General features: G+C 48.3%; 2 long non-coding RNA genes across 4 annotated transcripts; one reads left to right on the forward strand and one right to left on the reverse strand.

The window, feature by feature from the left end:
* Positions 1-5642: 5642 nt before the first annotated feature.
* On the forward strand, positions 5643-55715 carry RXRG (retinoid X receptor gamma). 3 transcript variants are annotated; one of them, XR_001794394.3, is made up of 10 exons: positions 5643-6118; positions 25411-25658; positions 34840-34984; positions 38306-38485; positions 44411-44571; positions 44689-44818; positions 46278-46410; positions 48301-48392; positions 49799-49904; positions 55259-55715. It is a non-coding gene; the product is annotated as a retinoid X receptor gamma (long non-coding RNA). The 3 variants fall into 3 exon arrangements; XR_001794396.3 differs by lacking the exons at positions 5643-6118; positions 25411-25658 and adding an exon at positions 28688-29045; XR_011390329.1 differs by lacking the exons at positions 5643-6118; positions 25411-25658 and adding an exon at positions 28765-28969.
* Positions 55716-61967: 6252 nt separating this feature from the next.
* Positions 61968-69637, reverse strand: LOC138850302 (uncharacterized). Its single transcript, XR_011390029.1, has 2 exons — positions 69220-69637; positions 61968-64491 (listed from the first exon to the last, which is right to left on the reverse strand). It is a non-coding gene; the product is annotated as an uncharacterized lncRNA (long non-coding RNA).
* Positions 69638-71214: the final 1577 nt, after the last annotated feature.

The following is a 71214-nucleotide window of genomic DNA, read 5'->3' on the forward strand; positions in this document are numbered from 1 at the left end:
ACTTATGCTAGTATCAAGCCTGTCCACACAGGAGTGTGTGATTACAGGAAAAGGAGCCCATAACAATTGAAATTGGAACCTGGAAATGGGCACATTCGCTTCCTCATACCCAGAGCCTTGTCACTGACTTCAGGAGGTCTCAACAGAACCAAACTTCTATTCATTTCTTCATATATTGTTACTGGGTTTCTACTATGTTAGATTATGCTGTAGAGGCTTTAGGGGCTACAAAATGACTCAGACCCAGTTGTCACTCTTCCAGGATTTGCCATGCAGTAAGTGGTTTTTTCAGACACATTCTTGATAATAATGTAAAGGAAGAACATGTTGAGCAACACAAGAGTAGTCTCAACCATGGAAACCACAGAGTATGGAGTTTGGGGAGGGGAGAGAGAGAGGGAAAGAGAGAGAGAGAGAGAGTCAGTCATTGGCCAGAGAGCTACCTATGAGGCCCTGTGGGAGTGACTTTGAGGAACAGGTAGTATTAGAGAGCATAAGGAAGGGATGTTTCTCCTGAATATAGGAGCAGAATGAACAAATTCAAGAAGGTAGGTTGCTGGAGGTATCTAAAAAATAGTGACTCATCTCTTTGACCAGCAGGTAAAGGGGAGAAAAATCCAGGTAGGAGATTTTCTAGAAGTTCAGAGTCCAAAATTGACATGGGATGTCCAACGTGGGTTGACAGAATCATGGGTGAGACAATAGAACAATGGAACTCTGGAAGGCCAGATCGTTTGCATGGGATACCTGGACATGCTCACTATCCAGCTTCTTGGGTGCATTGACTTCCTTTCCTTCCCAGAGTTATTAGACCTGTTGTTTTCTCCACCTGGTATCCCCTCCTCACCTGCCCCTCCTCCCCTGCCCCTCCTCTTCTTGCCTGGGTTGACTCCTACTCTGCTTTCCATCTGAGTGTAACTGTTTTCCCAGTCCTTTCCATTTAAATCAGATCCACCCTCTATACATTCTCATTTTGTTCAGTAATTTTTCTTCACAGCACTTCTTATGGTTTATAATGATATTTACTTATTGAATATCCATCATCTGCATCAGATTATATAAGCCCCATAAAATCAGGAACTGTATTTCTCTTTGCCTTTAGTACCTCCCCACTGATGGATAGATAATAAGCCTTCACAAAGTGTTGGCCAAATGATAAGTGAATGAATGATAACAGCAGAGAGAATAAACAATAATGGTAAGCACTCATTCAACAGAGATATTTCATTAAGGAGAGTAAGGTCATGGCCTCGTGAATGACATATTGGCTGGGAGTCCAAATTGGGAGCCTGGCTTTTCTACTCAGTTCTGTCACTACTTACTATAAAAACAAGGATCCATAGCATCAGTGTGGAGACACTGGCATCTCAATTCTGTAATTAATGTTTACTGGTAATTTTCAAATGGATGAGTTTGGTTTTTCATCTTGCGTTTGCTGCAAAATGATATTTTATATCACCATTGATTGAAAGAAAAAAATCAGAGATAAAGCTATATCCTTTGGCCACCAGGAAGAATATATTATTGGTTGAGTTTGTGTCCAATGTACTAGTGAAAATGCATGTTTTTTCATTTACTCACAGGTACTAATGGTTTTAATAAAAGCTGAACATGTTAATTAGAAGGATGATTATCATTGACAAGAAGGAAGTCCAGAATTGTTCTGAATGAACTAGCCAACTCCTAACCATGGACGCCGAGCACTTGACATCCTAATGTGAATTCATTAACAGCGTAGATACTGGAGTGACTGAAGTTGTCTGGGAAGGGCTTAGGCTAGAAATATCAGTTAGTTAGGACAATACTGTTACATCAATTATAGTTTTAGACAAGACACAATAGTGCCAAGCAAAAAAACGTGTATTAAAAAGAAAAGCCATGTTCATATTTCTTGAACCTTATGCCAACTTTGTGGCTTGTTATGGGATGTTAAATCATCAAGAACGTATAACAAGGAAAGCGTACTGCATATAGTAAGTGAATCAAACACTGTCTTGTGCAAAAATATTTATTTAAAAACTGTTCTATCACTTAATACAGGAAAACAGACACCCAATACACTATCACTGTCCTTGAATAGTTAACAGTCATGAGATGAAGATGAGACATTTTCAAAGGAGGACAGATGACCATTCAGCTCCACTGCACAGGGGATGCCACAGAGCCAGCCCTATCTGTTAAGCATCACCTGAACACAGTAGACAATAGGGTTTTGTGAGACTTAGGCTAAGGGGAGATCTTTGCAATATAAGTGTGATCATAGTGGGAACTGAACTTAAGTGTGGTCATATTGGGAAGTAGCCAGTCCAGAAGGGACCATTGAAGAAAGGCCAGAAAGAAAAATAAGAAAATATGAATTCTTAGCATTTGCCTTACAGAGAAATTGTATAGAATTCGGCAGTGTAGAAAGGGAACACTTGCCCAATTCTCATTATGTGATCTACAAAACCAAAACCAAAACCAAAACCATGAACCTCATGAGATAGATGGAATGGATATTTTCCCCAGAGAATAAATGAGCTCACCCAAAGTCAGACCACCAGAGAGTGGCAGAGCCCTGGGCCATTTGATGACTGACCCAGAGCACTTTCCTCTACATAGAGCTCAGAAGGTAGGTTGAGACACAATGGAAAAGCCTTTCCGTGCCAAGTTATAAAATTTGTCTTTTATTCTATGAGAACAAGAAGTAGGCAATGTCTAACTTAGTGAAAGGGAAAGAAAGTAGAATGTACCAGAAACTGTTAGCAGATCATCTTGACATTGGCCTTGGACAAGGCTCTAGGGTGGGGATTTTTAGGGGGAAAAGGAAAATTTTTTTTTAGTGCCTGAACACTTGGAAGAATCTTTGCAAGCACAGGTTCAACAAAAAGCCAGTTGGAATAGCTCATTTCCTTCTGTGACAGGCATACAATAGAAAACTGTAGTGTGTACTTCAGTAAGACACTTGCTTCAGATACTGCTGCAGAGAAGTGGACTATGAAGGAATAAGTTCTGGATTAGATTGCACTCAGTTTCAAAGTTGTAGAGGGATATTGAAACTCATCTATCCCTGCTCCATCATTTTACAAATGAGAAGATGAAAGCAAAAGGTGAAATGACTTGCTTAAAGTTACATCCTCCTCATCATCTAATTAGCTTACATATATTGAAATTTGCTATGTATCTGGCATATTCTAAGTGATTAGCCTGTGTTTACTCTTTTAGTCCTCACAGCAGGCCTGTGAGGTAACTGAGAGGCAGGTACATTCAATGACTTGCCAGTGATACAAGACTGTGAGCAACGGAGCTAGAATTTGCACCCAGCAAGTGTGACCTCTGAGTTGGTACGGAGTCCACAGCTAGAGCCTCTCCAAGGCATAAAACCAGTAAGTGGCAGAGCAAAGTGCTAAAGGCACTAACAAATGATATGTCTTTGCTAGATTCTTTTCAACATTTTTATCAATGAGTTAGATAAAACATAGAAAACAATTCATCATATTTTCAGAAGTCATGAAATGAAGGTAGGAATAAGACACTGCACAACAGAAACAGAGTCCCAAAAAATCTGGGATGATGAATGAATCAAAAATGTTTTCATTTTGGGAGAATATAGACAGATATTGTGTGTAGGAGCTTAAACCAAATGAACAAAAATATGATGAAGAATATGTACAGGGATGCTTTTAAAAAAATCCGTGGAAAATGGAATTAAGGAAAATATATTTTGGTGCAAATATTTTTGAAATGGATTTTCTATGAACTTTTTGAAGACCTTTTATCAAAAAGAGAACACAATTTGGGGAACAAAGAGGTTTTAGCAAGTTAATTGAACATAAAGTAACATGTGGAGCCACCAGATGCTAATGCAAGGGAGCAAATGATCCTCCTGAATTCTGTACTGCTCATGTCTTCCAAGCTCTTTCTAAAATAAAATTTTTAAAAATATTTATTTTATTTATTTGAAAGGCAGAGCATGAGAGAGACAGAGAGATCTTCCATCTGCTGGTTCCTCCCCCAACCCCAAATGGCCACAACAGCCAGATCTGAGCCAGGCTGAAACGAGGAGCCAGGGACTCCAACCAGGTCTCCCATGTAGGTGTCAGGGGCCTGAGCACTTGGGTCATCTTCTGCTGCCTTCCTGTGTGCATCCTTAGGAAGCCGGTTTAGAAGTAGAGCAGCCAGGATTCGGACTGGCGCTTGCATACGGGATGCTGGTGTCATAAGAGGCTGCTTATCCCACTGCACCATAACGCTAGCCCCCTGCCCAGCTCTTGATCCATGCTTTGAGACCCAGCAACCAGTCAAGGGGGCTCCATATTCCCCAAGGCTTCTCTGCATAGGCTTGAAGTGTTCTTCCTCTTTCCTGACCCATTCTTGCTCTGATCCCTAACTTGGCCCCCTCCTTTGTCATCCTGACTTTGTTCCAGCCTCTGACCTTTCATTCTTAGCTTGTGTTCTAGGTTCTAACTTTGGAAACTTGAGTTTTTTCTATGGGGCTCTGACTTGACTTACCTCTCTGGCTGTGGGTCCTGGGCTGCATCTGAAGCAAACTCATTCTTGCTACAGCCCTTTGAGCTCAGTCCGTGACACTGGCCTTTGGTGAGTGTGCTGATAGCATCTCATGACCCTGGCAACATGTAACACTGAGACGAAAAGATGCGGACCCTATCTGGACTATTGTATCCAAGTTTGGATGACCTCCTCCCCACCATGAGGGGGGTCTATGCAAACTGAAGTACATTACTGGACAAAGGATAGGTTTTGAATAGACTTGAGCACTTAATGATATATGTAGTAACTGGAAGAGCCATGAGCACCTGGAGAACTGGGCACAGACCTCTCAGATTTTGCAGAAGACCCCACTGTGAAAGACCCCCAGATTCCTCTATGTGGCTCCAGGGAATAGCCTTGAACTGGGAGCCAAAGCAGTGAGGCGAAAAAAGAGGCCAACTTCAACTCAATAGAAGACTTTCTCTTAGGAAGAGCTGGCGAGAGATAGAAGGGGACATTAGTGAGCGCCCCGTTATTGGAAGTGTTGAAGTATAGTCTTAGCAGTGCCTTGCAGGAATGCTGTACAACTCCCAAACATCAAAGGGGTGCTCAGACTCTGTCGTTCCATTCCAGCCAGGAGAGACTCTGTGCCGAGGGGACCCAGAGGTGGACTCTAAACAGGTAGCATGATGACAGTGATGCAGAAGGTGGATCCATCCCCTCCAAGTCACCACCACCACCAGACAACACCTGTTCTTCAACGGGCAGTTTTTCAGGTGAGCGGGCACTGGCTGCCAACTGCAGGTGGTGTCCAGCTTTCCTTTTAAAGTACAACAAATGCTTCCAGCTGCGAAAGCAGGAGAGGCCCATCCCGGGACTGAAGCAAGGACCACTCTATTTTCGTTTTCCTGGTCGCTGGGGCTCCAGCCTCCTGCAATTCTAATGCCGTGCCTATGAAAGGGCTCGGCTCCCTCTTGGCCCCCACTCCCAGCCCCTCTCACAGATCCAACACCAAGTGCATCGGGCAGCTAGACGCCAGAGTGGGAAAAAGCATTTTAATAAAGCCCCATTGATTTTCGTGGGGGCAAGTCAAGGAAAAAGGCACCTGGAGCGCCTCCCCCATGCCCCCTAGCTCCTGACCTACTCCAGGGCGGTCACACATCGATTGGCTTCCTAGACAATAGATGGTGCCACCCGGGAGGGACCTCAGGGGACCAGCTGGGAGCTGGAAGAGTCGCACGCAGCAGCCCAGCCCCGACTTAATCAAACTAGCAACAGGATCTCGGGCGGCAGCGACGCGGTGGCGAGAGTCGCATTGGCGGCGGCGGCAGCGGCGGCAGCATTATGCGTGATTACTGACAGGCACCAGCTGCCGCCGCCACAGCCGCTCCAACGCACTATGTGGACTCTCGGATCTCCAGGCAGATTCCTGACTAATCCCAGAGGGCTGGCCCAGCCCCTGCTCCCAGGGCTGCGAGGAAGCGATGACCACTCTTGTTAGCCCAAGTTGAAGGGAGCCCGGCTGCTCCTGGGAGCCGGGAAGAGGCCGTGAGATTGAGCAGCCGCAAGCAGCACAGGATTATGAACTGAAGAGCAAACATGTATGGGAATTATTCTCACTTCATGAAGTTTCCCACAGGCTTTGGCGGTGAGTCTTCCACTTGGGCTTCCCAGGGTGGACCTGTCCCAAGAGAGCAGAAGGAAGCCGGGGAATCAGAATGCCGGGATGAGCATTGAATGAGACGGCGATCATGAGTGTTTATGTGCATCTATAGTGGTGCAGAGCTTGTTTCTGCTAGTGTGTGTGCGTGTGGGGGCGAGACAGAGGGAGTGAGGGGGGCAGAGAGAGAGAGAAGAGAATGGACCACAGGTGAGGATATGTGTGCATACAGAATGAGGATTTGGAGGTAGTGTCAGCTGGGTTCTAAATCAACATGCTTTAGCATGTATCTCAGACAAAGATAGAGCAAGAGCATTGTTACACACAGATGTGTTTGTGTGGGTGTGAAAAGTGGAAGAGTGAATGGCAAATTGCTAGGATGTATCCAGTATCCGAACTGTGCGGGCAAGAACGCGGCTGGAGCGGTTTCACCTGTGTGAAGGGTCCCAGGGTACTTTGTAAACAAGGGCGTGATTGTTTTCCTGCAAAGCAGGTTTCCCTCTAATTGGATTTTTGAAAAGAAAACACAGTCCTTTAGTTTGCCACCCGGTTTTCCCTCCTGCGTTTGCTTCCCTTTTGATTTGCTAATAGCCTCTTTCTCCTCCCCTGCTTTTGGCAGCCCCCTTCCCAATGCTGGGGTCCCTGCTTCTCTCTGACTCTGCTGGGTCAGGATGTGGGGGCAGGGGTCTGGGCTCTTATAAGCACGCAAACTGGAGATCCCAGTTAGTCAGCCAGGCAGGGCGACCCGGTCATACCTGATGGAAGCTTCCGGAGCCTGAGTCCCAGGGCTCCTTGATTCAGTTGGCAGAAGTAGCTCGGTCCCCCAGCTTGGAGTAAATAGAACCTGCAACTGACCAACTGGCCTCTGGCTCCTCAGTTGGTGGCACGGAGCTCCTGCTCCTGGGAGCCCAAAGGGGAGCTCTTACCCTATAGATTCTGGCAGGCAGGACAAAGCAGATATTTTGTAAGGTCTGGAGCACTGAAAAGTTCCTGCTCTGTTGACATTGTCTGTGAACCGATAGCCGATCCATCTGCAGGCTTGGGAATAAAGCTTGCCTACTTTGCTGGCCAGAACCTTCTATGAGGCACGAAGGGACATTGCAAGGTGGACTTGGTCTCTGCTGGGGAGGTGTTAAGCAGTGGTGGTGGTAGGGGTTGCTTATTCATTCAGGCTCCCTTGGGTAGTTCCTCTCAGCCAGGCACTGGGCATGCAAATGTGAGTGAAACAGTCTTTAGTTCTGCACCAGGCTCATTAGACAGACACATTATAATATTGGGTGATGTGTGCAGCCTCAGAGGCATGAGGAGGCTGCTGCTTGGACCCAGAGGTAAGGGGCTGTGGCAGCGTTCCAGAGAGAATGTTCAAGTTGTTTGGGTCAGTCTGATGACAGAGTGAGAGTGGCAGCCAAGACTGTGACCTGGACATTTGATCTCCAGTTTATAGCTGGGCCCCTTTCAGCTCCCTTCTCAGTCCTACCAAGAGCTGAGAATTAATTTTTTTCTGCACATCTGAGTTTGGTTGTTGGAGGAGCAGCCCGAGTCTTGGAACCTTGAGCTCTATGAGATGCTGGCTTCCCAAATGCCAAAGAGACCCTGGGAGACAGTTGGGGTGAACAGGAGAGCTGAAGGTAGAAAGGCTAGGGGGAGTGCTAAAGTAAAGGCCAGAGAAAGAAGATGTGGTCTAAAGTTCCAGCGAGGGGACTGCTTGCTCGGATCTTGGAATTTTTGTATCCTAAGGGTCCTTTAAGAGCACCTTAGATCTACCATTCTACAGATGTGTAAACTGAGGCCTAAAGGCAGGGACTAGCCCAGGTTGCCTGGAGTTGAGGTACAGAGTTCTTCCAGAGAGGCTTCTTTCTCAAATTTTTAACACTATTATTTTAATACTGGTATAGTCAACAGAGAGGGGAAGCAGAGAGAGAGAGAAAGAGAGAGAGAGAGAGAGAGAGAGAGAGAGAGAGAGGAGATCTGAGTTTGGTTCCTAGGTTTTTACTTACTGCCTTGTGTGACTTTAGGCAAGCTCCTGAACCTCTTTGAGCCTTAGTGTGTTCATCTCTAAAATGGGCTAAATAATCTCATCCTTACGGTTGTGGGAACTAAATGAGCTAGCACAAGAGAAAGCAGCTGTCCCTATATGCAGTACCTAGTACAAGTTAATATTTTCATCGCCTTGTTTTGCTCAGATACCAAGCTGAACATTAGTTTAACAGTGAGACATGACCGTACAATGAGGAAGCAGGAATATGGGAAAGTAAATCCCATAAAGACCCTTGTATTTTGTGGGATGAGGTTTTCCACATTGTGGGGACTCTAGGGTTTTAGTGAAATTAGATTTCAAGAAGGGAACATCACAGTGCAGCAGGGAAGAAAGGAGTTTGCTGTAACGTGGGAAATGCCCGCCTCTTCTGCTGCTTTTCCTTGTCATTCCTGAGGGAGGTGAACCATGTGGTTGCTTCTTGTTGATGTTTTTCTTTTTGTTTGCATGCACCAGTGAAGGACTCAGCCCATCTGCTGGGAGGTCTAACTCCCAGTGCCCTAGGCACAAGGGACATTGGAGAGGACCTCACCTGCAGCTCGAGCCACCTCACCCCTTTGCAGCGAGTTACAAGGCACTTACTGAAGGATCAGGGCTGTAACCCAAAGGAAACCACAGAGTGAGGACCTCTGGGGAAGTGACGTCACCCTTGAGAAATAGCACCCAGGATTTGTGTTTAGGGCCATGCTTTCCAGATGTCAGAGCACCGTCGGGTCAGTGAAGGAGAGACGGGCCCTACTGGCCGGAGGTGGTGGCCACCTGGGCTGTGGTGGCCCCACCAGGGCATCCACTCTCCCTCCCAGTTCTGGGCCTCTGCAGTGAGAGAGCCTTTTTTCTTCTCCTCCTCTGCCAAGTCCTCGGTCTGCCAGCTGCTCAGTAAGAGATTTGTTTTTCTGGGATGAGACAGTTGCTGCCTCTTAGAAGATGGCAAAACAAAGCCTGTAATCCCCCCATCCAATTGTGAAGTAATCCTCGGGGTGAGAAGGAGATCAGGGGGAGAGGGGCTTCGTGCCTCTCACAGAGCAAGCACACTGGAACAGGAATGCCTGCCACCCCTCTCGGCACTCGCCTACTTTCAACTCACGTAATCCTCAGAACAACCCAGTAAGTAGGTGCTAGTGCCAGCATGGTCACGCTCCTTTTGTGAATGAGGGGACGGAGGCATCGGGAGACAAAATAACTTGGTTAAGGTCTCACAGCTGGACAATGGACTGGTTCCAGGGCCTGTGCTCTGTTGAGCTGCCTCTCACAACTTCTCTGTGTGACACTGTTGCCCCGAGAGGCCGGGAACAGCAGCTACCCACTGGGGGTCAGGAGCCCCAGTCCAGTCTCAGAAATGTAGCTTCAGCAGTGACTGGCATTTGCACACACTATGGCCTGGCCATTGAGGAATGCACTGCAGGATAGATTAGGATCCACTGAGGAACAGGGACTCCAGGATGTGCAGAAGTCCTGCCTGGCCGACCTTGCTCACGAGTAGAATGTCCGCTTTCCATCCAAGAAGAGCCACAGTGAGGGGTTAAGTCGTTGGTTCTTGTGTGGGTCTGTGCTTGCGTGTGTACATGAGTGTGTGTGTGTGTGTGTGTGTGTGCAGGACATGTTTTTCTCCATCCTCGGATGTGTGGGTGGCTAATTGGAGCCTCCGTGGGTGTAAGTGGTTGGGGTTTGTGTAGGAAGGAGGAACAGTTTATGAGATGTAGGAAGGAACATATTTAGTGTAAACTATTTTCTGAAACATTTACAATCTTACCAAGAGATAGGGAGCTGAACAGCAACTGGGAGAAGACACTGTGCAAAGAGGAACCTAAATGCTCCACACTCCCCTCCCCCTCATTGTGTGGCTTCTGGATGTGCAGGGAACTCAGCCACCAGCATCAGATGCCTGCCTGGCAGGTGCCCCTGGAGGAAGCTGGTGTTCTTGCCTCTGATTTGGAAGGAGAAGACAGAGGCCCAGCGAACAGAAGCAGCTGATTTTCTACAACGCCTGGGTTTGGGTGACTCTGGAGATGGATTCAGTCTTGGGTCAGAAATCCTCACAAAACATTCAGAATAGTAGCCAGCATTGCTAAGGCACCTGCCACGTGCCAAGCCCTGTTCCAGAGGCGTGTCACACAAAGACCCTTGGGGTGGGGAAGGGGGCGGTACCTGTCATTGCCACCATCCCCATTTTACTGGCAGGGAAAGTGGAGTCACCAGGTTGAGGATCACCCAGGATCACCAGGCTGCAAGGAGATCAGCCAGGACCCAAATCCAGGAAGTTATGTGCCTTGGTGGCAGTGCTTACGGCTACCCTGTGCTTGCAACCCCCATGATGGGGTGGGGTTGGAGGAGGTGTCTAGGGGTGGAGTCCCCAAACAGCCCCAAATGAGTGGATTATATGGAAGAACATCTAGGATATTCCATTCTTGCCCTATGTTTTTCACAACTTATGCATCATAATACAGCTTTTTTTCTTTTGAACATACAAAGTTTCAGCAAAGAAATAAAATGACTTAGGTAGGGGCAGGGGATGGGGCCCTCCAAGGCTAACATGCTTTTCTGGTAGATCTTAATCCGGGGGACCCGCTTTTCCATTCTGGGGCAAGAGTTGGCAAACTTTGTCCCTACAGGGCCAGAGAGCAGATATTTGAGTCTCTGCTGGCTCCCTGGTCTCTGACAGCTGCTCATGGGGTGGGTCCACTGTAACACAAAAGCAGCCGTAGTTACTGCATAGACTCATGTGCACAGATGTAGCTGTGTTCTGAAGAGTCTGCTGGCTCCTAGGGCATGGATCATTCCAGAGAAGTTTCCTTTCCATTTCTGGCTGCTCTTCGGTTAGCAGCCACTGCCAACACTTTGGCTGTGAGCCGCTCTGCCTTCCGCTTCTCTGTCAGGAGGCTGAAATTCCAAATCTAGACAGAGGAGCCTGCGGATCATCTGGTCTGTGCCCTCAGCCACAGGGCAGGACACTTGGGAAAGCAGGTGAGGCTTGCCCAGAGCCCTGCGGTCTTCAAACTGGGTTTTCTAAGCTCCCTCTGAGCCACCTGAGGTGGAAGGAAGAGGAGTCTTCCCCCAGCCTTTAGTGAAGTAGCTCAATGCCAACCACACAGAGTAAGGGCTGGCCTTTTACAGGATAAGGATTTCATATACAAAGCCTGACAAACTGTAAATACACAGGAAACTTCCCTTTTTCTTAACAAGAATTGGAGACTGGTATTAAATCCAGCTAGAGAAGGTGCACCTATCACTAAAGAGTCAGCAGACTGTAAGATGAGGGCAAAGTCAAAGAAGTAAGGTGTGGGTTCTGCCCAGAGGGAGTGCTCACTTCAAGAAATTAGGTTTTGGACCCAGCATTGTGGCATAGCAGGTAAAGCCTCTCCGTATGATGCCGGCATCCTGTATGAGTGCCAGTTTGAGTCCTGGCTGCACCACTTAAAATCCAGTTCCCTGCTAATGCACCTGGGAAAGCATTGGAGTATAGACCAAGTACTTGGTCCCCTGCACCTACGTGGGAGAACTGGACGAAGCTCCTGGCTTTGGCCTGGCCTAGCCCTTGCTCTTGTGGCCATCTGGGGAGTAAACCAGAGGAAGGAAGATTTCTCTCTCTGTCTCTTCCTCTCTCTTTGTAAAGCTGCCTTCCAAATAAATAAATCTTTTTTTTTAAAGAAAATTATGTTTTGACCAATAACATTGCAGGGTAGGTGCTCTTGAAGTGATGCAGGATGGTAACCAGGATCTGGGACTTCCAGACTCTATTATCTTTGGGGTGCCCTGGCCCCAGAGCAGTGATCTGGGTAAGTATCTTCCTCCCAGTTTCCTCAACTGCACAGAGCACAACCGGGAGTCCCTGCTCCCTTTCATCAGTGTCTATAATATCATGAACAGTGAGGGTCAGGGACAGCAGGAGTTTCTAGGTTAAAGATCAGTCTTGGGGCCAGTGCTATGGCGTACTAGGTGAAGCCGCATCCCATATGGCGCTAGTTCAAGTCCCAGCTGTTCCACTTCTAACCCAGCTCCCTACTATGGCCTGGGAAAGCAGTAGAGGATGGTCCAAGTCCTTGGGCCCCTGCACCCACTTGGGGGACCCAGAAGAAGCTCCAGGCTCCTGGCTTTGGATCAGCCTATCATTTGGGGAGTGAACCAGTGGATGGGGAAGACCTCTCTCTCTCTCTCTCTCTCTCTGCCTCTCTGTAACTCTGCCTTTCAAATAAATAAATCAATCTTTTTTTAAAAAAATCAATCTTAAACTCCTAAGAGGATTTTAGAATTCACAACCAAACTTTAAACATGGAAAGGTCAGTTGTCTTTAATTCAAAGTAGTTACAGGAAATCAGAGGAGCATCAAAGGAAGTGCAAAATAAATAACGAGCAAGTGCCCTGTAACAACGTGTGGATCAGTGGCAGACTGTATGTGTGACAGTGCCCCCATAAAAATATAATAGAGCTGGAAAATTCCTATTGCTTAGTATTTTTTAAAAGGATTTATTTTATTTATATGAAAGGCAGAGTGAGAAAGAGAGAGAGAGAAAGAGAAAGAGACAGCCAGCCAGCCAGCCTTCATCTGCTGGTTCATTTCCCAGATAGCTGCAACAGCTGGGACTGGGTGAGGCTGAAGCCAGGATCCTGGAACTGCATTCAGGTCTCCAGGGGTCTAGGTATTTGGGCCATCTTCTGGTGCTTTGCCAGGCACAGTAGCAGGGAGCTGGATCTGAAGAAGAGCAGCTAGGATTCCAACCAGGTATCAGATACAGGATGCTGGGGTCCCACGTGGCAGCTTCACCTGCTGAGCCACACTGCTGGGCCTGTTTCCCTTAGAATTTTAACTATATCTTTTCTGTATTTAGATATGTGTGGATATACGAATACTTAACACTGAGTTACAACTGTCTGAGGTACTCAGCATTGTATCTTGCTGTGCAGGTTTGTAGCTTAGGTAGAGCAGGCTGTACCACATAGCACAGGTATATCATCAGCTTTGCCATCTAGGTTTCTGTACATATACTCTATGATGTTCTCCCAACAACCAGATCACATTTCTCAGAATACATCCTATTGTGCAGTGACACGTGGCTATTTTGTGATGTTTCCCCTGGGCTGATTGCCTGGCTTTCATTCCTGTGACTCACCATGTCTGTTGTCCCTCCTTTTACTGGTCAGTAGCATCATGGGGAAGCAGTCTCTCGGAGGCTTTGGGGCTCATAGCACCTGTGCTTTCTTAGCCTAGATGTGCAGGGAGCAGAGCAGGGATGGGATATCCTAGTTTGATGAGGGGCTATCTGTCAGTCAGCCATTCAGCACACACTAGCTACGCACTGTGCAGGAGCTATGTAGGACACCAAGAAAGCGAGAGCCATTTCTTTCCCTGGAGGGATGTATAAACTAGTTGCAAACTCTGAAGACCTCATAGCAGTATTTCTGGAATTTTTTCCTTGGGACTGAGTTGAAGTGAATGGACCCAAGGAACACAATATAGTTAGAAGCAAAGGAGAACAAATAATGGCATACCTAATGGTGACATTGCACAAGGAATAGATTTTGCTGTATTTTTTTTTTTTTTTTTGACAGGCAGAGTGGATAGTGAGAGAGAGAGACAGAGAGAAAGGTCTTCCTTTTGCTATTGGTTCACCCTCCAATGGCCGCTGTGGCCAGCATGCTGCGGCCTGTGTACTGTGCTGATCCGGAGGCAGGAGCCAGGTGCTTATCCTGGTCTCCCATGGGGTGCAGGGCCCAAGCACCTGGGCCATCCTCCACTGCACTCCCGGGCCACAGCAGAGAGCTGGCCTGGAAGAGGGGCAACTGGGACAGAATCTGGCGCCCTGACCGGGACTAGAACCCGGTGTGCCGGCGCCGCTAGGTGGAGGATTAGCCTATTGAGCTGCGGTGCCGGCCGATTTTGCTGTATTTTTAAGATGATTGCCATTTTTAGGAGAGTCCATAGTTAGAGGCTGGGGAGAGCCATCAGGACAATGCATCCATGGGGACAGTGAAAAGGACAGAGGTCATGGATTCCATAGCTGTATGTGGACAAAATTGGTGTTCACAGACTTCAGGAACAAAACATGAGCTGGGTGCACCCTTGGCAAATGCCTGGCACATCCTTGGGCCATTTGTCTTGGGGGACTAACTGGAGCATACCTGCTGTACCAGCATATGGAACTGGCTTCCAGGGACAGAGCTGCTCTTTGTGTGTGAGATTCTCTGGTATCTCTCATTCATTAGGGACACACAGCACCCACCTGGTCTAGCAAGACTTCTAATGTGATGCTGGGTAGAAAGGGGGTGTGACATCAAAATGCCACTAATAACATGCAGAAAGATTGATAGTGATGCTGTTAAACTAGCATGGGGTTCTAGGTCTGTTGTTCTTCCTGACCTCAATTTCCTGATCTGTATAATGGGCCACAATTTGTGCTTTATACACTACTGAGTCACTTGAAACTCAAATGAAAAAGACAGTGGCCTCCAGGAGGGTTCACTCTTCCTGCGGTGCCTAGCATGGGGCTGGCACACAATTGGCATGTGACAAATACTTTCTGAATGCCTAAGCCAGTAATTCAAAAGGAAATAAATAGCATACATGGGAAAAGTTTTATGAGTGTGAGATTGCAGTGGATAGAATAAGCTTGCGCCCAAGAGCCAGATGACCTGGCGTTTTTGTCCTGTGTGACCCTGTGCAGGTCTCTCAGCCTCTCTGAAATGATTTCCCCTTTTATAAAATCAGATGTTCCTTCCAGTCCTCAAAATTTGGTTTCTAAACAAAAACAATAGCATCTTATTAATTCATGAGAATTAATTTGAAAAGGCGATTAAATTGACTATGGTAGTAACTAGTTTGTATTTGCTCATTCACAAAAAAAAATAATAAAGAGAAAAAGGTTTGTTAAGCAAATAAAATGGTAGGAGAAGTGTTAAGCCTATTTAAGATACATCTGTTTTCAAGCAATTTAAAAAGCGTAGTGGGAGCATCATTAGCATATTAACGGGGTGTTAATTACAAAAGACTTTTAAAGCAGGTTTTTATAAAATCCCCACTTAGTAACCATTAGCTTGTGGTGCTTGAAACACAAATGATTCACGTGTGTTACTTAGAAGTCATAAAATTGTAATTTAAAAGTAATCTGCCAACTTGTCACGAATTTAGACTGATTTTTCTCTCAATTGATCCAGATGAGTGAGGTTTTGCTATAATTACATATAATGTTGGCAATAATGAGGCTGAGTATCAATCTCTCCCTGCTTCTCACTACCTCCAGCATTATAGATTTGACGGGAGGGGGTGGGCTGGAGGGGGAGGGGAGCAATGGGGGTGGGGAGGAGTAGAGGAGAGGGACAGAGTTAGGGGATGCTACTCTCCCCCTCTCCCTCTTGGAAGCATTGGAAGAAGCAGCCCAGCTCCCAGCCAGAAGAGTCAGCCCTCCTCTGGGGGCTGCAGGAATCCAGGTGGCACTGCCCTGCAGGGCTCTGGGGTGCTGGCCCACTGGCCTGGCCAGGGTGTACACACAGTGGACTGATCCCAACAGTCAGTGCATCCTGTTGCTCTCACATTCCCCTTGAGAGAGCCAGGCAGAGGCTGAGCCTCTCAGGCAGGAGGGTCTGTGCTCCTGCACGCTTGATCCGTCTCTGCATTGCCCTCACTGAGAAAGCTGGAAAGGGTTATGGCAGAAGAGAAGGCTTCCCACAGAAGGATGGAGCTTCTAAGTCTGCTCCCCACCTGCCACCTGCAGGGAGCTTAATACCTGATATCCTCTTCTCCCATCTGTTGAAATGTAGAGCTTTACGCCAATCAATCCTGGGGTCTCAAACCCCTTCCTGTCCAATCTCAGGGCGGCAATGCACCCTCACGTTTTTGTGATACTGTTTGTGGGTGACAATGCTGGTAATGGCTTAAATGTAAGAAGTGCCTCTTAGCAAGGTCCTGGTGCTGGGTGGTTCTTCTGTGTATAGGGGAGACAGGAGAGGGTTGGGGTGAACTGGGGGCCTTGGTGAAGGGAACCAGAGCCAGGGTGTGAGTTGTGAGGGGCTGAAGTCAGCATGTCAGCCTCCTGACAGAAGCCAAGCATTGGATCAGGAAGGAGCAGGAAAGGCTGTCCTGGGAGTGGTACAGTGCAGCGCATGATGGGGCTAGGATTTTTTTTTTTTTAGATTTATTTATTTTATTTGAAAGGCAGAGTTACAGAGAGGCAGAGGCAGAGAGAAGAGAGAGAGGTTTTCCATCTGCTGGTTTACTCCCCAGATGGCCACAACGGCCAGAGCTGCGTTGACCCGAAGCCAGGAGCTTCTCCCAGGTCTCCCATGCAGGTGCAGGGGCCCAAGGACTTGGGGCATCCTCCACTGCTTTCCCAGACCATACCAGAGAGCTGGATTGGAAGTGGATCAGCCAGGGACTAGAACTGGCACCCATATGGGATGCCCGCACTGCAGACTGGGGCTTTAACCTGCTGCACCACAGTGCTGGCCCCGGGGCTAGGATTAGAATCCAGATCTGCTGCCTCACCCCAGGCTCGAGTGTTACTTGCACCATTGCTAGCCATGTGCCCTTGGCAAGTTACTTGATTTCTCCATCCTTGTACTTGTGCATCTGTACTGCAGGGATGATAAGCATACGGACCTCCAAGCCGAATCGCTGGTATGCAGTATGCAGTGGGTTCAACTGTGTCAAGTGCTTAGAAGCATGTTGGGCCCATGACAGTTGCCCAGTGAGTGTTTGCAGTTGCTGTTGTTTCTTAGCAGAGAAGACGGCACTGAAGAGCCTTCACAGGCTTACTCAGCGGCTCACCTGTGTATCGAGAGCCAGGCAGGGAAAGCATGTGTGAGTCAGCGTCCCTTGGACAAAGAAGAGCGAGCCAGGTGTCTGAATAGCCCATGGTTGTCAGCCTTGGCACCACATCACTCCGCAGGAGGGAGAAGGCTTGGCCTTGGTGTGTGATTGTTCCCACAGTGGGAGAGACCCACCATCGCAGGGATGGGGCCCTGCGATGCTCCTGTGACTTCAGAGGGATGGTCCTAACTCTGAGAATAGCAAGTTCTTAGCTCTGTCCTTTTCCCCATGGGTGGCCACTAGCCATTGTCAATGATTCCTTACAAGTTTCCAATCTATCCTGAAGAGGGTTGCTAATGGAAGAGCGAACTCTGCAGCCTGGCACAGCAGCAAGGGGGTGGAAACACCAAGCATTTGCTCCGTGTCTGGCCAGTTAGGAAGACTGAGTACTTGACATTCTACTTTTATTGGCCGACGATGAGGTTGCTAAGCAACTTCCTTAGCTTGGTAAGAATTCTGTGGTTCTAAGTACCCTAGCCTCGCTTCTCTTTTTCAATAATCTCTCTCTCTCTCTCACTCTTGCTCTTGCTCTCTTCCACACACACACGCACTCAATTTATTGTTCAGAGATTTCAGTTCTGGTAAACATCAAGGATAGTGAACTTTTTATGTAAATGATTTCTGTTTATTCTGTTTATTCTGATTATTATATTCATCGATTAGTCAATGAATAATTTTGGGCAGATACTTGGCACAACGGTTAAGCTACCTTTTGGGATGTCCAACTACAATATCTGAGAGCCTGGGATTGAGTCCTGGCAGTGCTTGCTGTCTATTCCAGCTTCCTGCTAATGTGCACTCTGTGAGACAGCAGGTGCTGCTTCAGATACTTGGGCCCTTGCCACCCATGTGGGAGACTGATTGAGTTTCCATTTCTTGGCTTTAGCTTGGCCCAGCACAGGCTGTTGTGGGCATTTGGAACATGAACCACTGGATGAGAAATCTCTCTCTATCTCTCTTTTTCACCGGGAACTTAAGATGAAGTCAGCATGGAGGACCTCTATGTCAGGCTCACACTTGTGGGGAGATTGGGGTGGGGGGTCCACAGGGGAAAGGCTGGGGTGGCTGGGAGGATGGAGAGGCACTTGGGGCTCTGAGAAATGACTAGAAACTAACCATTTAGGTAACTCAATATTATAAACAATTGGCATGTCCTTAATACCATATGACAAAGGTTACTCTTTTTTTAAAAAATAGATTTATTTATTTTATTTCAAAGTCAGAATTACACAGAGAGAGGAGAGGCAGAGAGGGAGAGAGAGAGAGAGAGAGAGGTCTTCCATCCTATGGTTCACTCCCCTATTGGCTGCAATGGCTGGAGCTGCGCTGATCCAAAGCCAGGAGCCAGGAGCCCTCTCTGGGTCTCCCACATGTGTGCAGGGGCCCAAGGACTTGGGCCATCTTCTGCTGCTTTCCCAGGACACAGCAGAGAGCTGGATTGGAAGTGGAGCAGCCGGGACTTGAACTGGCGCCCATGTGGGATGCTGGCGCTTCAGGCCAGGGCGTTAACCTGCTGCGCCACAGCACCGGCCCCCAAAGTTTACTCTTTCTTAACTGAGCATTTACTCTTCCTGGCTTGGGATAAGCCCTCTACATGTATACCTTTCTGTGATGTTCAAGCCAGACACAGTCCTCTCCTCCCTTTTACATTATGGGAAACAATTACAGCTGCTACCACCAGGCCAGTGGGCCCAGAAGCACCCAGTGGTCCTCTGTAGCAGGCGTGTTTGTCTGACTTTATGGGGGAGGAAACTGCAGTTTCAAGGTCAAGTTCTTTGCTCAAGTTTACATGGCTGGAAAGTGGTGAAGCCTCGAGTCCAACCTTGGACTTGCTGGCTTCAGAGCTCTCGCCTGCTGCTCCATGGCACTGCCCTTCCGGAGCTGGTGGCCTCCGTGCATGCAGAGCCTGCAAAGGCACAGTCCTGCCACGCACTCTGCATCTGCCCACCCCAGCTGTGGCTCCGGGGACACTCGCAGCATCGCGGTTGCGACTGGGAAGGCCAAACGGCTTGGGGGTCTAATGTGGACAAGGTATGACGGCAGGGAACCCTCAGTAAGGGGTCCTGCCTCTGCCCATTCCAGACACACCCCCGCCTGCCGCTGCTCTTCCTCTTTTTCCATTCCAGGAAGCCATATTCTGCTGATGCTCATGAAGCCGGAAGGGAGCTTGGAGGCCACGGAGTACGATCTACTGGGGTGAATGAGGCCCAGGAATGAGACATTTTTCTTGGGGCTGTTAGCAGGAGAGGTGGGGACCTCCCGAGAAACATCTCTAGTGCTTCCCAGCAGATAAGCCATTTTTAATGAAATCATTGCCTGCATAAAGAGAATTAGCTCTGAAGAGCACGGAATTTGTACATTTTCCAGGCCTGCGGGCAGGCAGAGGGCCTGGAAGATCTCGGGGTGCAGCACCAGGGAGCCGGCGAGGCTGATGGGTTGCAGAGGCCAGGGGTCCACCAACAGGGGAACTGGGCTGAGAGACTGTCTCAGTCTCTGTGTGCTATTATAACAAAATACCTCAGTCTGGGTAACTTATAAATCGTAGCAGTGACTTCCCGGTTCTGGAGGCTGCGAGTCCAGGGTCAGGCCGCCAGCAGTTCAATGTCCGATAAGGGGCTCCTCTCTGCTTCCAATGTGGCGCCCCTTTTAACTCCTCACACAACAGAGGGGGCAAAAGGAAGCAAGCACTGTGTCCTCGCTTGCTGAAGAGACGGAGGGGCCAGGCAGCTCCCCGAAGCCTCTCTTAGTCCCACTCCTGAGGGTGGAGCCCTCCTGGCCAACTCACCTTTCAAAGACCCCTGCCCTTTGTACTGTCACTGTGGGATTCAAGTTCCGATGTGAACACTGCATGAACACCTACAGTGAAGCTGCAGCAGGGGCCGAAGGGGAGCATTAGAGAAAAACCTGACCTCAGATGTGGATGAGGCATCCCGGGGCTACAGATAGAGCCCACCCTGGGCCAACTTCCGGTAAATACTACACAGGAGCCGGCCGGGAAAACAAGGTCTCCTGTCCTTGTTCATCAACCCAAAGGCTTGGCGAGGAAGAGAAAGAAATAAGTCATACCCATGTTTCTAGAGAACCTGTGGTGCCTTTTGATGCTGGCTTTAGTGTCCATGTGGCTGGGGAACAAAAGTGAGGGAGTGTGAGGAGCTGATAAAAGTGTTATTGTAGGGGTGTGTAAGTGCCTATTTGTGAGAATGTGTTTGAGTTCCACCGAGAAACCCTTTTGTCATAAAAGTCATTGTTTTGCACCATAAATAACAAAGCTATTTTCGTATTTCTAAGAATTACTGGATCATTTTGAGGGGCAAAGGTCCAAAATATATTTGTATAAGATATACATTTCTTTTTTTTCAATTTTATTATTTTTTAATGTGGTAATAAAGTATCCCCCCTCTTGCGGGTCATTGACTCAGCAGATATAAACCATATCTTTAAAAGAAACCAAACTTGAACTTATTTCACTCTATCTCAATAATGTACCAAACTTATCACTGCATTAAGTAGTCACACTTCCTTAATTTTTAACTAATCATAGTAATACGAACAGCAACAAGGAACTCGGAGTTTCAAATCACTTTCACATCATGATCTTTTATATTTGAAACACTCTGTAAACTTGTCAAAGTTCATATTTATAGATTTTTGTGTGTAGGTTGATGTTTCCTGAACATCGTTCTTTTTCATGACATTTTGTATATCAGGTATCCTTTGTGCTTAGACTGATTTTTTTAAAGATTTATTTATTTATTTGAAAGTCAGAGTTACACAGAGAGAGGAGAGGCAGAGAGAGAGAGAGAGAGAGAGAGAGGTCTTCTATTCGCTGGTTCACTTCCCAATTGGCTGCAATGACTGGAGCTGGGCCGATCCAAAGCCAGGAGCCAGGAGTTTCTTCCAGGTCTCCCACGCGGGTAAAGGGGCCCAAAGACTTGGGGCATCTTCTACAGCTTTCCCAGGCCATAGCAGAGAGCTGGATGGGAAGTGGAGCAGCTGGGTCTCGAACCTGTGCCCATATAGGATGCTGACACTGCAGGTGGCGGCTTTACCCGCTACGTAACAGTGCCGGCCCCCAGACTGATTTTTTTTTTTTTACGTCTTATGATTTACTTTTATTTATTTGAAAGGTGAGAGAGAGAGAGAGAGTGAGCTTTCATCTGCTGGTTCCACTGCAAATGCCCACAACAGCAGAGGCTGGGCCAGGCCAAAGCCAGGAACCTGGAACTCAGTCCAGCTCACCCACGTGGGTGGCAGGGACCCAACACTGGAGGTATCAGCTGCTGTCAGCATTAGCAGGAACCTGAATGGGCACTCTGATGTGGGATGTGGGTATCCAAAGCAGTGGGTTAGCCGCTGAACCGCAATCTTCACTCTCTGATTCTTTTTACAAAATGTTTCAAAACATTTGGGAGGAAGGGAAGGGGAAAGCAAGGAAGCCCATCTGTTGATTCATTCCATAGATACCTACAATGACTAGGGCTGGTCCATGACAAAGCTGAAGCCAAAAACACAATCCGGGTCTCAAATCACCGCTGCCTCCCAGAGTCTGCACTGACAGGAAACTGGTGTCAGGAGTCAGAGCTGGGAATGGAACCCAGGCACTCTGATGTGGTGTATAGGCGTCTGAACTATGGGCTAAAAGCTTTTTAAAAAGCTTAAATAGCTATCTTTAGGAAGATAATTTTATATAAAAATTGGGAACCTAATCACTTGCTATAAACAGAAGGAAATTAGAAGAAAAAAAGTAAAACAATTACTATTTCCTAAAAGTATGCCTACATCCCACAAAAATGTCCCTCACCCCTGGTGGTACAGGTGCCATCCCTTGGGAACACTTGGGTTGATGGAGATGGGAGACTAACTCGGTCATTGCCTGTCCCATTGTTCTAGGCCTGGTGTGAGGCCCTGGGCTTGACCCCAGAGGTACAGCTCTAAAGGCACAGTCTCACTGAGATCCGCTTGAAGCAGACTCAGAAGGAGAGTGGCAGGGCCGCTTGGTGTGTGTCTGGAAAGCCAGAGCTGGAGGGAAAAGTCAGTTTCCTTTGGATGGCTTGGCTGTGGGAGCAGGACAGCTGCTGTCCCAGTGGAATTCACGGCTCCTTACCCATCAAGTCAGGGCTGACTCCTAACTCACCTGTCACAGTTTATCTTAGTAACCGACTCAAGGTATACAGACTTCAGCCTCTTTAAATGTCACAGCCTTCCAGGGCCTCAGAAGAGTTTAAAATTGTTCTTTCCGATCAGTGGCTGGCTGGGGAGATGTTTGTTTTTCCTGGTTGGGGTTCTTGGAAGCCGCCCTCTTCTCTCTCCTTCGGATGAACTTTCTGCTTGAGATCTCTTGGCAATTGAGTCATCCTGTGGTTTGTGATGTGGATGGCTCCCCAAATCATCTTTGCTGTCCTTGACAGCAAATGTAGGCGAGAGTGTGGGCTTCAGATTGACAAGTGCGATCTAGGCTTTGCTGCTTACTACTTGGGCAATGCCAAGTACCATGCTAGGGTACTTGTCTCTTGGAAAAGACAGGGAGATAAACAAATATGGCAAGACAATCTAATAAGTGCTAAGACAGTAGTAAGAACAGATCAGCAACTACTAGAAAACAAAGATATCAGACCAGACCAAGAATGGCAAAGAAGGCTTCAGGAGTTGACACTTGAATCAGACTTTGAACAGACAATTGGAGTGGGGACAGGTGCTCCTGGAACTGGGAGCAGCAGAGGGGTGAGTTGGAACCCAGGTTTTCTCATCTGCAAGAGACCAAAGTAATCCTCGCTGGCTCACTGAGTTGATATGTGGAGACTGTCTGATGTTACTAAGGATGCAAAATAAATGCCTAACCTGTTAAGTTGAACTCCTTCACCATTGCCCTGTGTACCCACAGTCTGTGGTTTATCCTCAGTTGTGGTACCTAGAACGTGGGGTCTTGGGGTGTATCTGTTTATGAGGCAATGGTCCCTGGTGGACTAAAACTCCCTAACAGAAGGACTAGAAGGCACAGCATCCTTGAATATGAGTGTGACTTCTTCCACTAGTAGAACTTCACTGAACTAGCCAAACCTCCAAGAGAAATTCCAGATGGATGTTTTTCCAGAGAGATATTAATGTTTGAGAATAGTTTCAGGGGTTGGCGCTGTGGTGTAGGAGGTTAAGCCTCTACCTGTGGTGCCAGCATCCCATATAAGTGCCGGTTCATGACCCGGCTGCTCTTCTTCCAATCCAGCTCTCTGCTTATGGCCTGGGAAAGCAGTGGAAGATGGCCTGAGTGCTTGGGCCCCAACACCCATTTTAGGAGACCTAGAGGAAGCTCCAGAATCCTGGCTTCAGACCAGCCCAGCTCCGGCCATTGCAGCCATTTGGGGAGTGAACCAACAGGTGGAAGACCTTTCTCTCTGTCTCTCCCTCTTTCTGTCTGTAACTCTGCCTCTCAAATAAATAAACATTTTTTTAAAAGGCTTAGAAAAGTATTCTGCAAGTAGTAGGCACATTGCAGAATTTGTAGAATGAATCCTGAAGCACACGAGGTGAGGCCCCAGACTGACTGTGCTCAGCACTGTATTTGCGTGGTGTGCTGTGTGACTCATGGAGGCATTTGAGAACTGGGTGTCTGCTCCAGCAGGCTGTGTAGACTGACTACTTAAGTCCTCTTCCTTTCTATCTGCATGAACAACATGGATGCCGTAATTGGGCCAAGTGCCACTACAAGGGGTCTTCACACAATTCATGGAGAAGTGCATATTTTTAAAAAACTATTATGCAGCTATTTCTAATTTTTTTGCATCAAGGTAAACATACCTTTTTTCTCAAAGGTTTACTTATTTATTTGAGAGGCAGAGTCACAGAGAGAGGGGGAGAGACAGAGAGAAAGAGATCATTCATTTGCTGATTCACTCCCAAATGGCCACGTTGGTCAGGGCTGGGCAAGGCTGAAGCAGAGGGCCAGGGACTTTATCTGGGTCTCCCATGTGGGTGCAGGGATCCGAGTACTTGGTCATCTTCCACTGCTTTTCCAGGCTCATTAGCAGGGAGCTGATCAGAAGTGGAGTAGCTGGTACTCAAACTGGTACCCATATGGGATACCAGGACTGTGGACAACAGTATAACCTACTGTACCACAGCGCCGGCCCCTATAAGAAAAGCTTTTAATTCCACTTTTCCACAAAGTTCTCAAGTGCTTTGTATTTTGCTATTGTTTCTTTGCATATATTCTGCACTCCTGCTGCACCAGGATCCAGTGCTATGACTCAGGGTGGGCTGCTCCATTGTATTTTCCAGTCTCTGCTTTGCTGCTGCTGTTTTGTGTAGAGTTCTCTTCTACAGAGAATGTTCCATAGCAGGTTCCTGAGGCACCAGAGGGTGCTTTCCTTCACTTTTTTTTTTAAAAGATTTATTTATTTATTTATTTGAAAGTCAGAGTTACACAGAGAGAAGAGAGGCAGAAAGAGAGAGAGAGAGAGATCCTCCATCAGGTGTTTCACTCCCCAATTGGCCACAACAGCCAGAGCTGCGCCGATCCGAAGCTGGGAGCCAGGAGCTTCTTCTGGGTCTCCCACATGGGTGCAGGGGCCCAAGGACTTGAGTCATCTTCCACTGCTTTCCCAGGCCATAGCAGAGAGCTGGATAGGAAGTGGAGCAGCCAGGACTCGATGGGGTGCCGGCGCTTCAGGCCAGGATGTTAACCTGCTGTGCCACAGTGCCAGCCCCCTTCCTTCACTTTCATTTTGAGATAACCACTGGCTACAAGAGAATGAGGGCTACAAGAGAATAATGGCGGCCATTAGAGGGTGAACCAACGGCAAAAGGAAGACCTTTCTCTCTGTCTCTCTCTCTCTCACTGTCCACTCTGCCTGTCAAAAAAAATAAAATAAATTAAAAAAAAAAGATATGGTAAGCCAGGCACATGGCAACATCCCCTGCCTTCTCCATCATCATCGTGGAATGAGACCCCTGGGACTAGAACTGGGTTCTCTCCAGCTCTGATACCCATAATGTGGCATCTTAATAAATGCTTGTTGAATGTGGGTGAATGAATTTTAGCCTTGCCCTAATTCTCAGAGCAATAAGAGTTTAGGGTGGGGAATTCTTGGGCAGCCTAGGCTCCTGCTCACTTCACCCCTCACATTGCCTTGGCCACAGTAACTCAGGCCTGGGGGATTGTGTGCTGTGCCCTTGTTGCACTTGCTGTGTGTCCAGAGTGGACTATAGGTGAGTCTCCAGAGAATGATAGCCTCACTGAGTACCTGTCCTAGGCAGGCCTTCTCTCCTCTTTGTCTTTTGCTTGCCTTTCTACTGCCAGCTTCATGTAGGTATGAGCACCGAGTTCACAGATGTGTAGCTGTGGCTGAAAGAAGGAAGAACACGAGAAAAAAGCAGGGATGGGCCTGGGCCTCTGTCCCTGCATGTGCACCTCTGTGCTTCCCCCAACCTCTTGTCATCTGTTCTCTTTTACAGGATCCCCTGGTCACACTGGCTCCGTGTCCATGAGCCCATCAGCAGCTCTCTCCACAGGGAAGCCCATGGACAGCCACCCCAGCTACACGGACACCCCAGTGAGCACTCCACGGACTCTGAGTGCAGTGGGGACCCCCCTCAATGCCCTGGGTTCTCCATACCGAGTCATCACTTCTGCCATGGGCCCACCCTCGGGAGCGCTGGCAGCCCCTCCAGGAATCAATTTGGTCGCCCCACCCAGCTCTCAGGTAGGCATCCTTCCTCTCGATGGGCTTTCCAGCCATGTTCACCAGATTCACCAGGCTGCTCCTGGAGCAGACTCAGCTCCCAGCAAGTGCCTAGTGTGTCTTGCTGGAGGGGTGGGGTTGCCTCTGCCGACTTCCCTGCAGGGCATTCATCCATCGAGTCCTCAGGCTGGGGACTGACAACTCCTGTCCAGGAGGCTGTGATCAATGCTGAGCCTGCCTTGTGGTTTTGGTCTAAGTCATCAGAGTGGTGGACCCCCTTTATTCTTCTTAAGTCAGTAATGAGCATCTACTGAGTCCATGGTGTGCCACATGGATTATTCAGAAATAATCAGGACATGGTCTTTGCTCTTTGTGAGCTTACAGCTGATGGGGAATAGGCAGGTGCTGTACCTGGAAAAATGCAGAAGGCAGACTGTGCAACATACCTATTGCCTCTGAGGCTATGGAAACTGCCTTAATTCCAGGTGCCTTCTACCATGACAGGGGGAGGGGATATGGTAGACACTGAGTTGCTGCCCTGCAAAGCCTACAGGATGGCCAGGCATCCTTTCACTCTTTCCTGCAATGCCCCCCAAGAACATCACCCCCCCCACCCCCCAACCCCGTAGGTTGGCGCTTGCTGCATAATAAACAATCCTAAGCTCACAGTGGCTTACAAAAACAGAACAGACATTTACCTTATTGTTCACAAGACTGAGCTAGGCTAGGATGGCTTTGCTTCAAGTGGTGGGTGAGCTGGGCTCAGCTGCGGGCTTGGACACGTGTCCCTCATGTCCCAGACAGAGGAAGCAGCAGTTTCCTGGGCTGTTCTTCCCTCACGGTGTCTCATAGCAGGCCAAAAGGCCAAACCCCATCAGCAAGCCCAGGGAAGCCTCTGCTCACACGTGCCCAGTGCCACCACACTGGCCTATGACAGTCATGTGGCATCTCTGGGCCAGGGGGATGGCTGTGTCTAACCTCATGAGAAGTACTACAGAGACATGGTGTAAAGGATGTAAAGAATTTGGCCCAATAATCCCATCTACCACACCTTCCCCCCTCCCTGGATTTCAGTCAGGGACCCCACTGGCCCAACTCCCAGCACAGCTGGGAGCAGAACCGTAGGATCTTAGGATGCTCAGTTATATGTGTCTGGACCATGGGTTGTGCAGATAGCTGATTCAATGCTTCTGAGAGTGTTTTGGATGATCCTAATCTAAATAGGCAGATTGAGTCAAGCAGGTGCACCTTTCCCAGGCAGGTGGGCATCACCAACTCAGGTGAAGGTTCAGAATAAAACAAAAAGACCAACCCGCCTCTGAGCAAAAGAGCACTTTCCTGCCCAGTGACCCCCCACAATGGGACATCACTTTTCTCCTGCCTATGGAGGTGAAACATTGGCTGCTCGCGGGTCTCACACCTGCTGGCCTTGAGACTCTGCCATTGGCTCCCCTGGGACTCCAGCTTGCCCACTCCACTGTGGATGTAGGGTTTGTGAACCTCCTTATTCCCATTAGATAACTTCTTCATAGACATGTGTGTGTGTGCTTGCACACACACACACGGGGTGGGGAAGAGAGCAAGTGAGCCTGTTGGTCCTGCTTCCCTAGAGGATACTACCACAGTTCTGAAGCCAGCTTGGAATTTAGGTCACAAAGACATGGTGGGATTTCCCCTTGTACCTGTAGTATTTCCCACTCATACAGAAGAAACTTGGAGACCATGCCTAGACTCTCTCCTGGGATACCTCATATGTTAGGTATGTGACAGCAAAGCCAAGGGGAGTCACAGAATCTTAGAGGCAAGAAGAACCTCAAACATTTGTTGTTCCTTGGATTAGAGGTAATCCATTGTAGTGATTACAGGAGCTGGGACCAGGTGAGTGACACAGGTGAGTGAGTGAGTGAAGCTGCTGAGGACTGTAGGATGCCATTAGATTCAAAGATTTTAAAGCACTCCAGAAACTCAGTAAAGGACATCCACGGGTCACATGCGGTCAGCCCTTTCCACCCCGATTGAGAATCGAATGGTTCTTATCTGTAGGATCTTTTCAAAATACACATTTCTCCCCCACCTTGTATTTTGACCCTTGTGCAGATTGCAAAAGCCCCACTGTTCATTCTAACTGCTCCAGCCCTGTCTAGGCAGGGATCCCTCATCTTGCCTGAATCCTTTGCTCCACAAATGAAGTAGCCGGGCTTGGTGAGCACAGGTGATTTGTCAGCAACACAGGCAGGATCAGAACTCCTGACTCCTGGCTCTGCATTCCTGATGCTGCATCCACCTAACGCTGACTTGGGCAGTGGTCTTCCCATTGGCTGCTATGGGTTCAACAATGGGTAATCAGTGTTCCCCAGGGACCTTGTGGGGGTGGTGGCCACATTGTTGCAATATGAGAGTGTAGTTACTGTCAGAGATGTATGGGCAGAGCTCAAGGGGAGCAGAGAGAGGGGATGTAGGAACTGCCCATCCACACTCCTTGATCCCATGAGAGAAGGCTCCCCAGAGGAGAGAGGACCAGGCATCAGCCATGGCCACTCGCACCCACGGGCATCAGCAGAGTTCATGCTACCCTCTCCTCCAGCACGTGTGAGGTCTGATTATTCCTTTCTCTCTTTGAGTGGATCCCAGGAGGGTAAGTTAAAGCCAGTAGTTAGAAACAGAAAGATACATCCAAGTTCTTGGATGAATGCACGATTTACAAAGGACATTAATCTTGGCTCAAGAAAACTATGGGGACCTATGACACAGCAGGCTCTACTTGGTGCTGCCCTGGGTTAAGGGACTAACAAGGTGACTAAAGTCTTTGCTTCTTGTGGTAATCACACAGTAGCAGGCAAGACAGCCACACACCTAAAGAACAAACAAGATCGTTTCAAAGACCAAGCATTTTATGAAGAAGCAAAACAAGGTGAAGTGAGAGGGAGAGAGAGTGGCAGGGCCCATGGGTAGGAAGTGGGCAAGGCAGTGTTCCTCTGAGGCCACTTTTAGCAACCATACTCAAGTCTGATTGGGCCAAACCTGGCCAGTAAATTCATCTCCGTGGCCGTGTGAGTGACAGGGCCGCTATTCCTGGACTGTATGTCTGTACAGAGGCTTTAGGGTTGAAAGGTCAGCTGAAAGCTTTGGGCTTGGCCAACCGGGCTGTGTGCAGAGGCCGAGGCCACCTTTGACTTTGGGAAGCTATATTAAGCTTGCCAAACGCTGGGGCAAGCTCAGCAGCCTCTGACACTGAGCTGTGTTCAGGGCTTGGGCTCCGGAGCTCATGGCAGCAGGACTTCCCCCAGTGGGCCAGTGACACAGGACAACAGGCCTCGGTGTGGGGAGCCACGGTGAGTGGTGCTTGGAACAGACATTTCCCATGTGTCCTGCTGTCTCAGCCCAGGCCCAGGCTCCTCCGGTGAGCTGGTAAGTGCAGATGGGGGGATGGGGGAGATGGGGGGGAGAGGAAGGTATGTGTGGGGAGGGAGGGTCCCAGAGTGGGAGCAGCCGGCCAGTGTCCCACTCTGTGCTCTGTCATTCTGCTGTTTGGGTTTCTCTCTCTCTGCTCTGGCTGGGCTTTCGGTTTTGAAGAGTGAAGAGAACAGAGCCAGCATGATGGAGGCAGAGACCCTGCAAACCTTTGCAAGCCACTTTTTGTTTTGGTTTCCTTTTCTCTCCTGTGGGGTTACAAATCCTGGCCCTGATTACTGTGCAGGGATTTTTCACGACCAGCAGAGGAGATGTGGATTTGAAAAACCATGGCTTAAGCTCCACAGTGCTCTATGGCAGTTATCTGGCTTTGGTGTTGCTCGGTGGGGTGTACTATACACCTAGGTAAACCCTGATTCAGGTTTACTGTATTGCGACAAAGTTCTAGGGCAATCCATTTCAAGAAGCACTCATTGAACCAGGCCCGGTACTAGGCACTCAGAGACCCACCCCCCCAAAAAAAAAAAAAGTTAGATTCAGTCTCTGCTCTGGGAGGCATCTAGGGGAAGATAGCAATCCCCAAACATACTAAACATATAATTGGTACCTTTCAGATACAGGATCTAGCTACAGGGATCTAGCTACATTTTGAGTGTATGTATGAGAGTGTGTGTGTAAGTGTGTTTGAGTGTGTGTGTATATAGGAGTGTGTGTGTGAGTGTGGGTGAGAGATGATGCCGGATGTTTGTCAGTGTGATGTCTGCAGATAGGACTCTAAACAGCCCCTACGTGTCTTCTCCCCTCCCTGAACCCTGCTTACTGACCTGGGTTCTGTCCTTGGTAATTGCTGCTTAGGTATTTATTGGTAACTGAATTATTATCCTTTCAAACCTGTTTGCATTTTTATAGAGAATATTTAGATAATTAAAATTGCAAATGTTAGAGCTGGAATAGACCTTAAAGGTCATCCAGCCTGATGATGAAAACAAATTAAGCCATAAAGTCTCTGCTTCCAATGAAAGTGTATTTGGAAGCCCAACATACATGCTAACTAAAAACAGACCTGGGTGAAGCAGGACAGCAGATGAGGGGCCTCTACTTCCCTCTGCCCCCTCCCCCAGCTACTGCACAGCCCTCTCTCCCTCCACCAGTTTGAAAACCACTCATCTCAAAATGAGGAAACGGAGTGTCTGTCGAGTGAAGGGACCAGGTCAAGACCACAGAGTGAGGAAGGAACAGGTCCAGACAGGAACGCAGGCCCAGGGGCCAGGCTCGTTACTCCTCGAGACATAGTTATGGAACGAGATTAAAGGAGTGCTACCGTGAGGAGTCTGCACCCTGGGATAGGAGCACCTGCTTGCAGCCTGGCTGTTTGTGGAATTTGGGCTGAAGACAGTTCAGAAATGTGGGACCTGATGTGCAAGCATGCAGGAAGCATTGGGTTGCTGGCTGGATCTGCACAGGGCAGCCAGCCAAGCAAGCAGCCAAGCACATTTCTATTCTGTTTTCAGGGAGCAGCCAGCCTGTGTGCAGGGGCAGGTGGGACCGTGTGGTGAATCTTGGCTCTAAAGTGCCTCTTCCAGCAGGGCTGCTTCTAATGGAACAAGACAGCAGGGGTTTGGGGCCTCTGAGCAAGGCAGTTAATGGGTTTGTGCTCTAATGGTTGCCTTAGATCTCATCTGCCATTGCTCTGAGCCCACACAAAGCCCAAACCAGCCAGAGAGATGGACAGAAGAGAGAACGTCCACTCACCTGTCCCAGCCTCCCTCTCTCACCACTGTCCTGACTCATGAAGAGTAGCTGTGTTGGGGAAGGACTGCTCACTCTGATAAGGGAGAGGGTGCCCCAAAGAAACTCTGCCCTTTCAGAAGTTGCTGGCCAATGCCTGAAGTGCACAGGAAGCTGCTAGGGCAGATGAGAACTGAGAATCTCCTGCCACTCAAGACAGACAGTGTGGTGAAGGAAGAGCAATTACCTGGGAACCAAGACCCTGCTGTTCTTTGTACCCCCAGGTCTAACTCAGACCTGGCCAGGAACCTCACCTGGTACCTAACCAGGTACAGTAGCCTTGGGTGTCTCCTCTGACCTCTTCTCATGCTGCTCTCTCATTCGGTTCACAGAGGTAGAGCTTCAAGGGCATTTTTTTCCTTGCCCCAAACCTGCAGTGCCTCTTTACTGCCTCCCAAACTAAATCCATCTTCCTAGCAATCAAGGCTCCAGGCTCTGTTGCCACCCTCCTCTCCCAGCCATCCTCTGGATACACCAGCTCCACAAACATCGGGCTTCTCTCTGGGCTTCTGCTCTCACAGCCTATTTCCCAACATTGGCCCATCCAAATCCTATCTGTTTTAGAAGATTTCAAGCCCTGGCTTAAATGCCACCTCTTTTAGGAAGTCTTCCTTGGTCTCGATAGCATGCAATCTTTCCTTCTTATACTACCCCAAACTGACTTTGAGTCTCATTAGTGGCCAGTTCCTTGAGATGGGTTCCTGTGTCTTTTTTCTTTTGGTTACATCCATGGTATTTCTGAATGAACAAATAAATATGCCACTTTCAGGCTGATTTCCCTCATTTGGAAAATAGGAAGACCCCTTTGGTTGTGTGAAGATTGAAAGAACACATTAGCACACAGCAGTCTTGGCATAGATGGTAGCAATGATTCTTTTTTTCCTTTTTTTTTTTTTAAAAAAAAGATTATTTATTTGAAAGGCAGAATTACAGAGAGGCAGAGGCAGAAGTGGAGAGAGAAGGGGGGGGGTCTTTCATCCACTGGTTCGCTCCTAAATTGGCCACAATGGCTGGAGCTGCACCTATCCGAAGTCAGGAGCCAGGACCTTCCTCCAGATCTCCCACATGGGTACAGGGACCCAAGGACTTGAATCATTTTCTACTACTTTTCCAGGCCACAGAGAGAGCTGGATCAGAAGTGAAGCAGCCGGGACTTGAACTGGCACCCATATGGGATGCTGGCATTGCCAGCAGCTTTATCTGCTATACTACAGCGCCAGCCCCTGGCAATAATTCTTCTGTGGTCGCTGTGGGCTGGTGACAGTGGAGCTGACCCTGCTGGAGATGGAGTGGAGGAATAGGAATTTAGGTTCTCTGGAGCCCCAGGTGATGGTAACCTGTGTTTATTCCCCTTGAGCTTGCTTGTCTGTCTGAGGATTTTGGAGCAGAGCCAAGGTCAGCTGGAGTACTTGCTCCATGGGGTCGTCTGACCTTTCATTCCATGGGGTGGATCTAAGTGCTAATTTCTGTTTAAGTCACTTAGGAAAAGTTGTTGCCTAAAATCACACTGACAGAATTCCCATCACAACAGTGGTCCTTAACCCTGGCTGCACATTAGCATCATCTGGTGCACTTAAGCAAATGCCAGTACCAACAGACGTACTGAGCCAGTCTCTAGGCAGGGGTCCTAGCCATCGGTTTTTACAAAGCTCATTTGTGTGTGTCCAGGGTTGAGAATCTCTGTACCATACCAAATTAGAACAAAATACTGGTCACAGAATCCAGATGTTGTGTCTTAAATTTGCATGAAGAAGCAGTAGGGAGGACAGCTGTTTGGTCTAGTGGTTAAGATGCCTACATCTGTGGGCAAGTGCTTGGCATAGCAGTTATGATGCTGTTTAGGGCACCTGCATCCCATATTGGAATTCCTGGGTTGGAGTTCTGGCTCTAACTCCAGCTTTCTTCTAATATGCACCCTGGGAGGCAGCAAATTATGGCTCAAGTAATTGATCCCTACCACCCACGTAGGAGACCTAATCATGCTGCTGGCTTCTCTGGTCTTTGCCTGGCCCAGTCCCTGCTATTGTGGTCATTTGGTGAGTAAATCAGTGGATGGGAACTATCTCTTTATTTCTCTGTCTCTTTCTTTCTGTTTCTCTGCATTTCAAATAAATAAATGAGTATTTTTAGAAATACCCACATTCCATATCAGAGTACATGGGTTTGATACCCAGCTCCTAACTCCAGATTCTTGCTAAAGCAGACCCTGAGAGGCAGCAGGTGGTGCTCCACATAGTTGGGTCTCTGTCACTCATTTGGAAGACCTGGATTGAATTCCTGGCTCCGGCTTCAGCCTGGTCAAGTCTCAGTGAACACTGTGGGGCGCAAACCAGTGAATGAGAGCTCTGCTTGTCCATCTGTCTCTCTCTCTGCCCCTCAAGTAGGTAAACTTGAAACATTTAAAAAGGAGCAGAAGGGAATATTCTCCCATCACATATGTGTTTCCATTCTCTATACAAATTATTATTTTTAAAAAATTCCTGGTGACTTTGATTCCAAAGAAGGCACTGAAGGCAGTGTCTTCTATTTTGTATCCCCCATGGCATTTCACCCAGAGCCTCTGTCCACCCGCTGTGCTTAGTGAATTGAAAACCTGGTAAATTTAGAAGGAACTTAACTCCTCTCCATTGTAGTTTATGTTTTATTGATCACTCCTTCTATCCCAAGAACCTTAAATAGAGATGAAAATCCTACCTTTGGGTCATTTTGAGAAGTACAGTCACTCTGGTTGCATGATTCAAATTCAGACAGACATAGGAAGTCAGGGCCCACCCCCCACCCTCAGCCTCCAGCTATTTATCAGATGTCTCTACGGGACACGTACACACATGCATACTTTCACTACCTTCATTTAAACCTGCTTGTAAGTTTTCTCAATCTTTGCACATGCTCTGACTCCTCTAAGAAACTGTACACAGTTGAGGAATGGCAGACATACCTTCTAGGTTTGGTGCCTCCTTTCACAGCCCTTAGAATGTTGCTCTACACCATGGCACTCAGAAATAGTGCTCATTGGATGACCGGCTCATGTTTATTTGACTTGTTTCCTTTGATGGCTATAAAACAGTTATCTGAGTTACCTCCTGCAGCATCTTTTATCTCCCCAGGAGCACTGGGCAGCTCAGAGCTGACGGTGGGGAGGTAACATTCACTTGTGATAAGGATAAGGGAAAAGATCATATATTCAGTCTTTCCAGTCTATCAGCTCCATTCTTTGTGCTGGGCCCCACGTCAAGTTCTGGGCAGAAAAGGTACGGTGTCTGGCTCTACAGGTTTTACAATTTCATGGAAAGACACCCTGTTGGTTACAAACATGGTTCAAAACCATGATCTGGAGCTTTCTACCCAGTTTTTGGTGCCATTGCAATGATTTGCATGTCAAGGTTAGCATTTTCATTGGGCTCATAAAGATGATCATTGCACACCCCTTCTCTTCCATTTACTGTGAACTCCTGCTGGGTATGCATTTGTGTTTGCTTTTGTACCCCAGAGCCTGGCACAGTGCCTGGTGTGGTGGATGTTCAGAATGTCTATTGATTGACTGATGAATGGATTTGCATTTTCTACTTGGCTCTCTTAGAGTCTAAGTCTTTTGCCTGAGGGCCGTAACTCCTCTTGGAGCATTGCTGAACAGGCAGCCAGTAGTTGATAAAAAATTTAAAAATGCACAGCTGACATTGTACTAGGTGTACTGTTCAGCGTGGATTTCTAGCTCGGTGAAACATGTGTGTTGAAAGAATAAAATCAGAGACTCTAATGGAGATGTGTTGTGATTTTAGCTTTAGGTTTTGGCTTCTGGAAATGATTTCCTTCCCCTCATGTCACCGTTTTTTTCCCCTCTCTCTTAAATCCATATCACAGGTAGGGAGTTTCACATGTTCTGTACTTGGGAATGAGTTCCTGAAATAGAACTTGTTTTTCTCCAGTAGGCCCTTGTTGCATGGGCCTGCGGATTGGGTTTACCCTGGCTGTGTGCTTTATTGTGCTTTTTTTTCTCTTGCAGCTAAATGTGGTCAACAGCATCAGCAGCTCAGAGGATATCAAACCCTTACCAGGGCTTCCTGGGATTGGAAACATGAACTACCCATCCACCAGTCCTGGATCTCTGGTTAAACACATCTGTGCCATTTGTGGCGACAGATCCTCAGGTACACACTGGACCACGTGCCCTCCCAGCTGCCCATGGATGAGGTCTCAGGAAAGAGGCTTGCTCAGCACCCACCTGGATACTGTGCATCTCGTGAAAGGGAAATGGCCCTTTAGGATGGTCCAGCTGGGGGCTAGCCTCTAAATTTCTGTCCCTGGGTTCACAGACTGCAGGCTTCATGAACTTATTTTGATGAAGATGTATTTATTTATTTGAAAGATTTAATTATTCATTTGTAAAGATTTCTTTATTTATCTGAGTAGTAGAGTTACAGACAGAGAGAGAGGGAAAGATAGCAAGGTCTTCCATCTGCTGGTTCACTCCCCAAATGGCTACAATGGCCAGAGCTGGGCTGATCCAAAGCTAAGAGCCAGGAACTTTTTCCAGATTTCCCACATGGGTGCCGGGGCCCAAGCACTTAGGCCATCTTCCGTTGCTTTCCCAGGCCGTCTGCAGAGACCTGGATCAGAAGTGGAGTAGATGGGACTTGAATTGGCACACGCATGGTGTGCTGGCGTTACCCACTATGCCACAGTGCCAACCCCCCTTAAAGATTTATTTTATTTATTTGAAAGGCAGAGTTACATACAGAAAGGGGGAACACACACATACATACAGACATACATAAAGTGAGGGAGAGGGGAGGAGGAGGAGGAGTGGGAAGGGGAGAGGGAGAGGGAGAGGGAAAGCGAGAGTGAGAGCCAGAGCAAGAGGGAGAGAAATCCATCTTCTGTTTGCTGGTTCACTGCCCAAATGACCACAACAGCTGGGGCTGGGCCAGTCTAAAGCCAGAAGCCGAGAACTCCAGCCAGGTCTTCTTACTTGGGTGGCAGGGGTCCAAACACTTGAGTCGTCTTTCACTGTATTCCCAGGCACGTTGGCAGGGAACTAGATCAGAATTGGAGCAGTAGGGACTCAGACCTGTATTACGATAAGGAATGCTGATGTCATAGGTGGCATCTTAACTTGCGGCACCACAATGCCAGCCCCAAGTTTTATTTATTTGAAAGGCAGAATAATAGAAGTGGTTGGAGGTAGCGAGGAGAGAGGCTCACTCACCAAATCACTGTAACAGCTAGGGTTGAGCCAGGTAGAAACCAGGAGCCTGGAGCTCCATCTGGATCTGCCACATGGGCAACAGGACCTGAAATACTTGGGTTATCATTTGCTGCCTTTCAGGTGCATTAGCAGGAAGCTGGGTAGGAGGCAGAGGCAGGACTTGATTCTTGGGCATCCCAAGAGGCATCTTAACTCACCACACCACAATGTCTGCTCCCAGTCTCTATGATTTAAAAGCACAATTTTACTTTGGAAGGTTAGAGTCACTGAAAACTGTTTGGAAGCTCCTCTCTGGAGTGACACAACCACATGTGTATCTGGGAAAGAGAAGCTGTTGTGATTACTAAGTAACACAAGCTAGATTTTCCTTAATTTTAAAAATATTATTTTTGATGATCATAAAAAAGTTCCAAATAAATAATTATAAAAGCAACATCCCAATATAAACACATTTGGAAGGACTAGAAAAGTATAAAGGAAAATAAAAAATCATGAGGAATGTCCCCAAGAAAGTGAAGCCCTTTAATATTTTAGTATATTTCCTTCTACAAAATTCTGGATTTTAAACCAATTTTTATGATCAGAGACAAATGTGTTTTCACAAATGTATCTTCTTTAGACCTCTTCAGTTTTGCCAAAATAGTTTCTTTCCTGACTTCTTTCCCTTGCTGTCCATCCCTTCTGCCCCCTGTTGCTTTCCTCACCAATTTTGAACACATTCGAAAGTCTGGTTTGATGATTTTTAATAAGACAGGGAAGCCCATTTTCTTTCCTATGGCCATCCATGATGGCCAACTCTATATTTCCTCATCCTCTCATCATCATCAAAGCCACTACGGTTGGTGCTATGCATGGAGAATTCCAGGTGCCTGGAACTTTGAGGCTACATGGCTGATGTTGGCTTACTCTCAAAACGATTTTCAGATCGTGCAGACTTGGCCATGGAAATAACAGAAAGCCAGTCATAACCCAATAGAACATTTTCCCTGCTATGGTTATTTTAGTTCAAAGTCTGGGTGGTTTATTCATATGTTGAAAAGCCATGGGAATGACTGCGTCATACAGTTGACAAATTGGTCCTATGTTTCTCAAAGACAAATATTTTAGGGCTGAGAGCATTCAATTCTTTGTGCCCAAGATAAAAAAATCCCGTATTTATCATTACTGTGAGTTGAGAGAGAGTTGAGTCAGCTAATTAGGCACGGACTGACTTTTCATCAAACGGCTATCTCCATCCGCCATTTCATCCTAGGGTGATTTCCTCTGAAATATAAGCTCTGGTGACACAGATGTTTACATCTGCTCAGTCTCAGGGACTTCACATGTATTTTAAGGTCAACCTAAACAAAACAGAAAGTCCTGTCATGTCTACAGCTAAATGGCATCACGGACATAAGTATGTTTTCTATGATCTGTTTCCTTATAATTGTCAAGTTCAGCAATTCCAATCAACCGAGCATTGGTGCCTGACGTGTAGTCCAGAGCCGACTTCTACTTAGAGAGAGGATTGTGATTGATTCATGATGCCTGTGTGTGGATGGGCACGGTGGCTCTCCTGGCTCAAATTAGCCATACCTGCCTGGGGCAATGAAAACGGAATGCTTGGGTCAGGAAAAAAGGGCAATGAAATGGGCAACAGATTATTGTGGGTCAAGCAAAACCACCTTCATTAGGAGCTTTATGTCATATTGCAACATAAAGTATCCTATTATGCTATAAGGATCATATACCAATTTATTTCTTCCACAAGCATAGCCCTTACAAATTCTTAGGTCAAGATTCTGCTCATAGATTATGGTAAAGGATAAGAATTTTAAGTAGGCTTCCTAAGAATTTGGGCCTCAATTATGAAGAAACATTAGACAGTGGTTCTCTTCCTCCTACATAATACATGCCAAGCATACATATCATTTAATGTATACCCACTTGTCTCACACCAAGGTGCACCATTTGTTTAATCAAACCCATAAGTTGCCTTGATAAAATAAATGTAAACATATAACCTTGGGCCAGGAATTTCCTAACAGCGCCTTCTGGGATTTGCGACCCAGAAGGAAGACACGAGGGAAGGTGCATTTACTCTGGCTTAGTTTGGGTCCTGTGATTCAGCCCACATTCTCTGCTACCTATCCTCTGCTTTCTGTCCCAGTGCCCAGATGATGCGCCTGTTTCCTTGGAGCAGGGGATAACCGAGGGGTTCTTATGAATGAAAGATGCAGTTAACACAAGAACAGCTGATGGGATGTTCTTTTCTCGCACCCAGGAAAGCACTATGGAGTGTACAGCTGTGAAGGCTGCAAAGGCTTCTTCAAGAGAACCATAAGGAAAGACCTCATCTACACGTGCCGGGATAATAAAGACTGCCTCATTGACAAGCGTCAGCGCAACCGCTGCCAGTACTGTCGCTATCAGAAGTGCCTTGTCATGGGCATGAAGAGGGAAGGTGAGACTCTCGGGAGATCCCCCTCCACTCAAGGGAAAGGAGTTTACATCTGAATAGTTGTAGGAGATAGGCACATAGCGAAGAGCCCCTTTGCCTTAGACTGTGTGCAAGGGAGAAGTTTGAAGTAAGACTTAGGATGACTCGGGGTACCATGACTTTTCTCTTTTTTTTCAGATTTATTTATTTATTTGAAAGTCAGAGTTACACACAGAGAGAAGGAGAAGCAGAGAGAGAGAGAGGTCTTCCATCCACTGGTTCACTCCCCAAATAGCTGCAATGGCCAGAGCTGGGTTGATCTGAAGCCAGGAGCCAGGAGCTTCTTCTGGGTCTTCCACACGGGTGTAAGGGGCCTGAGCACTTGAGCCATCTTCCACTGCTTTCCCAGGCCATAGCAGGGAGCTGGATAAGAAGTGGAGCAGCCAAGACTTGAACTGGTGCCCATATGGGATGCCGACACTGCAGGCGATGGCTTCACCCGCTATGACACAGTGCTGACCCCACCATGACTTTTCAAGAGTTGCAATTGAATGTCCATTCACCCTAGGAGAGGTCTCCAGAGTAAAGAGCGAGGAGCATCTTCCTCCATCGTGGTCACCCGTCCTCTGCTGGAGCACAGATGGCAGCCCCCACCTTGGAGCCTCTCCCTCCTTTTTTGGTGATAGCCAGGCAACAAGTCTCAGAGCTAAGGTTCCAGGGTCCTTGTACTTGGCTCTCTCAGTGGAACATCACACTGACCTTCAAGTTGGAGCCAAATTCTCCCTTGTAAGCCTAGATCTCACTCTGGGGAAAACTGCAGGTTTGATTTCACTCTCTGGACTTTTGTAAGCTTGGTCTGCTATAAATCCTTTGAAATTGGTGTACCACATGGTCTTTTAGGATTATGGACATCACCAGGTCTGACGCATCTAGCCTTCTCATTCAAGACCATCAGTGTGCCTTTGAGCCATTATAGCTTTTAATTTATAATGTGGGTTAGTTGGGCTATCCCATTGTCAAGGAAAAAAATCCAAAAGTTCTTTTTGTTCCTTTCACAGATCGAAAAGTCTTTCTGTTAAGTAACACATATAAATTGAAGAGGACAGTTAATTAGCCAGTGAACGCAAGCAGGTACACAGTGTCACTGGTGCATCTTAATGGATCCTAGAGTAGGGAGGTGGTGTCCCCTTGAGGCCAGGGGAACAAGGAGCTTAGTTAGTCCCGGCAGGCTCCCCATTGCCCTAGAGCCTCCTTCCTGAGAGGCTGAGTCTGGATGAAAGAACCAATGAAGGGAAAGGTTCTTAGATCCCCTTCTTAGAGGAAACGCCACCCACAAGAGGGCAAAAAGATATTCTTGGCATTTTGACCTGTTGGGAAAGCGGACGCCTTCAGATTCTCCAGGTCAGCTGCACCCACCCCACAGGAGAGGAGACAGGCTCGGGGAGGTGAATGGGTTTTCCAGGGACCCAAAGGCAAGTGGTAAGCAGAGGCACGCTGGGCCCCCTGACTCTCAGGTTGTGCTCGTCTCCTGCCGGTGCGTGAACTGTGCTGTGACAACTAACAGGAATCTCCAAATTGCCAGACCCCAATCTGAGCTCATCCTCCTCTGCCCCCCACCCTTGGCCCATTCATCACAGCCTTCACTGTGTCAGGAAATGGCCGTTCCAGTTTTCAGCCGCTCAAACCCAGATCCTTTGACTGCCCCTGCCTTCACCCTCCACATGCAGTGAGTGGGTCAGGAAATCTTGTCTCTTCCTCCCAGGACGCTCAGGATCTTTCCATGTTGCAGTACTTTTACTACTAACACAGTAAACCAAATCACTTCTGTATTTTTAAAAAGTTCTAGTTGACACATAACACTGACACCTCTTGTAATAACCTACGTAGCATCCTAAGAGGCCTCCTTGCTTCTGTCTTTGTCTATAGTCTCTTCTTGGAAGAGCAGCCAAACTGAGGCTTCGAGCAAATGGATCAGGTCAGATAGTTCCTCCTTTGGAGTCCCTCCGATGCCTTTCCTTCTCACTCTGAGAAGAGGCAAAGTCTTTGTTATGACTTCAAGGTCATATGTGATTTTGGACATCCACTGCCTCTTTGCTTCAGCCTTCCTGGCCTCTTTGCTGATGCTCAAGCACGTTAGGGATGTTCCTGCCCTAGGGTCTTTGCATTTGCTGTCTACCTGTCCAGAATGCTTCCTTCAGATCTTTATTCAATCACCACCTTCTAGGTGAAACCTTGCCTGCTTACTGGATCTACTACCCCCAGTTATCACTGTCTAACACTGTCTGTCTCCCTGAAGGCAGGAGTTTTGTCTGCTTTATTTTTGTTGTTGTTGTTGTTGTTTTTTTTTCCACTGCTCTGTCACCAAAGAGTAGTACCCTAAAGCCCTTGAATACATTGCTGGGATTAGTTTAAAAGGAATGCTTAGAATTCAGAAATCTCAGAATTGCAGGAGTTGCTAAAAATCTCCTCCTTGTTCACTCATGGGGTGTTAATTGAGTGCTAACTTTGTGCTAATGCCAGGCTTGTTCTAGCAGGGAGGTCAGTGGTCTTATAGATTGGAACGTTTGATGTGAAAGATCTCCCATTGGAGGCTCTCTTCTTTCCATCAGGATTGAATTCAATGAATGACCACATGAGAGGCATGGCCACAGGGGTCATGTTCCTCCTTCTAGAACAGATGAGATAAATTTCAGATTGACTTGGGGGAACAACAGTTTTCTTTAAGCCTATGATATGGAATTAAAGGAAGGTGAGTGGCGTCCCTCAGAGAAGTCATCATAGTTGGTCTGATGCGTCTCTCAGGACTCCAGCTGGTCATCTCCCAGCTTGATCACAGTGACCAGTGTGTCAAAAGGTGAGAAGCCTGGTTCCTCCTTGTAAAAAGGATGTGAAGCAGGGACACGTGGATAGTAGGCCTTCTTCTAAACCTAGCATTGCTTATTAAACCACACTTGAATAGAAAGTCCAACCCAGGTTTTGCTCCTCTAAAAATGTGGAGAAACAGGAGGCTTGAAAAGCTGAGTAGTAAAAATTAAGAGGGAAGGAGCCCTTGGAGGAAATTCCTAAAGGAATCAGTGCCATTGGCCCTGACAATGAAGAAGTGAAGAAGCAAACTGATTCCTGATCTTGTTATGTGAGGGGCCACTCCCGAAAGGCTCCTTCCTGGAGCCTGGCCGTTCCCCGGCTGTGTCTGGCATTGCTTTATAGAATTGGGGGCTCAGTTCGGACGCTTTCTTGAGGAAAAGAATAATGAAATCCTGGAACAGGTAACTGAGCACTGAGAGACACTATGGAATTTATTTGTATATATAAAGATGAATGGGGTGGTCTCAGGCTCCCCCTGCCTGGACCTGTTGCTGTTTCAAAGTATCTAGTGTTAAAGCCAGAATGGACATTTGCTATTCTCTGGTGGCACACATCCATTTCCTGAAAGAAGAGACAGCAGCTCAGAGAGGCTAGGATGTGTTCCAACTTGCCCAGCAGGAAAATGGTGGTCTGGTGTAGCACTGTGACCCTCTGGCTCCTAGGCCACTCAGGAATTCTGGGAAGAGTGGTTCCCTGATTTCTGATCTTACACATGTGATTTGAAGACTGGAGAACGGATTATCTCTGAGGCCATTTGTGGACAGCTTTGGCATCCAGCAGGACTTTGTGACCAAAACAAGCCTAGTGGTCCAAAGACTGTTGAGAGGGGTCTGAGATGGCCTTGGGAGTCAGCCAGCCTGAGTCCCTGTGCTGGCTCTGCCACTTCCTGGCTGTGCGACCTTAGAGAACTCTCTAGGTTCTATGTGGCTCGTAGCACCCTAGAGGGTTATTGTGAGGATTAAATGAAATATAATCTGTATAAAGCATTGAACAATATTCCTGATGTAGAGAAAGAATGCCATACAGTTTGACCATTGTAGCACCTATAATTATGCAATAGATCCATGTCGGATGAGTGGCTAAAACCCCACTATAAGGCAGGACTTTGGGACTATTCTGGACCATTTACTGTTTCCTGGGTATGCAGTAGCAGAAGCTGCCAGTATCTGCAACATCGAAGATATTGTCCAATAACAGGCTTGTGATTTCTCATTTGTGGTGTAGTACAAAGAGAAAAAAAATGAATAACAAAGGGTCACTCCATTCATGGCAAAAGCTGAGTTAAAATCTAATTCCCTGAAGCCAAGGTTATTTTCTTTGAAGTTTGAAGGTTATTCCCCCTGGATGTTACAAATCTGAAGAAGAAATTGATTGAGAAGCACAAAAGGAACTTAACATAGTTTGCTTCTCCCATCTTTTAAAATTCAGATGAGTAGAAGCCTGTGGACCCAACTTTAAAAAATTCATAAAAGCAGCATTTCATTCTGGCTGATAAATCCAGGTATAAGGAAATGCATGTTAGAGTTTTGCTACATTGTCAGTAAATGAGGACTGACAAGGTGGACAGGAAGTAAAGATGAGAAAGGAAAAGGAAGAGAACAAGGAGAGAGAGGGAGAGGCCAGAGAAGCAGATGGAAAGAGAACCAGAGACAAGCACAGGGGGAAGGGGAAAGAAGTTTTTCTATTGAACGTTATCATTTATTTCATTGATTCTCAGGTAAACAAATGACTTTGGTTAAACAGTATAATCTTTGCTTTAGAAATAGGGAAACTGAGCCTTCGCAGGCTAAGTGACACATCCAAGGTCATTGCACTAGTCTGTGGTAGAGCTAGATTCTGAAAAAGAGTGCTCTGCCAATAAGGCCTATGGTCCTTGCCTCTCTCTCTTTCTCTCTCCCCTCCCTGGGTTCCTCCTTATTCGCACTGCCTGTGTTGATTATCTCTGGGCTGTCTTCCCTTTCCCCTTCCCTCCCACTCTCCTCCCATCTCTCCCGACTGTAGAGTCCTGTTATCTGGGGGTCGTGTGGGGCGTCTGTGCCAGGCTCTGGAGCCTGGGCCGTCCCACCCTTCTGTGACCTAGAGAAGAGCAATGGTATCATGTGCATGACAAACCCTGGTGCCCGTCCATTCTGCAGCCCAGGTGGCTCTTCCTCCCTTCAGGGAGTAGGAGCTGCTTGTGCAGGTAGTCTGTGGGTCGGAAGGGAGAGAAGCTGAGAGTCCAAGTTGCTGGTGGAGTAGCTGTGGCTGAGTCTCAGGTTAGTTGCCTGCTTAGGAGTATAATTTTCTTGACTCTTGGGATATAAAAAAAATGAGTTCCGATATTGAATTCTGCCTGTTTCTGCTGGCAATAAGGCAGAACGCACAGTGTTCCAGACAATGGACACAAACCCAACAGAGGTTAGAGATGAGGACAGGGTTGGGACGGGAGGCTCTCCTGCTCCTGAAGCTCAGGGCCGGAAGATGCCGAGGGCCGGCATGAACTGTGATGGAGACCCTAGGTTCAGGGGAGGCTGAGATATTCCTATACCTCTGCCTAGGTACCCTCCCCCAGCCCCGACTCAGCACTGATTGGAAATGTCATGTAGGTGACAGCCCTCCACCCCTTCACTTACTGAATCCCCACAGCGGGCTCCCTGGAGATCTTCCCTGACAAGTCAGATCAGCTGATGCTGAGTTCAGGCTGGTGCACGAGGGGCAGACCTAATGGGACGTGAATGCCAAGGTTGATGCACAGGATCTGACAGAGGGAGTTTTAAAGTCACGCGCTGGCTGCTTAACTATTGCCTGCTCGTGGTTTATCCGAGCAGGCACATAAAGAACAATTGTAGGAAATGGTAAGGCTAGCCTTAGAAGACAGGGTAGAACCAGAATGTATTAAAGCTTAAGATTCAAAGACTATGGGCTAAGGAACCCCTCCGAGCTCTGAACAGTCACAGTCAATGCTTTGCTTTCCTTGTCTCATCTGTCAGCATTCTAACACCCCCATTTTACAGGTGAGGAGACTGAGCTTTAGATAGGTAGCTAAGTCTTCTGCACTTGTCCTGGGCATTCTGGTAACTTCTGCATGTCCCGCTTGCCTGTCAGCTGTGCAAGAAGAAAGGCAGAGGAGCCGGGAGCGAGCTGAGAGTGAGGCGGAATGTGCCAGCAGTGGCCATGAAGACATGCCCGTGGAGAGGATTCTGGAAGCTGAACTCGCTGTTGAACCAAAGACTGAATCCTATGGTGACATGAACATGGAAAATTCGGTGTGTGTTCTTACATCCCCAGCCATTGCCACTTCCTCCTTCATGGGTCTGGATGTGGGGGAGGGGTGTGTTAGGGTCTCTGCACCTGTCCCTCACAGTCCTTTGTTCCTTTTTCAGACAAACGACCCTGTCACCAACATATGCCACGCTGCCGATAAGCAGCTCTTCACCCTCGTTGAGTGGGCCAAGCGTATTCCCCACTTCTCTGACCTCACCTTAGAGGATCAGGTCATTTTGCTCCGGGCAGGTAAAGCATACCGTGGTTCTTCTGCCTAGAGACAATCATCTGGGCTGCCATTTTGTAATTACTCATATAGATCCTTAAACAAAGTACTTGACAGAGCTGCAACCCACCCAAGCTGTGTACAGTGTTGATGGACTAATCCTATCCAGGGGCTTTACATTAAAAAAAAAATTAATGAGAGAAAAAGAGACAGAGATGATGGCAATGCCTACCATCTTCTGGTTCACTCCCCAAATGTCTGCAGTGTCTGGGACTTGGACAGGTTGACAAGAGGAACTCAGTCTAAGTCCCCCATGTGGGTAGCAGAGACTTGAGCCATCGTCTGCTGCCCCCAGGGTCTGCATTGGCAGGAAGCTGGAGTCAGGAGCTGCAGCTCCAGCACTGTGATGTGGGAAGCAGGTGTGTTAACCACCAGGTCAAACATCTGTCTCCAGGGCTTATATTTTTTAATATGAGGAGTCTTCAAAAGATCGTGGAAAAGACATACTATGAAAAACCTTTGCATACGTTTCTAAATGTTTTTGTGCCAAAATAATTTATGTTTTAATCCCCTTTATCCACAAATTTTTGAACTACCTTGTATGATCTGTCAACTTTTCAACCTGGGTGGACCTTCGGAAAAGCTTTCATTCCCAGATGAAAGATCGCTGGTCAATGCAGAACTGAGACTCTCCACCCATGCAAATTTTAATCCAGCCGTTATAATTCTCATTTAACTTTCCCAAACTGTCCAACCACTTTCATTGACAGTAATTTGAAACACTGCCTCGTTATTGTAATGAAGTTGGCAAATAAAGATAGTCCCATTTCACAGATCAGATACAGAAGCCAAAGATTTTGGCTTGTGCTTACACTAGGTGGAGTCCAAAGTCCCTTCCTATTTTAGGATTCTATGTGCTGTATTCTTTCTTGCCTCCCGTTTCTGGGACAGTGTGCTGCCCAGTGACTTATGCCATGTCTCCTCTTTGTCACTGAGCCAGCAGGGCAATCTCATGAAGACTGGCTGAGCTTTGGAAACCAGCACTCTTGTTCGTCCCTGTTAGATAATAAGCAATCTCCGAGTGTCAGCTGATAGCCACATACTGTGCTGGGTGTTACTAGACAATGCTAAAGAATGAAACTAGGTTGTCAGGTCCTGGGGGCAGATACCAAAAGGTATATTTGCTTTATCTACCTGGGCAGCTAACATAATGACTGTTACCTCCTAAATGTTCAGCCCCCATTTGTTGACTGATTTTTTTTAAGAGGGTTCTTGTCTTGAGGCCGTGAGAGTGTACAGAGCCTGACCATGGCTTAGCTTTTTTTCTCCACTAATTAGTCGTGTTGTCTTGAGCTAGTTCTTAGCCTCCCTAGAGTTCCAGTTCTGATTTTATTATGCGGGATGACAATGCAGGTATTGGGTGACTGTCAGTGAAGAAGAACATGATTGGCTAACCCTCAAGGCTGCCTCTTCTCCTTGCAGGCTGGAATGAATTGCTGATCGCCTCTTTCTCCCACCGCTCGGTTTCTGTGCAGGATGGCATCCTTCTGGCCACGGGTCTACACGTCCACCGGAGCAGTGCCCACAGTGCTGGGGTCGGCTCCATCTTTGACAGGTGTCTCCCTTCTGCTTCCAGTATCCTCTCTGTGTGTATATACACACGTGCATATGTGCAACCATGCAGGTGCAGATGCCTGTAGGAAGTGCTGGGATGTAGGATGAGCAACCCAAACAGCTGCATTTGAACATGCTGTGACCACCAAGCACATGAAAATAGAAACCTGGGGAATGAGAGAGAAATTAACAGAAAGGTTGAGATTATATGGGGGCCGGCACCTTGGCTCACTTGGTTAATCCTCTGCCTGTGGCGCAGGCATCCCATATGGGTGCCGGGTTCTAGTCCTGATTGCTCCTCTTCCAGTCCAGCTCTCTGCTGTGGCCCAGAAGGGCAGTGGAGGATGGCCCAAGTGCTGGGCCCCTGCACCTGCGTGGGAGACCAGGAAGAAGAACCTGGCTCCTGGCTTCAGATCAGCGCAATGCCATCCATAGTGGCCATTTGGGGAGTGAACCAACGGAAGCAAGACCTTTCTCTCTGTCTCTCTATCTCTCCCACTGTCTATAACTCTACCTGTCAAATAAAAAAAAATTTAAAAAAAGAAGGGTTGAGATTATAGCAAGATGGACCAGCATAGTTGCTGGGAAGATATAACCACCATTATCCCCGTGGACTGTTAAAGAGGAGACTGGATGATTGACATGAGCTTGTAAGCTGCAGGGAGGTAGGGGCAGCTGCTTAATGTAGGGGCTGTGGAAGGGAAAACATCCAGGGTGGGTCATGTTCAGGAGGCCAGGCCAGCTGGGCTAGGCTGAGTTGATGCTGAACTGTGTGTAATCCAGGGCAGATAATTAGCAGTTTTGAGCCATCTGAGTCAGACAGTGTTGCCCTGACAGACTCTGTGCCTGAATGGAGCGGAAGGAAAATGAAGCGATCCGATTTGAAGACATGAATGAAATGAGTAGATCAGTGACCTAGGGAGACCTGGAGAAGAGGAGGGTAAAATTTACATTATAAGGATTTATTTATCTATTTGAAAGGCAGAGTAACACACACACACACACACACACACACACACAGAGAGAGAGAGAGAGAGAGAGAGAGAGAGAGAGATCTTTCATCCACTGGTTCACTCCCCCAAGTAGTTGCAATGGCTGGAACTGGGCCAATCCGAAGCCAGGAGCCAGGGGTTTCTTCTGGGTCTCCCACATGGGTGCAGGGGCCCATGCACTTGGGCCATCCTCTGCTGCTTTCCCAGGCATGTTAGCAGGGAGTTGGATCAGAAGTGGAGCAGCCAGGACTTGAACCAGTGCTCGTATGGAATACTGGCACCACAAGCAGCGGCTTTAGCCGCTATGCCACAGCGCTGACCCTGAGTAAACTGGAAAACGGTCTCCGTCTGATGCCTGGGCCCAGGGGCTCCCTTCCACCTTCACCATGTCTGGGCTCCTTGGGTCATGTGCATGTCCATCTAGGATGTCTGTGCTCCATCCCTGTGCTTTTCCATGTGTTTTGTTGTAATGACCAGCATGGTATTTGGACTGAGAACCCCTTCATGGTGTGTGTAGATTCCCATTGTTTCACTGCATGCTGCCCTGTGCTGTGTTCCAGACACATGGTGCCCTCATCCTGCTCTGTCTGGTGCATTCCTAATTCCCAAGTCTCCTGGGATACCTTTCTAGTTCCCTGCTCAGAGTCCGCAGGTTCCTCCTTTGGACCTGGGTTAGGGCAGTCATTTCACCAGGCTTTGTGCTGCCTTTTAGTGTCCCAGTGTCTGTCTCTTCAGTTAGACTAAGCTTCTTAGGATGAGGAGGGACTGCTTTACTCATCACTGTGCCCGTAGGACCTGGTGCATTATCCGGAAAGTGGGGTGCGTACATAACACTGAATTCATTGTATTGGCCCTTGCTCTTGGTTTTCTCACGACCTGCCCTTGTTTCCTGTGAACAGAGTTCTAACTGAGCTGGTTTCCAAAATGAAAGACATGCAGATGGATAAGTCGGAGCTGGGGTGCCTGCGAGCCATTGTGCTGTTTAACCCAGGTGACTGCTGCTTCATCCAGTGGCTGCAGAGGGTCTAGCTCTCCTCCAAGGCTGATGGCCAGTGCTCAGCTCAGCAGAGACTGAGCCATAGGTCCAGGAACACAGGAGGGCACAAGGCTCAACCACTCCTGGAGCCATCTTGAGAAGGGGTTTGAATTGGCCTGGGGTGTGCATGTCTGGGTGGGGTGGGTGGAGTGGGTGATATGCAATAGCAATGGCCTCTGGTGATAGAGGAGTTCATCCGAAGGGGCTCGAGTCTGGATGTGTTTCCAGGTAGAACCAGTGGGGTTTGCTGATGGGTGAAATACAGGATGTGAAGGAACGGGGGGAGTTGAGGAGAATTCCTAGGGGGTTTGTGTTTTGTTTTCCTGAACAGTTGGGATAATGGAGTTCTTATTTACTGAGCTGGAGACAATTCCAGGTGGAGCAAGTTTTGAGGGTGGGTGTGTAGGAATCAGGATTTGTCCTTGGACGTTAACATGGAAGATGGATTACAGGCATCTAAGATTAGCTGTCCCAGAAGCAGCTTGTAGGAGCAGACTTTTAAAAGTTTATGGAAAAACCAAATTAAAAGATAAATTGGTTTTGGTGCAAAAAAAATTTTTAAGCCCCATACATAGTTTTTTCATCAATTTTCCATGAACTTTTTAAAGTACTCTCATTTGGGTTTGGACTTCATAGGAGAGGCCAGGGTGAGATATACCTCTGAGAACTGCCAAATGTAGGCTGTCAGATAAGACCGGGACACTGGCGTGCATTCAAGATGGAGCAGAAGTCTAGGGGCTGGGGCCGGGGTGTGGTGACATTTGGAGCTCAGGAGAAATGGATGAGCCGGCAGAGGAGCCCAGGAAGGGGCCATTGGGGCACAGGGGAGAGAACATTTAAGGGTAACCTGAGGACCCAGGGAAAAGTATTTCTGGAAGGGAGAGGTGACATCTTCATGGGATGCTGCCGTAGGCCTCAAGGATCAGTCTGCAGAGTGAGGTGGCTTTCCCTCCTGGTTTAGGGGGGCAGTTCACGGATGTGGGGTGCATACTGACTCCATTGTTGTGCCCCATCTCAGAGCTCTGTCCACACTTGGCACACAGTAGGCACTCAATACCTGTGTGAAACTGATCTTTCCAGAACAGCCCCAGTGAATGAAATGCGCCCCCTTGGAGTCGGGGGTGGCCTCATTTGGCTATGTATGGAGTTGAGAACCTTTGCCCCAGGAGTGTCTTGGGCAGGTAGGGCACAGAAGGGAAGGCCAAGGGGTACCAATGTCCAGCTGTGTTTATGGCACAGTTGTCCACATCCAGGTGTCTCCAGGAATGCCAGGGGAGGTGGCCAGAGTGGTGGGGACAGCCTCTGTGGAAATGCATCCAGCCGAAATATAGACTAGAAGCTAACTTGGTCACCTTTTTCAGATGCCAAGGGTCTGTCCAACCCCTCTGAGGTGGAGACTCTGCGAGAGAAAGTTTATGCCACGCTGGAGGCCTATACCAAGCAGAAGTATCCGGAACAACCAGGCAGGTGAGAGAGGACAGGAAGAATGGTCCTAACTGTGCTGCCACTCCCACTCGCCCTTTAGAGGGTACCCATCGGGCTGCCACCCTGCCTAGATGTTTCCAAATGTCATTGAATCTTCATGACAAGCTGAAAGCCACTAACGTGTTAGCCCCATGAGGCCAGAGGTCCTATCTGTCTTGTTCACCGTTCACCACCCAGGCATCAGCACCCAAAGCAGTGCGCAACACGTGGTACCCTTCGTCTGTGGTTTCACTGCCTGTGGTTTCAGTCACAGAGGTGAGCTGCTGTCGGAACACATGAAACAGAACATTCCAGAAATAAACAATGCATGCGTTTTAAGTAACTTTTATGATGATGTATCGTTGGAATTATTCTATTTTATTAGCTACTGTTGTCAATCTCTTCCTGTGCCTAATTTATAAATTGCACTGTCATGAGTGCATGCGTGTAGGAACAAACACTGCATGTAAACTGTCATGTTTACATGTGTGTAGGAACAAACTTTGCATGTGGACTTTGTCATGGGTACATGTGTATATGAGCAGAGTGTGTGTGTAGAAGGGTGGCCCCACTCTCCATTTCAGGCATCCCCTGAGGATCTTGGATCTCATCTCCCATGGTAAGGGGGGACTATGGCATATGTATTTAAATATTGGGTGAAGGATCAAGTGGATGGGTCAATGTGGAGTTCATTCTCTCCAGTTTTTAACAAGGCATGGGAGCTCAGGAAGGGTGAGAGATTGCCCAGGCTCATAAAGCTGGCACATGGTTGGGGTGAGACATGAGCCCAGGTCTGCCTGGTTTCAAAGAGCTGGGGTCTGAATTGGCTACACTGCTCTCTGGTCTGTCCTTGTGGGAGCCCCCATGCAGTAGAATTATAGGCTTCCGTAGGCCAGCAGCTTGGCCACTGGTGCCCTGGGGACCCTCTGCGGCCCTTGCCAAGGTGCTGGGTCTGCCTCTGGTCTCCTTGTTTGGGAAGGAGGATGCGGTTCTGGAAGATCTCGTGCCATCTGGCAGTGTGGGTGCTCCTGAGTCGCTGGGAAAACATTCCTCCCAAAAGATCCTCCAGCACAGAGCAGCGAGGATGTCACCCCCTCTGCTAACGCCAGTGCAAATGGGAAAACACGAGGATGTGTCAAAAGTTCATGGAAATACATGGCGCAAAAAAACTGCATGGATTTAAAAATGTGTTTTTACCAAAACAGACATTGTGTAATTCCATTTTCCATGAGCTTTTGGAAGTACCCTTGCACAAGCCCCATCTCTCACAGAAAACTGGAAATGAAACCAAGAAAGCTGCCTTGATGTCATACAAGCTTCACTCTGGGACTAGTTTTGCATTTCCCTGATGCTCATTAATGAATGTTTTCCCTCCGGGAAGCCTCATTTTCATCAAGCTGCTTCTCCTGAGCCATTGTCCAGAAGGAGTTGAGCTATGTGTTTTGTAGGGGGGTTTGGCTGGATCTGAGTTGGGGGTGCGTTTCAGCCTTTTGGTGAGTGAACAGGCAGGCCTAGTGTATCTGTTGGATAGATTAAGCTGTGTTAAGGGAGCTACCAAGTATCAGAAGCTTCATGCAGTGGAAGTTTATTTCTCACCCATCAATCCAGCTGGGTGGGCAGTCAGTTCAGAGAGGGGGCTCTCTTCCATGCCAGCACTCAGGGACCCAGGCTCCTTCCTTTCTGAGGCTCCGTGGTGACCTAGATCCACACTGTGCATTGTATCCAGAAGGGGAAAGAGCACAGGGGTGGAGGAGTACACAGGAGGGAGATGAAGCCCAATGGGTGAGACCTAGCTTGAGAGGTCCCTCACCCTCTGGTGACTCCTATTTGGCTGAAGCTTAGACACAAAGAAGGCTGGGGATGGGGTGTGGCTGAACAGTGAGGAAGAAGACAAGAATGGATTTTGGTGACCACCCAGCAGTCTCTTCTCCACTGGCAATAGGTGAGCCTGAAAGAGCCCTGCTCCAGGGGTCTGGACGTGGCTTGGCCTCTGGCAGCCAAGAACTCTGGGTGCGCCTCGCTGAGTGGAAGCCCCGGGTTGGTTGCTTTTTGCAGTGGCGTCCAGCTCCGCATTAGATGTGGGTGTTGAATGCATAGCAGGTACAGGGTATTAGGAATAGCACACCTTGTGCTCACCTCTTTCCTAGAACTGGAAAACAAGCAAAATAAACCCAACTCTGGCTTGTTCCTCATTACAGAAGCAATGTATGTTTTAGTAGTACATCATGACAATATTTAAGATATGAAGCAGGTTTAAAAAATGGATTGTAAATACATTGATATCTTCTTTCTGGTATGCTTATGTACCTATCTATGTGCACATAGGAATATATATTTGCATATAAGAAAGTACAGTTTGGTGTATAATTATTTTCTGTTGCCATTCTAGGAATTTTTATCTGATTATTGACAAATGCAAATGATCATTTTTCAATGGTCCTGTGATATTTCGCAGTGTGGCTGTATCCTAATGTATTTTAGTGACTTCCTGTGGTTGACACTTAGGTTATTTCTGATATCACTTTAAAATCCTTGGAATGTCTCTCTTTTCCTGGAAGAGGTCTTCCAGGTGCCTGGGCTGCCTCTGGGCACCAGAGAGAGAGGCCACAGGTGTTGCAGGGACTAGGACAGAGCCTGGAAGTTCAGGGAAGTGGCAGAGGCTGGGTCCCCTGCCAGTCGGCAGTGTTCATCAAGCGCAGCCTGGACAGACAGAGGGACTGCCTAGACCAGTTCGTGGGAGGCTCAGCTGGTGCATCAGGGAGTCACTGGCTTGGCCAGTACTGTAGGCTGCTTCCCTCTGCTTGCAGAAGTGGGTTGGCAGGGCCAAGGTGAAGGAAGCCTTCTCAGTGGTGCAGTGCTGCCTCCCTGTGGACATTTTTCAGAATACACCTCACGGGGCCAAGTCCTGTGTGATCAGAAGTGGAGATGAAGGGCAAGAGGCTGTGATTTTCACACACGCAGTCTTTCCTGCACACGGCAGGCTCCCCCGCAGGCAAACCCCCTTGGCTTTCACGGCTGTGAGCATTTATTTATTTGATTTGGGAGACAGAGAGAGAAAGTGAGAGGCATCTACTCTGTGTGGTCCACTTCCCAATGCGCACAGTGGCTGAGGAGGTACAGGGATAATGAGGTCTGAAGCTGGGGATCAGGAACGTCATTCAGGTCTCTCCCACGGCGGCAGGAACCTAACTACTTGAGCCATTGGGAACACATTAACAGGAAGCTGGGATTGAGAGTGGAGCGGGGACTCCAACCTAGACACTACAGTGTGGGATTTGAGTGCCCACCCCACGGCTGAGAGTATTAATTTCCACCATTGCATTCATGTCTGTAATCCCTGATCTTCCTAGCATGATGGCACATGCAGTGGTATACAGATTGTAAAACATTGACATTTTCAGGGTAAAAGAAAACAGCATCTTCAGAATTCGTCTCAGCTTCCCTCTGCCCTCATAGAGATGCCTTCTTCCTTGTCCAGTTCCATAAAACTCTGCAAGGTCAGAGCTGAGTCCTTGCTTGGCGGTGTGATCCGTGGTCCATTCAGGAGCCTTCAAGTACATTATCATTAGAAGCTTTTGGCCAGCTGTCTTGCCATTGGCACAGACCTTTAACCTATTAAAGCTATTTCTGCTCTTTTTTTACATGGTGCCACTTTTTAAAATCTATAATATGTTCTTGAAAGGCAGAGCAACACACAGAGAGACAGGGAAAGAGATCTTCCATCCGCTGATTCACTCCCCAAATACCTACGTAGAGCTGGGGCTGAGCCAGGCCAAAGCTAGGAGCCTGGAACTCCCTCCGGCTCTCTCAGGTGTTTGTATGTAGGTGTGTGTGTGTGTGTGTGTCTTATACTGCTACACTTTCTGAAAACATCACGCACATAGGAATTTTCACATTTTCAAGGGGCAATGCAATTCCAATTTGAAAACATCCATGAGATAGTGTCATAAAAATAGAACTAAAATCAGAAATCTCTGACTTAGGGCTATAGGAACTAATGTGATTTATATCCTTGTGCCTTTTATCAGAAGTTGTGAGTACATAACCTAATTTCTAGGAGCACTAGTGGCATTAAAAATGAACTTCAGAGGCAGGTGTGGTGGCACAGCAGGTTGCATTGCTGCTTGCGATGCCAGCATCCCATACCCGAGTGCCAGTTCAAGACCCAGCTGCTCTGCTTCTGACCCAGCTCCCTGCTGATGTGCTTGGGAAGCAGCAGGTGATGGCCGAGCACTTGGGTCCCTGCCACCCACATGGGAGGCCTGGATGGAGTTCAGGTCTCCTGGCTTTGGTCTGGCCCAGCCACAGCTCTGCTGTGGGTATCTGGGGAGTGAATCAGTGGATGGAACACCTCTGTCTCTGTCTTTCAAGTGAGTGAAAATAAATATTTTTTAAGTGAGCTTCGTGGGCAGGAAAGGATTGAGAAATGCAGAGGGCCACATAGATGCAGTTTAAAATGCTGGGACAAGGAGCCTAAAATGGAGAGGGATGCATAGACGTGAGACAAACTTTTCCATGTGCTGCTGCCTTTCTGTTTTGTGACCCTCCCAACAAATGTCCTCAGTCATAGAAAAGCGTGTGTTGGGCTGTGCACATATGTGAGTGGTGAGGTCGCGTGTGCACGCACATGTGTGAGGAGCAAGTGGTGTGTGTGAGTCAGGGTGAAAGGTATGTGTGTACACAGGTGTATGAAGCCCACATGATATATGTGAGTCAGTGTAGACACACACACATATGGTTGTGGTTTCCCTGCAGGCCCAGGGTCTGTGATTTCTCTCTCCCACTTTTCCGAACTCAAAGGTAAGCATGGGCTAAGAAGTTGCCCATAACAATTGGGTGATGTTTGGTTACAAATTGGCAACAAAAATTTGGTAATCAAAATGTACTGTGGTCATCTCACCTAAAGTGACTGGACTATGGGGGGAAAGTTTGGCCTCCTGAAAGCAGGAATGCAGCTCTTGCACACAGTAGGTGCTCAGACATGCTCACCTACTGGGGACAGCGCATGTGACATGCCACACTCTGTCCTAAGTGCTGCACCAATGCCTGGGCTGTGGAGAACGTGAGAAACACCAGACTCAGCAGTGCGGCCCCTCCTCCCTGCCACCATGCAGGAGGGCAGGGCAGGGACATGGCCGCAGGATTTCAAGGACTTGCCAGAGGTCAGGAGATCCAGCTTCCACCCTGAACACAAAGCGGCTCTCTGGCCTGTTAGAGGGTCTCCATCTCCCTCTTCTCCCCCTCTAGGCTCTTTGGTCACAGGTTGGCGGGGAAGACCCAAGGGACCCCCTCCCACCAGCAGGTGCCCCCGTGCAGGCCCTCCCTGGTTGCTAACGCCTCTTTGGCTCCACCTGCAGGTTTGCCAAGCTGCTGCTGCGCCTCCCAGCCCTGCGCTCCATTGGCTTGAAGTGCCTGGAGCACCTCTTCTTCTTCAAGCTCATCGGGGACACCCCCATCGACACCTTTCTGATGGAGATGCTGGAGACTCCCCTGCAGATCACCTGAGCCCCACCAGTCACAGCCTGCCCACCCAGTATCACTCCTCCTCCCGGCCTGACCCCCTTCCTGTTCCCCAAATGTGATGCTTATAATAAAGAAAACCTTTCTACGCATGAGAATTTTATAGGTGGAGTTTTGTATGGATGTTAAAGGTAACCCTTCTTTGCTGTTTAAGGGGCTGGGGGTGGGGGTCTTTATGGAAGTTCTTGGAAAAGTTCACCAAGCATCTGTACATAGCATTGGTTTAAATTATTTTTTCACTTGCCATGGAAAGCAAACAAAGAAACAATAAATATGATATTGGCACTGCGTGGAGCACAGGGTGTGTTATTGTCTGCAGAGAAGCTATCTCAGATGTGGGAAGGGGGTGGGTTAGCCAGATTTTTGTTACTACAATGAGTTACCTGAGACAAGCTACTTAGGAAGAGAAAGGGCCTATGTAGCCCAGTTTTGGAGGTTCATGTTCAAGGTCAGGTGGCGGATGGCGATGACAGGGAATATGCAGAAGAAGAGTCCCAGGGTAAGCCAGTAAGGGGGCAGTGGGGGCGGGCCCAAACTCAGGATTGCAGGAAGGGCACACCCCCAGTGACCTAAGGACCATCCTACTAGACCTCAATGCTAAGGGTCACAAGGTGCATCCCACCTCCCAATCATGCAACCCTGGGGACCAAGCCTTTAACACACGAGCCCTTGACAGACACCCAAGCTCATACCAGGCAGAACTGAGGGACACTGGTGGGGTGGCTGGAGTCCTGAGACCATGAGCCTGGAGCTAGCTGCCTGAGTCTAAGCCAGGCTTCCTGACACAGTCATCCCAGGAAAGAGACACTTTCCAAGTCAGTGTGCCCTGCCGTGTTTGTTCCTCTTCCAGGAATAAGCAGAGACGATCTTGTTCTGGAATTGAGCATGAGGCCCAAAGGTGTCCTTTGCACAAGGAAGCTTCTCAGGCCCTTGCAGTTGGTGGGAGGTGGGACAGTGCAGAGGGTTTTCTATTATTAACCAGCAACAATGGCCAAAGGACTACAGCACACCAGGTTTATTTTGCATAGCCTGTTCTTAAAAGGAAGAGAAAGAGGCCAGTGCTGTGGCATAGAAGGTAAAGCCTCCACCTACAGTGCTGGCATCCCATACGGGCACTGGTTCGAGTCCTGGCTGCTCCACTTCCGGTCCAGCTCTCTGCTGTGGCCTGAGAAAGCAGTGGAAAATGGCCCAAGTGCTTGGTTTCCTGAACCCACATGGGAGACCCAGAGGAAGCTCCTGGCTCCTGGCTTTGGATCGGCGCAGCTCTGGCCTTGCAGCCATCTGGGGAATGAACCAGTGGGTGGAAGACCTCTTTCTCTCTCTCTGCCTCTGTCTCTCTGTAACTCTGACTTTCAAGTAAACCAATAAAATCTTAGAGAGAGAGAGAGAGAGAGAGAGAGACCCTGTTTCAACTTGTAGCCTAGGATCTATAGGTTTACCTAGTGATCCTGGGCCCTGTTTTTTTTGCCAGAGAGTGAGCCCACTGAAGGAAGGGACCATGTCCAAGTGACAGCACTATTTGATATTTTGTTTTCAGATCCCTGCCATCTGCAAAGGATAGGGCTGGGCGGACAATGGATCCGTACTATGATTTGCACACAGTGTAAGTGCACAACCTGAACAACTGTACAAGGCAGTCCTGTTGACCAGAACCCGACCCAGGCCCTGGCACACACTAAGCACACAGTGATGTGTGTTGTGTGGCCCTCAGAAAACCGCAGGGCTAACATTTCAGTTCAAACCCTTTGATCAGTTATCATACAACTGTGGAGAAACAAATTGCTTGATTCCTGGGGAAAGTTTAAGGGTCTGTTAGTTATTGCCTTGAAGCGATGGAATTATAATATATTTTTTTAAAGATTTATTTATTTATTTATTTATTTATTTGAAAGGCAGAGTTAGATGCCTTCCACCGCCAGTTCACTACCCAATTGGTGCAATGGCCAGAGCTGGGCCGATCCAAAGCCAGGAGCCAGGAGCTTCTTCTAGGTCCCCCACATGGGTGGCAGGGGCCCAAGTACTTGGGCCATCTTTGGCTGCTTTCCCAGGTGTATTAGCAGGGAGCTGGATCAGGAGTGGAGCAGTCGCTATGCCAAAACACCAGCCCCAGAATGAAAATCTTAATATGCCGATTGTTTCCTTTATTTTTGTTTTTCATTTGCATTTTTTGCTGAACTGTAATAAAAACAGTCCAGCTAGGGGTGAGTGGGGGGCTCCCTGACGTCTCCCCTTCCCCGGCATAATCCACAGGACCCTCTGATCTGTCTTTTAAGGAAGGGGTGTTTGTCAGCTCTTCATCCCTGTAACCGATCCCTATGAGGAGCTACCTGGGAAGGAACAAGGAGTGTTTTCACTCGCAGCCTGGGCGGCTCACAATCCAAGGCAGTCCCCTTGTTCTGGCACATGAGGGTGGCGCCTGGCTGTGGTGGAGTGTAGAGAAGTCATGGGGTGAGCCAGTAGGCAGAGGGAGGGAAGCGAGGCCCAACTTCGGAGGGGCAGGCAGAGGGAGGGAAGCTAGGCTCAACTTCGGAGGGCTTGTCCCCCGTGAGCTAGAGACCTCCAGACAGCGTGAGTGGATGGAGCAGTCACCCTCAATCCACTAACCATTAATGGAAGATCTTGGGAACCAAACCAGATATTGGCCCAGGCCCTTGGGAGACACCCAAACCATTATCCAACCCACACAATGAGCCTTCCAGGAAAATTCACTGCCTCCTGCCCCAACGGTGGTAACCCAAGGCCCATTTCTAGCTTTGATTTCCTCTTCACCAACCTGTAGCTCTTGTCTGTAGCAAAGCACAGGCTGAGCAAGGCCCAGCAGGACCTGTGCCATCCACAGGAGGCTGGCTCTTCCAGAAGTGCTTTACGGAATCTCACTGAGACGGAACAGAAGCCCAGATGGAGTCGACACAGGCGGCCCCCTGACAGTCACAGCCTCCAGGGTCACCTCCTGGCTCCCCTCCCTCCCCAGGGTGACCAACTGGGTGGGTGTGTAGCCCCAGCCGCAGTGAAATTCAACCTGCCTTAACGTGTGGCTCTGCAGTAGGCAGGACAAGCTTCAGAGCGCACATCTCCCGACAGATCCCTGCTCGGGCCGCCCACGCCACCACCAGGCAGGACTGGGACTGTGGGAGGACAGACGGGTCACTGCTGGCTGACACTGTCTCAGGCCCTCAACCCCTCACCCAGATCACACACTGGATGCATCCATTCCTGTTTTCCACAGGGCTCTCACTGAGGATGGGCCCTGGATTAGGGCTGAAAAGTTATAGGTTCTGGACTTGGACAACTGTAGCCTGGCTCTGCTGTGGGGTGACCCCTGGCTAGTCTTTGTCCATGTTGTTGTCTCCAGCCAAGAAGGCATTCAAGGAGGAAACACAAAGTGTACAGGAAAGCAGGATTTATTTAAAGTAAAGGAGAAGTACACATTCAAGGAGTGAGGGGGAGCTGGACAGAGAAAGAATAAACCAACCAACCAACCAACCAACCAACAAAAGAAACCTCCACCCCACTCCCAACAAAGTTCAGACCTTTCTTTAATACTATTAGGAGGGGCTGGCATTGTGGTGTAGTGGATAAAGCCTCTGCCTGTAGTGCTGGCATCCCATATGAGCGCCAGTTCGAGTCCCAGCTGCTCCACTTCCGATCTGAGCTCTCTGCTATGGCCTGGGAAAGCAGAAGAAGATTGGGCCCCTGCACCCATGTGGGAGACCCAGAGGAAGCTCCTGGCTCCTGGCTTCAGATTGGCGAAGTTCCAGCTGTTACAGCCATCTGAGGAGTGAACCAGCGGATGGAAGACGACCCCCAACCCCCATCTCTCTGTAACTGACTTTCAAAGTAAATAAAGCGGCTCAACAGGCTAATCCTCCGCCTAGCGGCGCCGGCACACCAGGTTCTAGTCCCGGTCGGGGTGCTGGATTCTGTCCCGGTTGCCCCTCTTCCAGGTCAGCTCTCTGCTGTGGCCCGGGAGTGCAGTGGAGGATGGCCCAAGTGCTTGGGCCCTGCACCCGCATGGGAGACCAGGATAAGTACCTGGCTCCTGCCTTCAGATCAGCGTGGTGCACCGGCCGCAGCGCGCCGGCCGTGGCGGCCATTGGAGGGTGAACCAATGGCAAAGGAAGACCTTTCTGTCTCTCTCTCTGTCCACTCAGCCTGTCAAAAAAAAAAAAAAAATACTACTGGAAGGCATAGGGAGTGGTGTTGAGAGTAGGCTTAATTGAATATGCAAAGAGGGTGGACTTTGGGCAGAGCTTGAGGCCCACCCACTTCTGTGTCCTTTCTTGGAAATCTCAGAAGTGTTAAGGCATCAGGTACATGACAGGAGTGCTGGCCATGGTCATTTTGTATAATGACATTATGATGATCTAAAGGTCATTGTGTGGACACAGCCTGCAACGGTATTGGATATTTCCAGTGGGCACTGGTTCTAACTTGGCAACATTGCAGAACTTGCAATTTCTACTATCAGAAGGTAGTGGACAGGGTTTGGTGGTGCATAGAAGGCAAGCTCGGGCAGTGCACAGAAAGGCATCTAGGCAGTGAGGATATGGAAAAGTTTGGATGCTGTAGGCTGGGCTGCCATGTGGAGGCCAGCCACAGCTGCTGCACCAGGCAGGGCTGCTACTCAGACCAGCCAGAGCTATCCTGCAGTGGGTCACACAGGATCCTGCTGGGCTACAGCAAGGCAGTGCCATCAAAGCTTAGTGCCTCTCTGCTACTACCTACCTGCCTACGTCTGCTCCAGCCAGGAGCCTTGTGTTTGGGGGGAAGTTGTCCAATGTCTCTGGTTCTCACATCCTTCTCTTATTTGTAAAAGGTTGGTAATAACACACCTTGTAAGGATAAAGAGATAAGAGATACACAACACCCAGTGTCAGCGTATGTGCATGACCTACTCCATAAAATGGATAACTATGCTGTGTGCACCACAGCGTTCTGATAAGGAATCTATGAGCTAACACGAGTAAACCTCTTTGCATAGTGGCTAGCACAGAACATGAGAAAAATGTTAATGTATGTTCTGTTGACAAGTGACTTTGTAGCTCAAATTTCATTTTCAGTTTTTGAGGAAATGACCAGGTCAGTCTATTACTCAGCCTGGCCTGGATCATCCAATGTATTGTACAAAAGTAGGGGCTTCTAATTTTGATCAGCACTTTCATTTCAGGTGCTGCCTCCATCAGTCAAATGGCACTAATGGTGCTGAAAATGGGAAAACCTGATTTACCTAACGGTGTTGATAATGGGAAAGCCATGTACAAGCTGTGAAAACCATGAAAATGCAAAGGGTGTTGCCTTTGCGGAGTCACATGGGAGAAAACTCATTTTGGAAGGTGCCCTGGAGCAAGGGCTGGGAGTCAGCCCAGATGGTCTCGATTAAAATTCCCTCTGATCACCGAGTGACTCTGGGCCAGCACTGTAACCCCTTAGATTTTAGCTTTCCACCTTGTGAACCGGCAGCAGTAACAGCATCTAGTCACAGAGGCTTGGAGGCAAAGAAAGCCTTTTCCTGCTTGTATTCCGCTGACTTGGGGTGCTAGGAATACCAGTTACGCTAGAAACTGGGATCCCAGGCGGGCACCACCCTCACTTCGCCTTCCCTGGTTACCAGCCCTTCCTCCTGGATGACGTCACTAGCACTTCCACCCCAGCAGAGTGAGCCAAGATGGCGAATCTGAGCCCTTCTGCCTGATGTATCAGCTACAATGAGTTTACTCTGTGTCTGGGATAAGCCCAGGCTTCTTATCCAGGGGATAATAGCTGCTGGTGTTTAGGTCCCAGAGATAAAGCTCCCGGCACTCTGTTTCTTCACCCATTCCTAGGCACAGTCGGCTCCAGCCAGCTAGCTCTTCCTCAGAGGACCTGCCCTGCACAGCTTTGCTGTAACAGTCCTCACTCTGCCTGGCACCACTCCTGTCCCGGCTATACCTAGCCACGGCTTCCTCAGCCTTTAAGGGCAGTCTAAATGCAGCCTCTTCACAGAGCTTGTCCTGCTCGCTGCATCTCGGGAATGCCATCATCTTTCTGTGCCTTTAACACTTGCGCATTGAATTAATGACCAATTGCAGGAGGATACTTCAAACATCTTGAAATCCATGCCTTGTTTTTTTCATGATATGCATTCTCCATGAACCTTTGAAGACCTCTTGTGTGACTGAGTTCCAAAATTTTAACACCAAAAATAAACTTATCATCTTTTAGTTCCATTTCTCCATGAATGTCTTGAAGTACCCTGGCACTATCAGTTTGATTACACATTGCTTGAGAGCAGAGATCATGTCTGAATCAAGTGTGTATATCCACAGTAGTTGTGACCAGAGGGCACAGCCTAAAGCTGTCAACCAAATAATGCTTAGTGTACTTGGTACCCCTGGTTTCGTGCCCAACAAATACAGCCATTGCACGTAGTATAATGAGCTCAGGAGCCTCTGCATTGGAGCCCTGAGCCAGAAACTCAGTCTAGAGCGTGTTGTTCACTGTGTAAGGTCCCCATTGTCTGCCAAGGTTCTATTTGTGTGCACCGTGGACAATGATCAAAGAAGTTACCCATTATTTTTTTTCTTTTTAGCCTTTGTAACACTTATAGTGGAGTAAAGCAGAAAGCACAAAAATCAAGAAAATCTAAGAAATGACTTTGAAGATTATGTAGCATAGACAGGTGTACAATTGTAGTCTGGCCTTGGGAAGTAGGTGTGAAAATAATGGTATCTGTACTTTTCTTTTTTTTTTTTTTTAAATTGTTTTTAGTTGAAGGGCAGAGAGACAGAAACAGAGACAGACAGAAATTTTGCAATCTGCTGGCCCACTCCCCAAATGCCTACAACAGCAGGGGCTATGTCAGGTCAAAGCCAGGAGTTGGAAAGTCCATCCAGAAGTAGTTGTGGGAGGCCAACTGCTTGACCCATCACCTGCTGCTTCCCAGGGTGAGCACTGGCAGGAAACTGGCACAGGAAGTTGAGCTGGAATTCAGACCCAAGCACTTCTGATAGAGGATGCAGGCATCCCACGTGCTGTCTTATTCGCTGAACCAAGCACCTGCCCCAGTATCTCCGTTTTGAAGATGAAGAAACTCAGGCTCTTGAAATTCAATGACTTGTCCCAGGACACACGTGGTGGTCGGAGGAACCCGGCTACTCTCGCTGCAGGTACAGAGCAAGTACTGCTCAACGCCGAGACCACCACTCCTCTACTCAGCTCCATCTGTATATTGTGTGTCCCAGAAAAATCTGCAGATAGAAGGGTTGGGATATACAAGGAGCAAATAGAAAATGACAAGGAGGGATCCTTTTAAATAAATGCAGAACTTGGACAAACAAATCAACATGTAGCTAACGCCTGCGGCAGGGCTTAACTATAACAATATTTTCTTTGGCTAGTTCTCTTTTAGAATTGTCTTCAGAGAGAAATGACCTCATGAGTCTACGTTAAAGACTCACTGGATCAGAGTCACCACAGTGACTCCCAGGGACCCAGATTCTCAAACCACCCCCATCTACCCAGGACCTGCTATGCACCAGACCCTGAGTTGCTTCTGACTCCCAGATTTATCCTCTGCATTGCTTTAATAGCTTCGAAAAATCCAATCTGTCTATGTACGATCATTTGGGCCCTTCCTCTGTAATTCAAACTACTGGCCACATACAGATCTGACCGAGGGCGTTCCTGGGAGGGACTCAGCGGAGAGTGGAAGGGAAGCCCGGGACCTCCCTTTCCCCTAAGGCGGGCAGGCGAGGCCACTCTGGCAAGACAGCCTCTGCAGGCTTGGGAAGAGAATTGGAGACCCAAACTCTTAACCGGCCAGGGACGAGCAGCTTCCCCCCTCCTGCATGGAAAAGTCCATGGCAGTGCCTCCCGCAGCAGCGTTGGAGCGCAAAGCCGCGTCTGACCACAGACCACAGAGGAGCTGGCTACGGCCCCCGGCTCCCTGGGGAGCCTCCTTGGTTGGGGTCCGCAGCAGCGCGGGACGCTTGGTGCGAGAAGATTGTTAGGCACGGGCGCCCTCTGCTGCCGGCTCTGGGCAGTGCACTCGGGCTTTCTAAGTGGTCTGGGATGGACCGGATTTCGAAAACAGTTTTTGGGGAAAAAATAGCGAACCTCAAAACAAACTCAGAGGATATGGTACCCCTGTTCATATATATGTGCCTGCTCTTGAAAAATGTCACTAGTAGAATGTACACAGACTGGGCTCAGAAGAGCAATCTCACGGGGACGGATAGGGGCGCCACGCAGCCGTGCATGGGGCCAAGGCTGAGAGGGAACAAGTCTTCTTCCCGAAGACTCCCTCGCAGCAACGGGGCGCGTACGCCTTAGCAGCGCCGTCACCAGCACCGCCTGCGCCGCTGCAGGCCGACGGCACGCCCGGGCTTTCCTGGGATGCCACTCCGAAACAGCAGCGATCCCATGCTTTGGGGACATTTTATGTTATTCTTTATTCGTGTGAATGTCAAGGCCGTGTCAGGTTGCCGTGAGCGGTGTAACAGCGACAGAACCACCCAGCGCCCCTGGAAGCAGCGATGCTTATCCAGGGTCAGGTTCATGGCGGGAAAGGGCAGGTGCAAGGTCTGACCGCTGCTCTGCTCCGACTGCAATCTGCTGGCCCACTCCCCAAATGCCTACAACAGCAGGGGCTATGTCAGGTCAAAGCCAGGAGTTGGAAAGTCCATCCAGAAGTAGTTGCGGGAGGCCAACTGCTTGACCCATCACCTGCTGCCTCCCAGGGTGAGCACTGGCAGGAAACTGGCACAGGAAGTTGAGCCAGAATTCAGACCCAAGCACTTCTGATAGAGGATGCAGGCATCCCACGTGCTGTCTTATTCGCTGAACCAAGCACCTGCCCCAGTATCTCCGTTTTAAAGATGAAGAAACTCAGGCTCTTGAAATTCAATGACAAGGATTCACATTGCACGGCCTCCAAGTTCCTTCCACCCCAGGGGGTCGACAGTATCTTCTGGAGACGGATTGGAATTCTATTGCACGACTTTATATGGACGCAGGGGGTCACGGTGAGCTCTGGGCACTGGCTCCTGAGAAAACTCTGTAGCTCCTCTTTGGAACGCCCAGCATCTGCAGGCTAAAACACACACACATATTGACAGATTAGGAGACCATGAATGGAGCACGCACTGTAGGTTCAGCGCTCTGAAAATGGTAGATTGATAAAGGTATTATCTAGTCACAGGTGAACAGATGAGTTTAGCCGTTTCAATTGATGGCAAACAAAGTGTTTCTTTTGTCTATTTTTTCCTGTTTATCTGCTATCTCAAGTGCCCTCTAATTTTGTTTGTGGTAGGATCTTTAAGATCTATGTTTGTTTCTATGTTTAACATCCGTAGAACTTATGTGGTATTATCTTGTGTATTTTAAAAATGTGCATGAATGAGATTTTTGCTGTACATCTCATGAAGCTCTTTTTTTTTTTTTTTTTTTTTTTTTGACAGGCAGAGTGGACAGTGAGAGAGAGAGACAGAGAGAAAGGTCTTCCTTTGCCGTTGGTTCACCCTCCAATGGCCGCCAAGGCCGGCATGCTGTGGCCGGCACACTGAGCTGATCCGATGGCAGGAGCCAGGTACTTCTCCTGGTCTCCCATGGGGTGCAGGGCCCAAGTACTCGGGCCATCCTCCACTGCACTCCCGGGCCACAGCAGAGAGCTGGCCTGGAAGAGGGGCAACCGGGACAGAATCCGTCGCCCCGACCGGGACTAGAACCTGGTGTACTCGCGCCACTAGGTGGAGGATTAGCCTATTGAGCCACGGCGCCGGCTCTGTCTTTGTTTTTCTCAACACTATGCTTTGAAGTCCCTCAGTGATGCTCTATATAAGTATGGCCAATTCCTTTTTTAAACAATTGGGGAAGGGAAGGAGATGGAGAGAGAGAGAGAGAGAGAGAGAGAGAGGCTTCCATTTGCTAATTCACTCCCCAAACACTTGCAACAGCCTTGCCTAAATTAAGTCAAAGACAGAAGCCAGGAACCCAGTCTGGGTCTCCCACAAGGGTAGCAGGGACCTAACTACTAAGGCAGTATGTACTGCTTCCCAGGGTGTGTATTAGCAGGAAACTGGATTTGGAAGCAAAGCTGGGGCTCAAACCCAAGCAACTTAACTCATCTTAACTGCTGTGTGGAATGTCCACCCCTAGCCACTTCCATTTGGTTGTTGCAAAGCGTTCCAGTAAACACTTGGGTGCCTGCAGCTCTTTCCCAACCTGGGCATTCTCGGGTGAGTCTCCTTGTTGACCTGCATGGGAGGTACTCTTGAGCATCTGCCTAGACCTTGCCGAATCGTACAGAATTCGCACACAGTTTCCGTAGGCGTCTACGCCACTCTCCAAACATTTGTCCAGTACACGGGTACAACACCCACTGCCCCCAGTGCACGAGGGTCCTGTGCCAGCCCTCCTTCCTAGCATTGCATGGCTCAGATTTCCCATTTTGTTAGTGTGCTCTCTAAAAAGTGGCATCTTTCTCTGATTCGCCTTCCTCTTGTTCCTGGGAAAGTGCAGTTCCTCTCAGTGTCCTTACTAGCCATTCTAATCTGTTGCTTGTCTACTTTGTTGCTTGTCTTAACAGAATTGTGGACTAAGCCTGGCCCAGAAGAGGATGTCACATTCCACCCCTGGTGTTGGTTTCTGTTTTGCTTGGCAACTGCCTAAGAGACTTCAAAAAGTTCATGGAAGAAAGATACGTATTATGAAAAAACTATGTATGGATTTAAAAATGTTTTGTACACCAAAAATAAGCTTACTTGTTAATTCCCTTTTCCCATGCATGTTTGAAGTACTGTTGTAGACATGGTAAAGGGCTGGATCTTTGTGTCCCCCTAAAAGTTCATAGGTTGAAAGCCTAACCTCCAAGGTGGTGGTTTTAGGAGGTGGGGCCTTCGGTGGATCAGGAGGGCAGAGCTGTCTTGAATGGGATAAGTGTGCTTAGGAAAGAGGCCTGAGAGATCCGCCGGAGGCCTCCCGCCCCATGGGGGTGTAACAGGATGCTGGCTGCCTGTCTTCCAGGAGGCAGGCCCTCAGCCAACTCTAGAAAGGCCAGCGCCTGGGTCTTGGCCCTCCCAGGCTCCAGAATGGGGAGAAATTTGTGTTGTTTATGAGTTACTCAGTCTACAGCATTCTGTTATAGCAACCTGCACAGATTACAAGATACATGTTGGGGGGGGGGGCTGGTGCTGTGGTGCAATGGGTTAAACTGCTGCCTGCAGCACTGGCATGCCATTTGGGCACCGATTCCAGTCCCAGCTGCTCCACTTCTTACCCAGCTCCCTGCTAGTGCACCTGGGAAAGCAATGGAAAATGGCCCAAGTGCTTGGGACTCTGCACCCATGTGGGAGAATCAGATGAAGCTTCTGCTCCTGGCTTTGCCCTGGCCCATTCCCAGCTGTTGTGGCCATTTGGGGGAGTGAACCAGTGAATGGAAGACATCTCTCTCTCTCTGTCTCTCTGCTTCTCAAATAAATCGAGAGAGAGAGAGAGAGTATGAGGAGGCTTCAAAAATTTGTGGACAAATTGAATTAAAAGATAATGCTCATTTCCCATGAGTTTTTTTTTTTTTTTTTTTGACAGGTAGAGTGGACAGTGAGAGAGAGAGACAGAGAGAAAGGTCTTCCTTTGCCATTGGTTCACCCTCCAATGGCCGCTGTGGCCGGTGCACCGCGCCAATCTGAAGGCAGGAGCCAGGTGCTTCTCCTGGTCTCCCATGGGGTGCAGGGCCCAAGCACTTGGGCCATCCTCCACTGCACTCCCTGGCCACAGCAGAGAGCTGGCCTGGAAGAGGGGCAACTGGGACAGAATCCGGCGCCCCGACCGGGACTAGAACCTGGTGTGCCGGCGCCGCAAGGCGGAGGATTAGCTTAGTGAGCCGCGGCGCCGGCCTTCCCAAAAGCTTTTTGAAGCCCATATACATATGTATATGTGTGTCCATGTATGTGTATATACATGTATAGATACATATATGTGTGTGCATCTATATGTACATGTCCTCTGTCCATTTTCCTATTATGGGTGTGCTGCAGTGTGCTGGCACTGCAGGCTGAGGATTAGCCTATTGAGCTGTGGCACCGGCCACTAGACAACCTTAATACCTTCATACTACAGTTGATGAGAATAAACTTCAGAGAGGGTGTGGAACTTATTCATGGTCGCACAGCAAGTGGGGAAGTCAGGATTCAAAATCAGTCTCTAGAGTCTGGCTGGCTCTATAGAAGATACCCTTAACACTAGTCTCATCATTTCTCCTGTTGTTAAACACTGAGGTACAGGCTTCCATCTAGTCTACAGACGTATGCTGTCTCTCTTCCAAACGGCAGACTCCTAGGAAGCTGGAACTTCAGTGGCTCCTTCTTTCGTCTGCCTGATCTAACTGCTGAGGCTCCAGAGACCCAGAGAACAAAAGGACTTGTCCAAAGCTGCCAAAAGACATGCCAGGAGAAGTTCTGCCTTGTTGCTGAGTGTGTTCAGTTTGGAGCTTCTGTTGCAAAAAACACTAATGTAAATAGCAGAGACCCCACTCAAACTGAGTTAAGGTGCTAGCATTGTGGCATAGTAGGTAAAGCTGTCACCTGCAAGGGGTGCCGGTTCAAGTCCTGGCTGTTCCACTTCTGATCTAGCTCCCTGCTAATGTCCTGGGAAAAGCAATGGAAGATGGTCCAAGGGCTTGGGCCCCTGCCACCCAGGTGGGAGAACTGGTTGAAGCTCCTGGCTCCTGGCTTTGGTATGTCCCAGTGCTAGCTGTTGTGGCCATCTAGGGAGTGAACCAGCTGGTGGAAGATCTCTCTCTCTCTCTGTCTCTGTCTCTATCTCTCCCTCTTTCTATGTAACTCTATATAACTCTGACTTTTGAAATACATAAAATAAGTCTTAAAAAATTGGGTTAAGCAAAAACCCAAGGAATGTATTGTGTCACAAAGCTGGAGGGTCTACAAGCAGGGCTAACTGCAGGTGCAACATGGCCAAGGCACTTGGAGGAGGCCTTCAGTTCTCCAGCCAGCACCCGGGGTCCGCTGTTCTCCCCATCTCAGCCATTCTTGGCAAGCTCGACCAAAGGAGTCTATCGGGAGCTCTAAGCTGGCATCCTTGCAGCCCAGGAACTCCCGCCAAAAGGGGAGAGCGCATCTCTCTGTCCATGTTCCAGCAAAAATGCTGGAGCAGAAACTTAGAGGCCCTAATTGGCTGGAACTGGTTCCAGATGCCCCCATGGGAAAGATGGTAGGGACAGCAGCACCCGAATCTCATGGCTGCTAATAGGAAGGGATGACGTCCTAAAACGAACATTGAGGTGTGGTCACACAAGAGGGGGATTGAGTCCTGGAAGGGAAAAAAAAAATCTGGAGATCGCAACACAACTGGCAGGTTCCACGCGTGGCCCCTGGTGTGTATTTCTCCCTTCCTGCCCGTGCTCTGCTGCCCGTGACCTGGATTGCACGCTCTTCATATCTGACAGTAACTCAGCATTGTGTCTGCATTTCCCTCATTTTCTCCTCCATGCTCTTCTTTGAAGTGGGTGCTACTGTGATTCCCCCACTCTCAAGTTGCCTGAGTCCATTTTAATGGGAAGAACAGCAAACCTCAGGAGAAGTTTTATAACCAATTCAAGGTCACCTAGCCAGTCATGGGCAGAACCCAAACTCCAGCTCAGGAATGCTTTCTCTTAAGCCACATACTTTTAACTCTGTTGTTATTAACATGTTATTAACATGTTATCAACACACAGCAATCTACTGCAGTCCACAAAAAGAGGACTACATGGTTCACATTGTATCCGTGTGTCTCCCACTGTCAAACAGAAAGCGCAAATCCCTACCTTTGTTTGCTGCTCCTGATTTCTGTCTTGAAATTCCGGGTTTCCGCTCCTTTCGCAGACACTTCCTCCCTTGGATGCAGCTGACCACCCACAGGAGAGCCGATGGAGCAAGGCTGTGTGGGGGTTGTCCCCAGCCAGACATGCACATTATTCGTTTTTCAGCTGAACAAGGCTTCTCTCCCCCCTCCCGCAAGTTGCCTGATTCCAAACTGGCGAAACCACTCTTGTTCAAACTTTCCAAGCAATTTCATCCCCAGGGTGGAAACAGAGCATGGAATGATTTGGAGCAAAAGGACAATTTCTGGACAATTATAAGTGAGTGAAAACAGGAGGTTATAATGGAAGTTGTCTTTCAACCTCGAACTCCGGCATTTTGTAACCAAGAATTCTGTCTCTCAGGTTTTGGTGGTGGGAACGCAATGCTGAGCAGTTGTCTGGAAACGCTTCTAGATGTTCAGTAATTAGAAACAGCAACGCTGACTCAGGAGCCCCTTGGTTGGGTTACAAAGCTCCAGCTTTGCAGAAGAAGAAAAGAAGAAAAATGTTGGAAACGTGTAAAAATCGCACAAAAATCAATAACCTCATCACATGTGATTTTGAAGTGGCTTATATTTCTCCTTGCAAAATTGCATTGTCAAATGTCTGCTCTCAATAAGTCCTCTATGAGGAAGGAACTGAAAGAAAAGTTGGAAATTTTTCCGTCGTGACGAGAAGGCGAACTATTGTATTTGGGGGCATGTGGTCAGTGGAAGGAGACAGTGGTTTCCTAGTCAGTCAGGTGACACAACTAGGAAGCTAATTTGTCTGCAAAAATGCATTTTGAAATTTGTTCCAAGATGGGATCAGTCATGTTCCAATTTCCTCAAGGAGATTTAGAAGCTGGAAAACACCCAGCTATTGTCCATGCCTTCGACACAGGCTTCCTGGAGACAAAGAAATACTCTCTGGAGTGTCCCTTTCAGCGTAGTGGTTTCTCAGGGCCATCATCTCTCCGTCTTGCTTTGGTGCAATACCATGGAACGTAGAAAGTGTCTGTGCCCGCACACGCACGCACACATGCATGCACACATCCATGCACTGTGACCATTTAGGCACTCAGTAATGGGATGGAGCCTAAGGAGAACAGAGGCACCAGTGGAAATAGGACTCTTCCCCACAGCATGAAGCAGGGGCATTTGGTAGAAGAGGGACATATTTTCCACTCATCAGTGAATGCACCCATCACAGCAGCTGCAGAGAGCATCACCGTGATTTTTGCAGCTGGCCTTGCCCAGGGCAGATGAAGCCAGGCGACATCTCCCTGCACCGTGCTTGGGCTTTTTATGGAAGTGGACATAGCAGAGTCTGGCGCATAGTCGACTCTATAAATGTCTAAAACTCTCCTCTCAGACTAGGGTTAAAGGATCTGGCCTGGAATTGTCCCAAATCTTCAGCCTCTGCTTCCCCCGGGGGAAGAACTGAACAAAGGAATTCTGGGGTCAGGGGCAGGAAGACTGTACATTGAGCTCCAGGTGCTCCGGGGGAGGTGCCACTCAAACCTCTCCGATGGGGCTGGCAAATGGTGCCCTGTTCAGATCTCCTCTCTGCACCCGAAGAGCTCCTGACACACACACACACACACACACACACACACACACCCCAACAGAGGGGGCCCGAAGGACCAGCTGTTGAACTTGACTCTGATACTCAGCATTAGGAGGGTCTTTTGAGACCCTCAAGAAACTCAACACTCAAATAGCTACTGTATGTAAAACAAACACTTACTCTACGTGAAATCCAATGCCAAGTCACAAGGCATGAATGCATTCAGCATGATTCTCCTCTGCATAAAATGATCATACAGGGGTTTTATGTGGTATGTATGAACGTGTAGAGGAAAGGATGGGAAGGATGCATGTGGCTACCGATGGTACTTCCAGAGTGGACTCAGAAGCGGTGGTACAGTGTACTTTTACTTTTTAATCTTCTCTCTCTCTTTTCACAATGAGTGTGAAT

Source organism: Oryctolagus cuniculus, chromosome 7 (assembly GCF_964237555.1).
Source record: "Oryctolagus cuniculus chromosome 7, mOryCun1.1, whole genome shotgun sequence".
Lineage (NCBI taxonomy): Eukaryota > Metazoa > Chordata > Mammalia > Lagomorpha > Leporidae > Oryctolagus > Oryctolagus cuniculus.